The 70,404-nt window shown below is 41.1% G+C and overlaps 3 protein-coding genes across 8 annotated transcripts in view; 2 read left to right on the top strand and 1 right to left on the bottom strand.

Moving 5' to 3' along the window:
- The window catches only part of PLEK (pleckstrin), a 47,107-nt gene extending 42,826 nt beyond the window's left edge, over positions 1–4,281 (top strand). For all 4 annotated transcript variants that reach the window (XM_005025164.6, XM_072035301.1, XM_072035302.1 and 1 more), the window contains 3 exons: positions 863–946; positions 2,183–2,252; positions 3,135–4,281. In XM_005025164.6, the coding sequence (XP_005025221.1) occupies positions 863–946; positions 2,183–2,252; positions 3,135–3,274 (294 nt within the window). In that variant the 3' untranslated portion in view covers positions 3,275–4,281. The remainder of the gene's footprint in view (positions 1–862; positions 947–2,182; positions 2,253–3,134) is intronic.
- A 9,511-nt stretch (positions 4,282–13,792) lies between these two features.
- On the bottom strand, positions 13,793–18,036 carry FBXO48 (F-box protein 48). The gene is made up of 3 exons (XM_072035303.1): positions 17,883–18,036; positions 17,405–17,741; positions 13,793–16,002 (listed from the first exon to the last, which is right to left on the bottom strand). The coding sequence occupies exons 1-3, from the start codon at positions 17,963–17,965 to the stop codon at positions 15,841–15,843; spliced, it is 582 nt and encodes a 193-aa protein (XP_071891404.1). The 5' UTR covers positions 17,966–18,036; the 3' UTR covers positions 13,793–15,840.
- A 199-nt stretch (positions 18,037–18,235) lies between these two features.
- On the top strand, positions 18,236–44,565 carry APLF (aprataxin and PNKP like factor). 3 transcript variants are annotated; one of them, XR_005264637.2, is made up of 11 exons: positions 18,236–18,429; positions 21,292–21,363; positions 22,539–22,702; positions 23,544–23,694; positions 24,508–24,631; positions 25,742–25,911; positions 28,602–28,990; positions 32,346–32,398; positions 34,759–34,884; positions 37,219–37,265; positions 38,573–38,612. XR_005264637.2 is itself a non-coding variant. In XM_027453381.3 (11 exons), exons 1-11 carry the CDS (start codon positions 18,337–18,339, stop codon positions 43,774–43,776), a joined length of 1,566 nt encoding a protein of 521 aa, XP_027309182.2. In that variant the 5' UTR covers positions 18,237–18,336; the 3' UTR covers positions 43,777–44,565. The 3 variants fall into 3 exon arrangements, 2 of the variants coding, with proteins under 2 accessions (XP_027309182.2, XP_038033264.1); XM_027453381.3 differs by lacking the exon at positions 32,346–32,398 and adding an exon at positions 43,571–44,565 and having other exon boundaries at positions 18,237–18,429; positions 21,292–21,348; positions 38,573–38,611; XM_038177336.2 differs by lacking the exon at positions 32,346–32,398 and adding an exon at positions 43,571–44,565 and having other exon boundaries at positions 18,238–18,429; positions 38,573–38,611.
- Positions 44,566–70,404: the final 25,839 nt, after the last annotated feature.

Here is a 70,404-nt window from a genome sequence, read left to right as displayed (position 1 = left end):
AACAGCAGTAGTTAATTGAGAAACTAATATTTTGAAATACTGAGAGGAAATGATTCACAACAGTTTCCAGCAGTTAATCTGGATTTGGTCACCTTCAGTAAACTGGATCACTGCTTGAGAGTGTCACCATTTCTGCAGATAATGCGTGTTCTCAAGACTGCAGCAAAGGATGGGGAAAACCTAGATCTGCTGGGAAGTGCTGTTACCCCAGTTACTTTGTGAATGCTGTAAAATGAGTAAGAAGGTTTCATCTTCCCTGGTCACAGGGTTTGATTTCCTGGGATGTCTCCCAGGCTGTTCTCCCTGCATCTTCTATGATTTCTCATCAGGTTCAGGCTATGAATGGCAGGATGGTTGTTTGCATTGGAGGGTAAATTTCTTGTCTCCTAGGAAGAAAGGGCAGGACTAGATGACCTGGATGTAGTTCATGAGTGCTTAGGGTCCATGTGTCCAGTACGAGTCTGTGAGGCTGTGGGCTGGCCCAGACTGAGCTCTCCCAGAGCTCCCAGGATGAGATCTCCCAGAGCTTGAAAGCACTTAACACTGATTGGAGTTGGTGGACTATAAGCCAGGCTGACTTGTTAATGTGATTTGGATGCCTATACCACTTGGAGCTAAATCTATTTGCTGTCTTTCTGCTTGGTCTACACCTGTGTGAGAGGCTCTGCAAAGGCTGGGTGCCTCAGAACAGCATTGCTGGAAGGCAGCAAACTGGCAGGGAAGCTTCCTAAGCCAGCCAGTGAGGGGTACTGTGGAGAAAGGTTAGGGTCTGAACCCTTCCTGCAGGACATATTGCAGCCATGTTTTGTGGCATTTAAACCTTGTTCTGACATCTCGTGTGAATTTATTTTATTTTTTCTAGGGACATCGAAGGAAAAACTGGAAAGTGAGGAAGTTTGTTTTAAGAGAGGACCCTGCATATCTTCACTACTATGATCCTGCTGGAGTAAGATACATTTGTTCAACTTTGGTTTATTTCCCTGTTTATTTGGTGGGTTTTGTTTTGGGTTGTTTTATTTTTTTATTTTTTATTTTTAAAGCTGCATTCTTCTAGAAATATAAGTGGAGTATTTGCTTGGGGATGTGTGATGGAAAAGGTCAAACAGGATAGTGGAGCTGCTTGCGCTCACACTATCTGGCTGCCTTCTGGAAAAGCAGAGGAAAGGATGGTTTCTAGGGCTGGCATGTGACATCCAGACCTGGGAACAGGCAGTGCTGAACTGTGCTCTCACCTCTTCTTTGTGATTAATTAGAATTAACGTGTGGTCCCATTTGATTACAGTGGATGAGGTTAAAAGAGCAAATCAAGGCTATACCATCATTTTACAGTTTGTAATCAAGGTGTTCTCTGTGTCAGACTGAAACATGGCATTTTGTTACTCGTGTAATTCTTATGGGTCAGGGCCTGCTCTGAGAAAGGAAGGGGCATCACCATAGACGAAACCTGACCCACAAAAGCTAGTGTCCAGGTGGATTCAGACCACAATATTTATTTTGTCCAGCACTGCAGCAGGGGCAGAGCTATTGTTGTGAGTTCAGGTTCTCTAGGCTGTGTCTGTCCTGCTTGGCAGAAGCTGCCTAGATGCACTGGAGAATCAACACTGAGGAGTTTGACCTCTGTTTCCAGCATCTTTCCCACTCCTGGCTTCTTTTCCCAAAAGGCTGAAGTGTGTCAGCTCATAGGAACTGCAGGTTTCAGGCTTATGTCAACAAAAATGCTTCTTCACCCAATCCTTGGCTATTGCAATAGTTCTTCCTGAAGTGTAGAAGAAGGCAAAATTGTAAACAAATGTATATCTGCTCCTGCTGCTTGTTTTTTAATAAACAAACGACAACAAAAACTTAAAGATCTCTTCTTTATAACTAACCTGCTTTTCACTGTAACATCAACGGAAGGCCTATTGCTGGCGAAAGGTTTATTATTTTTTTCCACACCTTTGCTCAGAGCATGGTAAATAATCTGTAGATCCTGAATTCCAAATTCTGAATGATTTCCTATTTATTTGCAGATTGGCACACCTTCTACCTTCCGTATCAGACAGACTGAGGATACCCTGGTTTTCCCATTTGATATACAAAGTCACCAAATGTTTTTGTTTTCATTCTGGAGTTTTAGTCAGATATTCACATGTGAAGAGTTTCAGAAGAGTTGTATTTCATTTTGATTTCTTATCTTCCCCAGGGAGAAGATCCTCTCGGAGCAATTCACTTGAGGGGCTGCGTGGTGACAGCAGTGGAAGATATGCCAGACTGTAAGGAACCTTACTGAAAGAGTTATAGGTTTTGTGTTACAAGTTTTTGGTGCATTCTTTAAATCTGCCTGAAACCACAAGTGTTTTTTTTTTTTTTAATTCAAAACCAATTTGCAATGATGCAGTAATTCTTCTAATTACTAGGCTCTCTTAATTACTGGAGGAGGGTACTGTGATAAAAGTAGCAAGTGGGAATCTTGTTTGTCAGCTGTTCAGACTTGTCAAAATGATGACATGGTGTCCCTGTGTTAGGATAACTGGCCTTAGACAGAATAAGCTGAGTTCTCATTTTAATTCATGAATTTCATGTGGAAGCTTTACGTTACAAATGGTTGTGCCAACTACTTGTTATTCTACATGTTCTGTTCCCTCCCAAAGCTAGAACTTGTGGGAACAGCAATGGTTAAGTGTTGCTGCAAGGAACGAGAAGCATTTGTTCAATGCATACTCTGCTCCACAGGAGAGGCAGGCTATCATCAACAGCCAGAAAGTCTGTTGTCATCTCAATGCCTGTGTAGGCTGTGCTGCCATCTATGAAAAGTGCCAGAGATTTCTGACATGACTTAAATCTCTTGTTTTTGTACCTGGCAAAGCACTGGAGGGCTTGGGTAATGAAAGCTCTCTGCAGAGCTGCAGATTTTTCTATGGTTGGGTATCAGTTGAACAGGGACTCCTGAAAGTGAAATGTGCAGAACTTGTGGATTTTTTCTCTCCAAGACAGTGACAGATCTCACGGATCCTATCTTGCAAATGGTTTCCAAAGGCATGATCAGGCACAGCTGTAGAAAGGAAGGGAATCTCTTTACAGGATGCAAAGGAAGAAACATTTTACATACAGGAGTTTATTCTCTCATAGCTGACTTCCTTATTTCTTCCCTGTAGCCAAGAAATGTGATGTTGAAAACAACCTGTTTGAAATCATCACAGCAAACGATGTCCACTATTACTTGCAAGCAGCTTCGTCCACAGAGCGTACAGAGTGGATCAAAGCAATTCAGGTAGTTTCTAGGACTGGGAAATGAAGATGATCCACCAGCCAGAAGACAGACAACTGAAATGAATCACTCCAAACAAAACAGGAATTTTAACATTTCACTGAGAAAGCTGTATCATCCAGAAAGGCCTCCTAAGGCTTGTGGGTTGGGGTGGGAGGGAGGGGTGGGTTGTAAGCTTCAGTTCTATCGTGGGCACTAACAAGCTAACACTTTCCACTTCTGTTATGGTAATATCTCTACTAAATTACAGCATAGAACATGTCACATTAGTGTGTGCTTCTTTTAAGAATTAGTCTACCTTGGGAAGGTTATGCCTTATGCTTTTCCCTGCTGCCACTGCAGACAGCAAGAATTTCACCATTACCGGGGGACAAAATTATGTTGCTGACTGTACAGAGCTCAACTAGTCACCTATAATTCAGCCTGTGTTGTGTTTCAGTATCTTCTAATAATTCAAAGGCTTCTTCAGACAAACTTTACACTTCCTTCTTTACCAGCCAGTAGTTTTTCTACTGCCATGTTCTCCCATCCAAGTAATATAAAATAGGTTTGAGGAAAGAAATTTACTAATTTGAAAACCTGAACCAAACCTTGATAATCCTTTAGTGTTAAGGAAAGGGAGAATGCAGACAATTATGGAAACACCATGTGGAAAGCACTTACAAATCTCTTGTGGTATTTCAGACATGAAGCAATCTGTCTTCCATATCCACTTGATTTTGACCCTTGCTAAATTTCTCCATGAGACCCTGCTCCAGGACCACTGTTTTTCTTCATCTAGGTCTCCAAAACAGTTGCTAGGGCATCGTCTACTGCTGATATGACCTGTATTTGAATTCAGAATCTTGCAGGAGAAGGGAAAGGATCTATGCATTACTTGAACTACCGACTGAACTTCCAATGGAGGTGGTGGTGTTTAGGGTTTTTCTTTTTTAACCTAGAGCAATATATTCAATGCTTGGCTCTGTGCCTGAGTTATGTAAAAGAAACCTTATTATTTTTGTAACTGAAATAAATGTTATAATTTGATGGTATCAGGTTACCTGAGCAATCTTTTTATTTTTTGTCTTACTGTATGCATCAAACTTCGAAGTCTTTAAGCAAGAGCTGGAAGTCAAAGTAATACCAGATTCTGCATGTAGCCTGTTCCTGTTGCAGAAGGATGTTCTGTGTGCAAGTAAACTTCACAACCTCAAAATTTTAAATAAGGTACCTTATCCTTACGAGTTCTTATTCAGATATCTTTAAAAATAAATGTGGAACTAAAGCTTATCTTCAATTCTGTTACCCTTATATGCATGTATATGCATATAAGAAGCAAGGAATAAGAAACCAGGAGCTGCTGTCATTTCAGACTAGGGTATTCTAATTGGTGTTCAAGAAGAAATTCTCTCTGGTTCGTTGAAGCTGTAGTGTTACACAATGTTTTTGGTTATTTTAGTTATGTAGTATGAATATATTTTGCTGTAGCTGAACTGTGTCTTGGTCTGCTGGACCAGCCTGGCGATACAAGCCTGTTGGGGTCTGGAGCTTAGGTTCAACATGAAACTATGATTTTGGTGATCTACTTCATGCATTTGGGTCAATATAATTATTAGCACAATGGAAAGCTATAAATACAGTGACAGATTACTATGTGGACTTAAAAGTAATTCAGGATAAATGCATTTTTTTGTTTGTTTGTTTTGTTTTTAATTGGGAGGAGAAAGGATATGAATGTATCATCTTCTAATTCACAAAGGCAGTAAAAACAGTTCATACAGAGCAGGTCTAAAGAGACCTGAGCCTAATATGTCTGAAGATCCTTTGCTTATTATCCTCAAACATTATATTAATGCAACTGCCTCTCCCTCTTGCCTGAGGAACTCCCTGCGTGTACATTCATGTCATGGAGATGTAGTTGGACATTGGTCTCACATACCTGCAGAAGAACAGGCACCTCTTTTCTGCACCCCAGCACAGAGTTCCTCTGACACTTCTGAAACTCCATAGTTATCAGCTAGTGCAGTGTGATGAGATTTGGACCTCAGAGGATTTCACCAGCCCCAAAGGTCTTGGGTCTTAAATTAGGCTTATAGCTCAGGTGCCCTTTGTATTGTTTCTCCCTCACTTGAACCCCAATTTCTTTGTTTATGGAGTCAATAGACAGTTTGGCCTTTATTATTTATTTTTTTAACCACAAAGTGCTTGGAATTTCAGGATTTGCAGCCCTCAGTGTATCTATGACCTCAGTGGTAGAGCACAGTGAATACTGGCAATTGTCCATTATCCTAAAGGAAACATGAATTTTGCTCAAGAAGCTTCTTGTCCTTGGGGTTGAATCTGGGTAGGTCTCCTGTAAGCGTGGTAGAGCACCCTGTGCGCTTCCTTGAATTACCTCAGGTAAATGATCAGATCCTGTTCTTTAATAAGCTAAGTTTCTCCTCAGAAATAACAAAGAAAATGCAGTCCCACTGAGGCAGCAGGCTGGCACAGACAGCATCCTCACGTCCATTTAGGACATCAGAGGAAATGGGCTTCTAGCAGGCATTTCCTGTGTCTCACCCAGGCTGACAGGATCGCTGAAGCCTGGTCTGTCGTTCTGAGGAAGGAAGCCTCATGGCGCAAAGATAGAGTGTTTGCTCAGCCCTGCTTTCTTGATAATTGCTTTGTGGTTGCTGCTCATTTTTGCTTCAGAGCTCACTAACGCAAAAATACCCTACAGCACAGGAAAATGAAAAATAGAAACTCACCCAACTTAGCAAACAAGGGGTGTAACTGTCTATTTAAAAAAAATAAAAATTTTACTAGTATTTTACCTTGTCACTTTTCTCTGGACCCAGTTAAGGGTACAATTGCCCACTTACTAGTGGTGTTTTCTCTGGTAGGCAATGCTAATCAGTGTATTTGTGGAAGAGCTCTGGTGTTTGCACCAGACTATGCCAGTAAGTTCTCTCAGTATGGACCCTCAGGTGGTTCTTTTTAACATACATCATGAGGATTTAAAGCTGTCTTTCTTTCTTGGAGAAAGATTGGAAATTTATGTTTGATGCTACCCTATTCTCATTTCCTTTCCATAAATGCTTTTATTTGCCTGATACTGGTACTATAAATGACTCCAGACTGTTCTTTCTTTAAATCAAGTTCTCACAAGTCTTCACATGAATAATGAGCTTCATGTTCCAGGATGAATGTGTTCTGGTGCATCCTCAAAACAGTCACAACAAGGAAAAAAAAAGTACATTTCAGCAGGGCCCAGCCTTTTTTTGGTTGAGGCACCTCTCTGATAAGCTTTTCACAAGGAATGAATTGGAGACAGGTGTTAATATGGAGCTAGTTTTCAAAGATGCTCCATTTGCAAACTCATGGCAGTGCTTTTGAAAATCAAAGGAGGTCTCTCAATGCCACCAGTAGTTGGACCTTAAGAATTGTGTGTGATATGACTAGAATTGTCACAACCCTTGAACGGAATCAAGTCATTCAGCAGACAGCCACTGGAGTTGCAACAAGGTGACAAAGGCTACTCAAATAGATGTCTGTGAAGAAAAAGGAAGATTAGTTTTATGACAGTACAATTTCCAGAGATACCAAATAGGTCTTGTCCAAGGGAATTAAATGTTAAAAAGCAACTACAAGTATATAGATTATGAGGCCAGTCCAGTCACTCCGGAGATGTGGAAGGAAAGAGGCACATACTGAATGCTTGCACTAGAGAAGAGAGAGCAGGCCTAGCACAAGGAAATAATAACTGCAAGAGAAAAAAAAAAAAAAAAAAAAAGAGTAGGCCTTCACGTTCCATGCTTCCTCCATCTGTTTTTACCTTCTATTTAATCATACTTCCACACACGCAGCAAATATTTTTTCAACACCAGTTCCTTTTCTCACTTTTGACATGAATTACTCTTGTGTTGTAGACTAACGGACAGCAAGAAAAAAGAACCAACCAAACGTACAAACAAAAACATTGTGGAGAAGGACTATATTTATAGCCTTCAATTACTGTAAGACATGTCTGATATCATCTACAAGAAAGATCCTCTTTTGCTAGTGCTTGACTTGCCATAGTTTTCCCTCCCCTGGAATGCTGAACAAGTGGTTACTACAGCCAGGTTTTCAGGGATATTTACTAATTATGCAACCAAAAAAAAACATACGTAAACACAAACCTCCTTATTCCGTGGTTTAATAGAAAAATGAGTAAAGCAAACCACTTTTGCATACACTGAAAAAATAATATCCCTAAGAACTGTAACAGCCTAAGAATCATTCAGCCACAGGTGTTGCTTCTTCCCATAATCTGATAACCTCCCACCCCAGGTGGAGGTAGTTCTGTTTTCATGTGTTTATAGCAGTGGATTTCAAGAGCTTTTTACTTTTTCTGTGTTATGACTTTCTCTTGAAGAGTAAGGTTAGTATTATTTTGTTGATAAATGTTGTTAATCTTGTGGTGTTTTTTTTGCAGTGTATTGTCTTTGCTTCTACATGAAAGAATGAAAATGTAGTTTTAGATGTGTAATTGTTGTTTGTTTATGAGTCTTTAACGTAAGTTTGTTCATAAGGAAGAGGAAAAAACAGTGAAGGCTTCTGAGGTATAATTTAGCACGTACTATCAAGTTTTTCTTCTAGATGAGGTTTGTATTTGTGGTTATGGTACAAATAATGCTTTAGTGCAGTAATACTGTTTGTGTTTATGGTTTTAGATAGATTTTGTTTTATTACAAATGCTAAATAACAGGGTTTTTTGTTTGTTTGTTTTTTACTAACTTGTTCTCAAATGCTTTAGAAGGTCATAGAGGTTATTTTAAGTTTAAGGAACTTGCTGTACAGGGGTCGGGGTAACTGTTGTCCTTTGTAACGTGCCTCTATTTCTTCTGAGTTTTAGGCTTGAATGATAACTAAGTTCCTTAGATGTCCTTTTTAGCAAGGGCTGAAAAACTTGTATTATTGTTATGTTGTTGTTCTGCTTCTTCCTTTTAAACTGTAAAAGAAAATAGGAGTGAAGCATGAAAAGCAAAAGGAGTAGATAACAGTCCTATGCTGGCTTTTGCAGTCAGTATTTCTGTAAATGCCTTCAGTTTACATTTCAAAAAGTGTAGATATTTTGCTTGTGAACTGTTGTGGTCTTGTTGCTCTATAGAGGTTTGATTGTACTCGGTATGAACTTCTGTGCACAGTAGAAAGCTTGAAGCTGGGTTTCTAATTTTCCTCTCCTATTTGGGTTTCCTGCTGCCTGAGAAGGGGATACGTGCTGTAGTTTTTTCTTCTCACCAAACAGCCTCTCTTTTTGGAGTTAGGGGTTTGGTAGTTTTAGCAGTCTGAGAAAGCTGTGTTGCATTTGTCCTAGGTTAAATAAAAGAGGAATATATATGTGCTCTTACGTGTTAGCAATATGCTGCAATATTCTTCTCTGTTTCTTTTCAAAAGCTATGATAAAATAAAAAGCTTCTGTTTTGAAGGACTGCTTCTAGATTATATAAGTAATCAATTACATACTTATATCACTTAAGCTGTATGCTGAGCATTTCTTAATTAAGTGCCAGATCTTCTCCCTTCAGCAGCAGGACATGGAGTGGAAAACTGTTCTGCTTCTTGTGGACTGATGTTGATAATGAATAAAGCTGCTTTCTCCACTACCCGGCAGCATGGTTGCTGAGTATCTAGCTGCTATCCTTCTGGTTTTACTAGTGTGACAATGTGGAGCACAAAGATGACTTAAAAAGCAAGCAATAGGGGTAGGATCAGTATTCTGAATGCTAATGTGCTGGTGCCTTTCCAGATTTCTTTGCCTTACAGCCACATGTGCCTCAGCTGCTCAAGGAGAGCCTCCCTGTGTTGTGGAGCCCTTGTAATGCTCCCACCTGGCCTCAGGAGTTGGTGGATTGGTGCCTGAAAGAGAACATCTCTTGCCACCTCTTTGGAAACATTCATTGGTAAAGAGGAAAATACCTTCAGCAGGAGAATGAGGCTTACTTCTGGTTGATGTACAAAAAGAATTTGAAAGGGAGCCAACACACAACTATCTGTATTTGTCAGGCTTTTTTGTTGTTGTATGGGATGGTGAAGTGTGAATCTGAGGCGTGAAGATAATTTGAATGTGGTTACTTCATGACCCTTTGGAGCTATACGTTATTTTAGGAACTGCTTTATGCTTTAAAATAGTGGATTGGTAACCTGCAGGCCAAGTAAACAGAAAACATCCTTGAAAATCTTTGACTGAAGGCAAGGTTCTTTTCTTGTTAATTGTTGGACTTCTTGAAATAGAAGTTCTGACTTGACATTAGAATAAGTATTTTTCCTGGATTGGAACATAGAACTTCCTGCTTTGTGTTTAGAAATGGAACTGTGGCTTTCCCCACGGTGTATCTGGCTCTGGTAGGCTTCTGACTTTTTTTCCATTCTGTTTGGGAGAGTAACAGTGTATGAAGGCTGAGTGGAGAAAGACACTTCTCATGCTTCAGCTGGCTTCCATTTTAAGTGAAGTAGGGTTTAGTAAAACTTCCCCTTCCCTACATACTCTGCCTCTAAGATGGTAACACAATTTCCCTCACGTTTTTTATCCCATTACAAGATGACTGAGAATGTGGGAGGGAAAATAATCAAAGGTAAATGCTGATGAAACTGATAGTTTTTGATAACAGTTGAAAGAGAGAGAACTTACTATTATTTTTTTATTTGCCTTCTGTGTGGTTTTCACCAAAATCTTCAATACACTGGAATTAAAGGAGAAGGGGAGAAAGAACTGGAGATCATGTAGTTCAATAATAACAAAAAAATCCTAAACTTGATGCCCCAGTCTTTTCCTATCCCCAAACCCAGATATTAAAAGAACATAAAGAACTTAAGAGTATTACTGTTAGCCTCTTTATCAAGCCTACAAGAATGACCTATTACAGACTACTAGAGAATCCACTATACAAATCAGTGTATAATCAGCTTTTTCATACCTCCTTCTACATAACAAGGAGAAGCTTGAAAATTCTTTAAGCACCCAGCAAGGTAAGAAAACGTCAGTTTTGTTCTCCAGTGCTTCTGCTACGTGTTAAAGGAGGTGTTCTGCCCTCAAATGCTTAAACTGATGGATCTCTCTAGATGCATTTTATGTGATTGTAAAAGTACAATAACACACACGTATGAAATTTTTGAATAATATGAACCATTGTCATTATCAGATATTTAACACTCTTATGCAGCTTTCTGATTAATAGAAGGAAATACTTCATTTTTCTGTTATACCAGTGGTAAAATAAAGTAATGCCTTTCTTCAAACTTAGCATTTTCATTTAAGGAAGGATTTTTTTTCCAGTTACATATACTGTTTCCCCTTTCTCCTCTTTCTTAGTTATTTTGAACTAAACTTCCTAGTCTAAAAGGGGCTAAGAGTTTGTGGCAATGAAACAGAGTAAAATTCAGATACCTAAACATAAATGTCTAGTGGTATTTTTAGATGTCCCACAGTATATCACCACATGGTCTTTAGTCACCCCTCTAGAAGAACAGAGATTTCCTCTATCTCCTCACATCTGCTTACGGTACGTAGATGTTTGGTTGCTTCATGGGTCTCAAGTGTCATAGTCTCCCTTATTTAAGCATTTGAGTAAGTCCCGGCATGACTAGCTCTTAAGTACATGTGTTGGTAGCAGATTTGCACGTTAACTATAGTTTTAATGAGCAGTATAACTTCTCATCTGTAATGTCTACAGAATGGTGGTCTCTAAGAATAAAGGTGCATTACGGAAGCTGATTAGTTTGGTCAAAACTCAATATGAAACTTGACAGTACAGTTGATAACAGCAATATGCCACAAATGGCTATATATAGTATCTCAGGAAATGTTGTCATTGGATCTTCCTAGCTAACTTGTGTAGTGCTCTTTTTTCTTTAGCATTATCATAGCTTCCACTATTTTTCTATTTTAAAAAGTTCCTCAAATGAGCAAATGAGCAGATGAACCAAGTTTCTGTGGGAGTACTGTCACACTCCTTTTTCTTTTTTTTTTTTTTTTTTTCAGCATTATCTTATGTAGCTGATATGTTTTTACCTTTCTCAGCTTTCCCCCCCCCTTTTTTTTTAGGGTTAAAAGCTTAAGGTGGCTGTTTTTTTTGTTTGTTTGTTTGCTGTTTTCCCTCTGTTTCCAAGTTGTTCCATGTATACCTTCAATTCAGACTTCCACTTGAGTCTTCCAACAAGTAGCTGATAACATCCTTTGGTCTTCTGAATTTGGTATTCTGAGGTCGCTGAGATGTTTAAAAACAGCATTTAGTACCATGGCTAATAGATTATTGTGTGGCCTGTAGTGGCAAACAGCAGTTCTTTTGGCTGTTTTTTTTTTTTTTTTTTTTTTTTTAAGAACTACACATGAAAATCAGCACATACGGTTCTAACAGTATTTTTAAATGTGGATCAAAAAAAGCTTATGTTGCACCTGATTTGCATACCCCTGCAGGCTGGTTTTTATACATGTAAACCAGCTTTGTAAATGAATGGCTGTTGAAAGTCGGTGGCAGTAATGAACAGGACAATTCTTAGGAGTTAGAGGGGACTGCAAATAACTCTACTGGTATATAGAGATGCCCTCCCAGTTCTCATCTTGATACGTTCCTCTGTTTTGCTGTCCCTCACTTCTCCCCTTCTCACCCTTCTTAGCCTTCTACCCACAGCTATAGTTTGTGTTTTTTTTGGCTTACCAGAATAATAGAAGTGGGACTGGCCACTTACCCTGAAGCCTGAGAGAGAGGAAAAAAACACACCACCAAATAATTCTTTTTTTTTTTTTTTTTTAATGTTCCAAAGCCTCTGAGTCTCAGCTTTAAGTACAGCGGGTGATTTTGTCCAAGGTTTTTGTGGTGGACTTTGCAGTTGTTTCTCATGGTACTGCTTGTTCAGAAAAGTGTCAGGACACTCCTGAGAATCTGAAATGCCTCCATCCAAATTAACGTAGGGGGTGGAAAGGCTCAGGACAGGGGTCAGCTGCCTCAGTGCATAAGGTCTGTGAAAAATGTGATGAAGGCATGCTGATGGGTGGATTTAAGCTTCACTGCTCTGCGTTCAGATGGGATAACTCACTTGGGACCTCCCAGAGGCGAACGTGATAAAGATATGAAATGCTATTGCCTGTCCATTTGGAGAAACATTTTTCCTGACAAAATTCACTTAGAAACGTTATTGGTCTAATGAAGAAAAGTCTGTGTTAATTAAACATAATGGTGCTTTCTTTTTCAATTAGTCTGAGTGTTAATGCCAGTGGCCCTAAGCCACATCCTGCACCATGATGAAATAAAGCCACACTTACGGCTCCTCCCTCTAGAAATGGAGCACTACAGTAGTGAGTAGTTGCAGAGGAGGTTCTAAAACCACAGACATTTTGGAAATACAGAAATAAAATATTTACCTCGGGGGACCTCAGATTCAGATTTGATGCTGGGTATTTTGACGTTAAGCTGCGTGCAGCAGCTGGAGACATTTTGTGCAGTGGAGAACCTGCCTTTTCATCCTAGAAACCAGGCTGGTTTGAGTTGGGTACTGGGAGAGGGTGTGGTATTTGCTCTGCACACAGACTTCACGTACTCTCAGAAAGCCTCTTCTGAGGGAGATTGGAGGGCAGGACGATGAAAGGCAGTAAGGCCGTGTGGCTAAGAGGATGCCTGGGTGATGGGTGCCTGCAGCATCCTTCTGCAGCTGAAATCTCAGAGTAACGGGGTGGTGTGGGTATTTCAGGGAAGGTAGGTGGTGTATGCTAAAATACAGCTTTCCACTTCCTCAGAAGCTATGGGTAAGAGAGCTTGGTACTGAAGCAGAAGGAAGGCTTCACCAGCCACCTCAGTGTGAGGATAGCTGGTGCGTGTCCAGGTGGCTTGTGCGGGAGTAGGCTTAGCAGGTGAGAATACTCCCCGGGGAGGGATGCCTAAGCATTAGCACTAGTTTAGGCATTGTTTGGAGCTAGGAGGGTGAAGAGGCAGGCAGGAATGACAGCTGGTAGTGTAGGAGGTGCTGCTGCTTGGAGGTAGGGATGCTGGTGGGGTGTGTTTAAAGGAAAGGGTGTGTTCAGCCGCTAGTTGGGCTGAAAGCTGAGTAGGTGGTATGAGGGCAAGTAGGGGAAGACCAAAATTGATTGAAGACCAAAACAGATTAAACAAAATCTCAGGTGGGAATTAAAACCTCCCTTAAGAGGGGAGAGGAAGCAAGCTTATTTTCATGAGAACTCATGCTTACTGAAAGAAAAGCATGTGGGAGATGTTTGTGAGAAGCTCACACTACTGCTACTCCATGTTAAGATCTAGGCCTTGTCTAAGTGTGTAGCTGAGTGCTTAACGCCTAACGTGCTCAAAGAGGCATAGCTTTGTCTCAGGATACAAAAACTGATAGCTGATGTGTAGGGAAGGGGCAGGAAGGAGGTGCTGATAACTAGCTGGGAGCTGAGGAGAGTGGTGAGAGACTATTGTACACTTCTGTATTACAATTAATAACTTGAGAATGTACCATTAGCATTATTCATAATTTATATGCACCTCTTTCATTTCTGTCTCTCTTGAAGTTGGGGGCATGGTGAGCAGGGAGTAAGGCAGCATCTTCAGTGGAATTTTTTTAATAAACTGTGGTAACTAGCTGTAGTCTTAGAGCAGAATAGCTAAAAATAAATGAAGCAGTGTTCACAGTTCATTGAACTTTGTGCTACACCCACCATACTTAGCTCCAAATTACACTTTAGTCATGGTGGTAGTGTGAACTTTGAGTGTTGCACCCATTATGGTTAATGCTGCAGTCATCCCACAAGAACAGCATCACCTCTTTAGGCAGAAAAGAGAGAGGCTATGCATCTTACAAACCTTACAGCAGCAGTGTCCACTGCTACCTTACGTTATCCAGTCATCACCTGCCATGCAATGTTGTTGACAAGAACAGTGTCTGTTAGAATTTTTTTTTTTTACTGATGATTTAGAAAAGTCACTGTTGCTTATGAATTGAAAAAGCTATTTTAATGGGGGAAATACAGGAAGCTAAGGGAAGTGGAACAGTTTTAGTAAACTCTGAATGCTCCAAAATAGAAAGGGAATCAAATAATATATTGCTCTTGGAAGCATTTCAAAACTACCAGCTTCACTTGGCTGTTCTGCTCTTCTTTTGCCTTGGTAAGGGCACCTCAAAGAAACAGACTGTGAGCCTAGGCTCTTACAAGAAAGGGGGATAAAAATGTTTTCACTAGATAGTTTTCAGTGGTTAAATAACAGTTCAAAACCATTTACAATTTCCGTATATTTATTTTCTCAATGTTGTGTTGTCTAAGTAACACCACCACCATTAAAAAATGGTATTGGATCTTAACCCAGAGGGCAATGGCATTTATTTTTCCCTGAGCTGAACTGCTCTACTGCTCCATCTAGTGTTACTGGGCCCTACTAATGGAAGAGTTGGACCTTGCTTCAGTAACCCTTGCATCTAGTTTAAAGGCTGGATCTAGAGCTAGTGAACCTCGAGATCTCAACAGGATGCTTGTTTGTGTGTTGCCAGGAAATCTTTTGCAAAAGTCTGCAGTAGTAAACTTGTTTTTCATATTAACTAAGTTTCATGAGCATGATAGAATTTTCTATATAAAATTAGACCTAGATAGGTCACTGAATAATTTTATAGGAATACCTAAACCAATATGGGCTCTTCCACTGTTTTGTACTCTTCAGTGCAAAATGTAGGTGGGGAAAGATGATGTGACATTTAAACCAAACTGTAATAAACTGTTTTTGTATTTTTTGTGCTTTTTTTTTTTTGTTAAGTAATGTAATAGGCATATCTTTTCCTAGCAGCAATTTTTAATGTCAGTGACAAAAATCAGTGCTGGTAAAGCAGAGTTCATGTGATGGGAGATCCTACTGCAGGAAAAAAAGTTTCTGAACGTTTTAACTGTGTGAGATACCCTGGCTACAATCGTAAAGTTGACTTACTGTGTTGGAAGTGATTTTTTTTTATTCCCTATCACATTGTTATATAAGTGAAAAAAATGCGTAGCTAATGACAGCAAGGCTGGGCATTAAGTGGCTGCCTCAGTCCTACCTGTTGCTTCAATCTGTGAGTCTTAATTCAGAACTCCTACAGCTGGCTAATAGAAATGCAGAGCTGCTGAGCACCAGCGCCTCCAAGTGTGCAGGCTCAGAAAAGCTCTGTGAAGGCTCTGTCCCTTGATGCGGCCCCTGGGGATGGATCAGCTGATGCTGAGGTGGCTGCCCATTCCTTTCCAGTATCTGGATTTGTCCTCCCCCCAGCCTTCCTTTGTGGAATGCCATGTTGTGCTGCTGATACGATACACGGAGTGAAACACTTTTTTTAAAAAACGTTTTTTTCCAAAAGAAGTGCAAACTGAAAGTACATTCAACATTTTCAACAATACAGCAGAATATAAAATTTACAAACATAAAATTACGACTGAATACTTAGTCTTATTTCGAATTTTACTTTTTGTATCACTCAGTCTAATAAAGTGCAAATAAAAGTATCTCTCTTTTTCTTCAGAGTTTTCATCACATGCTTGCAAACACAACTAATCTAAATGTCAAAATATTTACAGTTTGGCTGTCCATGAGCTGTTGACGTAAGGTTCTTGAGTTGCAAGAAGCTGTACTGGTTTCTCATCTCTCTAGTTCTGCTTCCAGGATTTCTCCCCATGTGTCAACATCCATCGGATACATGCTTTTCTCTGGCAAGTTGTTTTGCGAGTGAATGTTACTGTATTTCCCACTCAGCCATTCTTGCTTTACTTTGCTTTTCCAGTAGTTTCTTAGTAATGTGATCTGATGGAAAAACAGACAGCAAAAATCTTGGAAATAAACCAATTCAAGCTGCATTCGATATGCTTAAGTTTTACATTGGAAGAGTAGTGCCAGAAAAAGGATTTGGAACATGTCTCAGGTACCTGGACGCTAAGCCCAGAAAGCTGTACTGCTGCCAACAAGTAGACTTTTTGGTCTACTTCCATCTTTCTATCCTAAGTTAGGTAGAGAGTCACTTCTTGCCTCAGTTCTTAGAGGGTGAAGATGATGGGGAAATGAAAACCCTAAACAGGAATCAATCTTCCTCCTTACTCTTTAAAAGAAGTGGCTTTCACTTTCTCTTCCTGTTTAGGTTTATGACTTTAACCTCTTGCTTGGGCTATTAATGAAGGCTGGACTGGTTCTTCTACTCAGCCAGCCTTTTAGTGCAAGAAAATGCTAGCTCAGTGTATTCCCCCTCAGTGGAGGGGAATTTGTAATAGACGCAAAATAGAGAACCAGAGGGGAGCCCTTTGGAAACTGTTGTGCAAGAGAGGAAAGATGGTTGGAGGGCAACCACTCCCTGCTCAAGGCAAGGAGTGTGGGAGTCCAGATTTTTTTTTTTTCTCTTTCTCACAGATCCTCTGTTCCCCTACTTGAAAATGCCCCAGCTACATTGAGGTGGAGATCACCCTTTAGATAGCTCAGAGAAGTAGCCGTTGCTTCCCTGATCTACTTCAGTTTGCAGGCTGGACTCAACAGTGACAGATCCTTCCAGTATGTTGAGCTCCTCTTGCTTCAGAGAAGCTGTAACTAGGAGTGTGTGTGTGTGGGGGAGGGAGAGGTCCAAACAAACTTCACCCAGCTCCTGCTAGCTCTTTCTTTCCTGTTTTCCTACCCCAGATTCTTTCTCCCAGTTGCATGTAGCTTTGCCTCAATACATTTTGAGCAATCTGTAATGTATCCGCAGGAAATCATTCTTCACAAGCAGACTTACTCCACTGAAATACAACTAGAGAATGTACACTGGCACGCAGGCTACGTGCTTTTCTCTCCCTCTGCCCCTGTGTATTAGGATTTGGGCATTCTCCCATGTTAGGGCTACTCAGACTTTCTGATGGGATGAACAGACCCCAGTATTGAGGTTATGCACCCCAGCTGGATCACCCTGCTGGGATGGGCAGCTGTGGGGCCTTGAGGAATACACAGAATAGGTTGAGTGGGCCAAGGGTGGCTCTGGGTAGCAAATAGCATAAAAGAAGTAAGAAATGGGAAACTTATTTGTGTTTAACCAGGTTTCCAGTTGTTTGATTTCACCACTGAGCCACATGGGTGTTACAGGGGTTCCCCAAGCATCTTGGACAAATAAGAAGTACTGATTTGTTTCTATTATTAATCCCAGAGGCTTCTGAGTTGCCAGCACTGTCGCTCACGTTAAATTTACCTTCCACGAGTATCCATTGCCTCGATCGCAATCGATCTCTCGCTGACAGACAGCTCGCACAGTCAAGCAGTGATTTTTCCACAAGCAGTCATTATTGTCAATGGCGTGATTCCAGCTCCTGCATGTCATTGCGGCGTTGCACAGGCTGCGGATATCAAGCTCACCAAAGATCTGCAAGCTGACCTCGGGGGGCAGAAGGGCTACGAAGTCCTCGGGGCTTTCCCTTTTCCTCTTGTCAGGAGGAAGGCTGGCCGGCTCCCCGCAGGGCAAGGGCTGCTTGTTCCTCTTGGGCGTTTTCTGCATGCTTCTGAGCCCTGGCCAACTCCAGCAGGTACACCTGATAAGGGAAGCATAACAATTACCGAGCAGCCACCGTGGAAGGGCCAATATCGCCCTGCTGCCACAACAGACACCGCCAGCCCCCCCCCCCCCCCACTCCTCCAGCAGCCCCAGGCGGGCAGGCCGGGCACCAACCAACCGCTTCTGCCCGTTTCGGCCCATTTTGGCGACGGCGTCGCGCCGGGGAGGCTCCCTGAGGTCAAACCACGCGGTTTTTGCCATTTTTTTCAGCCCTTCTTTTGCCCTTCCCGCCCTTGGCGGCGCTGAGGGGCCGCTAACGGCCGCTGCCGACCGTTACCCGCCCCCCCCCCCCCCCCCCCCCCTCACCTGTGGCCCGCGCGCCGCGGCTCCCCGGCTGTTTGCAAACACCTCCGCCATCAGCCCCTCGCCGCTGCTCTCCCTACGCGCAGTGCGCATGCGCCAGGCCCTTTACCCCGCGAGGCATGCTGGGGATTGTAGTTCTTTCCCCCCCCCCCGCCCGGCGCTGGGCGGCGCTATGTGTGTGTGTATGGGGAGGGGGTGAGGCGCCAATATGGCGGCGCTCGGCCGCGGGGCGGGGCGGGGCGCGGCGCCCTGAGGGAGCGGCGCCCGCCATGGCGGCCGTTAGGCTGGCGCCGGCCGATGGGGGCTGCCCCGTGCCGCTGCCGCCCGGGGAGACGCTGCTGGGACGCGGCCCCTTGCTGGGAGTAAGTGAGGGGGCGAGGGAGGCGGAGGGGAGCTGAGGGAAGCAGCCCCGAGCGGGCGCAGCCTTGCCCCGCTTAGGGTTGTTGCTGGGGGGCCGAGGCGCTGAGCGCTGGTAGCAGCGCCCTGGGCTCGTACCTGAGGGGAAATGTTACTGCTGGTGCTGAAATGGGACCCTCGGCTGGGGTAGGGAAACCCCAGGGTAGAGCCCTCGTTTGTACGGGGGAGGGAGGCTGTCAGGGAGAAGGGCTCGGTTGGGGGGTTTAATGGTAAGGGACTGGGGTGCTGGGGTAACGGCTCTGGGGTATAACGGGGTGTCGGAGTTACAGGGTCGCTTCTGCAGCCCCAGGGGCTTCTCAGGGGCTGGTGCCTTGTGAATCTGTAAAGCGGGGTATTGCCACTCGGGTCCGGGTGCGTTGCCTGAAATGGTACATCCATTACATCAAAACACCGAGCTGTGGGATGCAGCGTCTGTGCTCAGCCGGGCTGCTTCTAAGTGCTTGCACTTTGTTTGCTGTGTAGTTAGTTGGTGTTTAGAAAACTTGATTCGTTTTCATAAGCACCTGAAAAAGAAGAAAAGTGTCTGAGTTTATTTCTAGCATAGTAGGGTAGGAAAAGGTCCTCACAGACTTTTCTTCAGTAGTTTCTGTCATGATATGGTTGTTTGTTTAAAATGTAACATTGTTTGTTTAAAATGTAAAAGAAAACAAAACGGAGTTATGGTTGATAGTTTTGAGTGGATCTGAACTCTACCAAATCACAAATTACAGAATTTCTAGGTTGGAAGAGACCTCAAGATCATTGAGTCCAACCTCTGACCTAACACTAACAAGTCCTCCACTAAACCATATCACTAAGTAAATCACTTCACGTTATTTAATTAGTTTACGTTATTTACATAAAATCCTTCTTAAATCTGTTGCAGTTGATAGCCTTTTCTAAACAGAAGCCCCAACCCACTGTGCTCTTTAAGTGCTTTTTGGAGCAGGAGTGTGACTGTGGTGGACACTCTTGATGCTGTATAAGCAGCCCTGGCCTTTGGCAAGTCACAAAACCAGCAGCTCCCCATGGTGTGGATGATGGAGATGTAATACTTCTGTGTGTTAGTGCTGACAAACAGAATTACGTGGCCATTGCAGATTTAATACCTACTACATCTTCTCCATATTCTGCCTGGAGGCAAAAGTGAAAGACTGTGGAGTAAGCAGATATCTCAGATGAAGACTTCAGGTCTTGTGCTTTTTCTTACTTAGACAGATACTTTTTTTGATGCTGGCATCCCGCAGCGTGTTCTTGTGACTAGCTAAAGTTTGTACGTCCAGGGATTGTTAAAAATGTTGGGTCAAAGGCTCTAAGAGAATAAAATGTACAGGTAGTTGCAATATAGCTGTTTTTGTGCTGCCTCATCTGTCAGATCCATAACAAAATGATTATCTCTTGCAATGGCAGTTTGCTCTTTGGAACCTTTTTTCCTCATTCAAAATGTGGTCAAGTATTACATTTTTTTTGCGTGACCTGGTAGTAAAATTACTGCGATAGTTTTTGGGTCTGTAGTTTTAGCTGGCTTTTCTAAGTCAGCAAACTTCCTGGAAGTGGAGAATAACAAGAATTTCAGTTAAAAGCTACTGGTTCACTCCTCACATTTGAAGAACCAAGAGGTAACCGTTACTGAATGCTAATGCTTCTAAAGCATACTTTGAAAGTTATTTAAAGATCAGGCAGAACTTTTATGTGGCATAAATGTATGTAGCTACAGGATGTTCAACATGGGTCTGCATGGTCTAATAGGTAAAACTATTTGTGTATGTAATCATCATGTTCAGGGCTATTAAGTTACAGTACACAGAGATGTTGACTTTACTTTACATGCTTTTTATTGTGTTTATCTACATGAATAGCTGTTTGATTGTTGTTTAAATATGCTTGTTAGAGATTGTAGTCTGAAAAGTGATGGCCTTTTTCCTAACTTAAGATTTTCTTTGTGCTATAGACTCTTATTTCTCAAAATTAGTTGATAATTTCCTTAGAAATGACTTTTGCTTTTTTGGTTTTAAACAGTTTCCAGACAGAACGTGTTTGGACAGCCAAAAAGTGTAAGTTTAGAGGAGCACAAACTGGTGCCACAGGTTTACGCTCGCTGGTGCTTTATTCAAGTGCGCTGACAGCTCCGTTGCCTGTGGAAAGGGTGGAGGGAGCAAACGCAGAACTGAAATTTCTTGAGAGGCACCTGAAAGGATCTGTTTGGGGCCAAATTTGACCTCTTGTGTTTCTCTTTATGATGAAATGAAAAGCTCAGCTCGGCAGCTTGTGCCTTCTGTGTAATGCAAAACGCTGTGAAAGGGAGAAGGATGACTCTTAAGTGGTCCCATGGTGGAATAGAACAGCAATTAGCCCCCCCCCCCCCCTCCAGTTAATGAATTGACTAGTGGAAAGCTGAAATATTCTAAGAAAAGAAAGTGCAGTTTCAGTGTTTTCTCTGTTGAAAAGCAGTTCAGATCTGGTACATCTGAACTGAAGCTTTTAAAAGCAGCTTCAAGCACCTGAGTGAGTAAATGGTCTCACTTCAGAGCTGCACATTTGTTGCCTTTGGTGAGAACTTGCTAAGACGTGCTGGATTCTGTAGGCTTCTGATTCCAGAAATTGAATCTTAATGTTGTTATCCAGAGTTTAGTAGAGAGTCAAATTTTGGGAAACTGCACTGATTTCATCACTGTTTTAAAACAGTCTGGAGCAATGGAGTATATAAAAAGTGAATCCTGTTAAAACTGTGCTCAGTTAGATCTGGGAACTTGCTCATGTTGATGCAAAAGGAATCTATATAGACTTTGAAGTACATGGTTCTCACAGCAGTTGTCTCTCCTTTTCAGATTACAGATAAGCGAGTATCCCGAAAACATGCCATATTGGAAGTGGTGGATGGCCAGGTTCGCATCAAACCGGTAACTTAAATCTCTCTGATTATGTGTATAGAGCCAACCTATAACTACACAATTTTAGATTTTCCTGTGATGTTAGCTTCATCTGAGAACAGCATTCAGTTCACCTTGCTCGTAGTCCTTGTTTTCCCATTACCGTGTCATTCCATCTCTGGGTAACGTTACTGACTTTCTCTTGCAGACTAGTTGTTGGGTGAATTAAAACAAAACAAAACACTGCAGAGATTTGATCATTACTATGTAGTCCTGTTTACAGTTTTCAGACGGATCCATGACTGCTTCTCTCTGTCCTTCAGAAATCTCTCTGAATTTACGATTTCTGTGTCTTGATCAAAGAATATGTCCTTCTTGCAAATAAACTCAGTTGTAATAAACCTAATCAAGACTTTCTTTTATAAAAATTGAATTGTTGGTACAATAATTGACTTGTCAAATCTTTATGTAGCTGCAGTTGATTTGGATGTCATGCATAGGGTATACTGAGGTATGAGATATGATTGCGGCCATTTCTGTTTTGTACAGATGAGTGACTATTTTGCTCATCAGTGCTGGGAGAGCTGAATGGAGCTGCTTTGGTACCACAAGCCTCTTATTTGTGTTGTGGTTGGTGGTTCTCAGATCTGGGCCTCACTTCAGTCCATGGCATTTTCTCTGTGATTTCCTTCTAGGATTTGCATGCAAATGGCAGTTCATATTGTTGTTCTCTAATCCATATAGTGGTAGCCCTACAAACTAGATCTGTGGCCCTCTCCTCTAGGGGAAACCTGCCAGCAGCTTGCTTACCTGTGGTGCAGGTAAACTTGAAAAGTAAAAGACAAAACACCAGTTCATACAATCTTTTTTTTTTTTTTTTTTTGTGTTGTTGCGCTCATCATCTTGGATTGAAACTTTAGGAATCAATTGTAGGTATCAAAAAACAAAACAAAACAAAAAGCAGAACTATTTGAACTAGTTAGTGGTAACTAGTGTATCTGCCTATTTTTGTCTGTAATGTTTCGACATTGCAGCATTGCTGTAGCTATTACTGTGGCATAAGGGATTTGTTGTACATGGCAGAACTGTGGGAGGGAGTTATCTAAACATACTGTACATGCTTTTTGTATTTTTGTATATATGCTAAGCATACGTACATGCTTTTTTAATCTTAAAAAATGCTGATTGTTCTTTCTATCTCACAGATTCATGTAAATCCATGCTTTTATCAGTCTGCTGAGAATGGTCGTCTTCTGCCGTTGGAAGCACATGAATGGCACTCATTGAAATTTGGTGATAGCTTTTCCCTACTGGTTGACAAATACATTTTCAAGGTTATTTCTGCTCATCCTGTGGAGAGCACAGTAAGGTATCAATACATTAAAAAAATGATGCTGTTCTCACTAATAGCTTTTTCTTACCGTTAAGTAAAATCTGTCTCACTTAAGGTCTAAATGGTTAAGCCCAGAAACCATGAAGTCTAGGAGGTAAATTGACAGACAGTCTCGGTGCTAGAAATGTGGGGTTTTGGATTTGTTTTTAGTGTTCTTCCACCTAGTAAATTCTTTGAAGTATTAAATTTGAGGACGAGTTAAAACTTCTCTTGAAATGAAATATTATGGTTTTCAGTAATGTAAATGTTGCTTAAGTTTAGCACACAGCAAACCATTTTTTTCTAATATATGACCAATGGCAAGTGTCTTAAATGCAGCATGAAATTGGTCAAAGAATTTGTGTTGTTACGTCTGTAAACTTAGATACCTTTTTTGAATTCAAAGATGAAAGTGAGAAGTAAATAGAGGTAACTTGTCCAAAAAAATCTGTGATGTTTCTTATTTTGTAAGAAGCATATAGCAATTTATGTTTGGGGGGAGCTAATATAAGCAATTGATTTATAGTAAAACAAATTCTAAGCTGTAACTTCAACTTCACCAAAGTTTTATCATGGCATTCACTATTACAAATTAGATACTCAGTCAACAGAAACACTACAGTAAGGATCAGCAATGATTGGAAAATTGTTGGTTCAAAGTTCTTTCAATGGAAGTTAAACAAGAAACTATCTTGATTTCCTGTGTTAGTTGATGCAAGAGTATGTTAGATTCTATTTAGAAGTATATTAATGGTAAAAGATCAGCCTCTGTTCAAGTTAAAAGTACATCTTCATATTCATGATGAGTTTGTTCAACAAAATTACTTTGTTTTGTCAGAAACAATCCAGAGGTTGGTGCAGAAGCAGCAGCAAGTGTTCATCCTGTTGAGATGTCTTGTAGTCCGTCATTAGTACAGCCATCGTGTTCCACCTCTGAGATGCAGGGAATTGCAAAAATAAGACAAAATGACTCTAATTCTACACTTCTGGTGGGTCCTTAATTTTTTAAATATTTGCAAGCATGTGTTGAAAATGAAGCAAAGGTGTTTTCTAAATTCTTTTTTTTTTTTTCCTGAAAAGTGAATAAATTTCTATTGTTTATGATAATAATGTTATGGCAACAAAAATCATGTAGCTATTTCTACATGAACGTTTTGGTATAATGATATTAGAGCTGAACATAGTACTGTAAAAAAGTCTTAAATTCTGGTCTCTGTATCACTAACTGCCTGTAAGTATGTTTGAAGGCCCAGGGTAGCAAATGGCTCTTCTTCCAGCCAGGGTAAAAGACTCTGAAATTTATATCTGGAGATACTATAGTTAGACTGTAGATGCCTTGTACGGGCTGTAAGTGTACTAGCAGCCTGTTTCATTTGAATCATACATCTGCAATGGCGTGGTGGTGTCAAAATCCTAACAAATGCACAAGTAAACAGCCCTTATGTTTTTCCCTGGCAGTCAGCATTTTGTCCAGCAAAACAGTGTTTTCAAAGCTAGCATTGTTTGTTGTTTTTATTGTTATTGAGTAAAAACGGCCTGCAGAAAGTCTGATAATCGCACTGTCTCTGTACAGTATATTTTTCTTAAAGCTTCTGTTGTATATTCATCATCATGGTGCTAAAAGGGATACATTGGGCAACATCATTGTACAGTAGGTAATAAGCAAGTCCAATAAATGTCAGCCCTTACTGTAGTAATCCAAGCTGCGTGTGAAGGACATAGTCATATACAAACTTGTGTTCTAGTTTTTATCTCCTCTTTTGTACCTAGTAAAAGGAGCTAAACAGTAAATAATGTTTCAGGTTCCTCCTTATGATGATGAAAATGAACAGTCAAAATCTATTCAGAGGAAGAGGGTGCTTCCATCTTGGATGCTGGATAGTGACCTCCTGGTTCAGAGGGTTTCTAAGCCTGCAATGAAAGGAGGTAGGTTTGCATGCCACTACACGTTGATGTGCTTTGATCTCATTTTCTTAAATTATAATTGTGGTGGTAGAAAATATTAATTCATTACTTCATTTTTCCATGTTCTGTGCTTGGCAAGAGACAGAGACTTCAGAAACTTAATTCTGTTGTCTATATGATTAATGACAGAGGAGATGCAACAGGGCTCTTTCTGATTGCTTTTTTTTTTTCATGGTAGTGTTTTTTTTTTTATTATTATTAGTGTTTTTTGTTGTGGTGGTTGGTTGTTTTTTTTTGTCTGTGCCAGCTAGTACTCTCTTTGGACAGCTGACAATGTGGTATTCTGGTGGAGTCCTTTTCTATAAATGTTCCTGTTTTGCAAAGGGTTTAAATTCTAGATAGCTTCTGTATTGTTAATTCCTGGCCTTCTCCACATTCAAGTAACCAATTTATTCCCTTCTAGTTTAGGTTCTCCTAATATCAGTTTCTTCTTTCTGAATATGTTATGCAGCAGATGGAAACGTAACAAAAATGGGACCATGGCCCTAGCTTTTTCCTGCCTGTATACGTGGAAGATACTTCAGCACGGAGACCTCATAGTTTTCTAGGATATGAAGCGTTCCAGAGAGAGGCACAATGTTCACTTTCTCTGTCAGTTACTGGTTGATGAAATAATAAAGTATGATGTGATTCTCTAGGCAAGTAGGCATACCTTGATTCTATTTGCTTGTGTAAGCTGGTAACCTGAAGTGATATTTATATGCAAGGTCTGTAGTAGGAAGTCCTAGGATGTTTTGTTTATCGTTTACGCAACAGGGGTTGATCAAGTTGTCAGTCATACTGATAGTCCAGAATACCCTTTGCCCCCTTTTTTCTCCAACAAATTTTCTCTGAATTTTTTTTTTCAATCTAAGAAGTAGTTTTTACTCCTGTAAGCGGAATTAAGGATTACCGGGAGTACAGGAAGTGAAAAAATTGTGGAAACAGTGCATATGCAACTGCTGCTATTCCTCGTACTTTTTGCCTGGTGTTCTACTTACATCTAAGTTTAGATTTTTATTGCAATCAGGATTTCACTGTAGAAGTTGTGTTCCAAAAGTACCTTTTTCTTTTTTTTTTTTTTTTTTTTAGGTACTAGAAAGATAAAACACCAAGAAAGGAGAGAAAGCAATATGGAATCACTAAAATCAGATGTAAACATGCTGCAGAGAAAAAGATTAGCTTCTGAAATTACAGATAATTTGATAGATGAAGAAGATGACGAAGAGGAAAGGAGCTGTTTGTCCTCTCCTTCATCTGAGGTAACTTTTTGCTCACAGGAAAACCTGTATTTCGAAAATAAGAACCTAGTTGGCAATGTCATAGTGTAATGTTGGGTTTACAATGTTAATTATGTGTTCTGCTTGTGATTTGTTGTGTTTAACAGTTGTTTTTGAAATGCCAGTTCATTGGACAGCTCTGTTGCAAGGATGCTGGATGCCTTCGGGGACTTGGTAACGAGTGTTTTTCTGCAGTTCCTTCTTGGGACCTGGAATTGAGGCTGTGCATGTTCCATGGAAATCCCAGACTTCCTGCTGTACAGCAGGAGGGCTGAGGGGCATGGGCCAAAGTACTGGTCTGCTAGCCATAGTAATTATGGCTTGGAGTTTGGTTTCTTTTTGTGGAGAACCCTTTTCAGGGGTAGGTGATGGTATGACACTGATGTAGCGCAGCTGTGGACTTTTTCTCCGAAGTGGTGCCATTCTAATTGGTCAAGTTTTATGGCCAGAAAATTATGATACAAGCCTCATCAACTGCTAAATTTTTTAGAAAGGTGGCAGAGTGTTTTTATGCTATTTCAACAAGAATCAAAAAAAGGAAAGAAAGTCATCTGAAATCCAGAATGGTCTGTGGTCATGAGCAAACAGGTTTCAGTCCTACAGACCGATTAATGAGGCTGTATGTCTTCAAAGTAAAACTGTGTTTATGGGCAGTTACATACTGATAGTACACTGCTAATAATGAAAAGATGTTTGTCATTGATAATGATCCTCAAAACACCTTCTGGTGAGAACGAACTAAGGGTTTTACTGTTTTTTAAGTGAACAGCCTGGAGTTCCTAGCCTCTAGCTCTAGGATTGCCTGGATCTGTTGTAGGATCTGATAGAATGCTATTCATTTGTATGCTTCATCAGTTCTGACACCAAAAAAAACACCTGTAGTGTGTTGTTGTTGTTATTTTAATCTTAAGGTTAATGAAATGATCTACTTGTGGAGAGTTTGAGCTTACCTGTCAAGGTAGCTTTAATATAACAGGATCTCTTAATCTGAAAAAGTCTTCTGAATGGTGAGCTCTGTTGGCAAGGAACATTTGTACTAGCTGCAGTGCTGTTTTCTTTTGTCAAATTATGAGGTGAGTGACTATATAATTGTTTTATTTAATAGGAGAAAATTACGTATGGCTTGCAAACTACAAAATTTTATAAATAATATTTGTCTGAAGCATAGTGTAAGAAACTGCCTTCGGAGTTTTGTAGGAAAAATAATTATTACTTGCACGAATAAGTCATAGAAAACTGAAACACATTTCATTATCAAAAACAAAATCACTCTTCTGCTGTCTCAGCTGATTGAGGAAAATTTGCTGAAGGGCAAGTGAAACAAATCCTAACTCACTCACAGTGCCAGCCGTCCACCAGATGGCAGTGCAGTCATAGACACATTCTAACGAGTGCAAGTAATGCTGTTTGTTTTTTCCATGATTACAGACAGTTTTTAATGAATCATCATAAGAACTCTGGTAGTGTTGGATCATTTTTCTCTATATATCTAAGGAGAGTAAAGTATATAGTAGTGAGAAGTCACTAGTGGGTGTGGCAAGGTAGAAAAAGTGTCGTTTTGCACCTGAAGGCTTATTTCCTGAAAAGCAGTTGTTTGAGCATTTATTTTGGGAGACTCATAAAAGTCATCTTTGTCCCTGAGTTGACTCACTAAATACACTGCAGTCAGGACCATTTGATATTAATGTTGAATTTGTCCTTTCTTAATCAGATTGCTGTTCATATATAATTGGCTTCAGTTGTGGTTTACATGTTGTCAGATTTGCATGGAAAGGGTCAAGATCAAATAGAAAACTACCAGCTGACTTTCAGTCCCTGCCAAACACATCAGTGTAAGTGAAGTATGTTTACTGGAGCTGGAACTTCAGAGAAGGAACTATAGAGATGATCAATCTTTGAATAGTTCCGTAGTGTATCCAAGTAGCTCAGCCTTCAATAGAGGTGTGCTTCCAGATAATGTCTTGGTTACTGGGGCATTGTTTTTTGTCTTGGATATTTCTCCTCCTATTCTTTATTTGAAGTAAGTGTGTCTTTTACTTTCAGTGTTATATATACATATTTTAATTTCGAATGCAGTATTTGTCAAAACTGATATCTGTGCCTGACAAGTTTTTTTTCATTATTTTGAAGTCATGAGCTGAAGTGTTTCAGATATTTTAGGGGAAGGATTAAGCTCAAGGTGTGTATGTATTGATTCCCATATATCTCTCGTACACATTAAAAAATAACATTAATCTGTATATATATCTCTAATATATTCTGGCACTTCAATAAAATTGATTCTCGTACAGGAATGTTCTAGATTACTATATCCTCATGTCTATAACCCACGTTCATTTTTAAGGAGCAGTACTTTTAATCTAGAGTTAATTTAAACTAAAATGCTTAGACTGTTCACAGATTGAGGTGATAAGGGTGGTGCTTATGTATGTTGTGAGGGAACCACAGCTGAGGATGGAAGTTCTAGGATAAGTTTTTCTGTATATTGTGTTTGTTTTTAACTTAAGTCTTTCATTTGGCAGCTGTGTGTAGCAGCTTTTTTTGGCTATGAAAAGTGGAGAAGAAGATTTTGCAAACCGGAATGACAACATGGGATAGAGTTTGACCTTAATGCTTTTAATTCTGAATAGTGTAAATTTTCAGGTCGTTCAAAATGTAACCTTGTTCCACAGAATGCATCTGGATTTCCTCTTGAGAGTACCATGGGAAACATGGAAGGAAATGGCAAGACTGAAACAAAAAAAACTGGAAGTACTATGGAGAAAAATGATAGGCAGCTGCATAGTAAACGGTCTAAAACAACAGGTCAGATCTCCAATAAAAGAAATAGAATTGAGGAATCAGAAAACAAAGAACAGATCACTGGTTCTACAAGCCAACAAGCTCTCTCGGGCAGGACTTCCCAATATTTTGGTGCCCAGGAAGGGACTCATGAGCCTGATGCAGATCTGGATTACGAGACTGAAATTTCTGATACAACCAGAAGTGTAGATGCTTCAGAAAGCTCCAAACAGATCAAGCGTAAGAGGACACCTTGCATGTATGGAACAGGCTGTTACAGGTAAAACAAAATTAAAACTAGCTTAAGTTAGCATATTATTAAAAAGTAACTTATTAGCTGTGGAAGAGAAAACGAGAGAGTCATTGCAAGGTTTGATCTGGAAAAAAAATAAATCTTTCGGTAAGCATGGGACTGATAAGAAACAAATGGTGTAAATACAGCTTTAGAAGTATAAAAGGAGGAGACAGGAGGTCTTGTTAACTGCTAGTAAAACCCTAAGGAGGTATGAAAGTACTAAAGCAAATTGCAAAACAAAGTGTTATAGGAAATAAAAAAAAAAAATAAAACAGAGGTCCGTTTTAAAAAGAAAATAAATCAACAAACCTGCACGTACTAGCCAAGCACAGGTACCAGAAGGGAAAAGAGATGTAAATGGCTGCAGTGGCCAACATAGACCTTTAGACTTATTTTATTAGCAGATGAAACTTTTACAGGAGAGAGTTGTATTTATTGAAGTAATTGCATGTTTTATGGTTTGACTGTTTAAAATACTGTCTATCATCCCCAGGTAATCAAAAAATTATTTTTATTATAACTGTGCCAGTCAGGTTTTCTTGTTCAGCTTCTACTTCTTCCATGGGAATACAATAAGCTTACTTGCATGCTCCTTCTCAACCCCTACCTGGTCAGCTTCTTTGGTGTATTTCAAGTGGAACTCTTTTTTTTCTTCCGTGTCTAACACGCAATTCATGATGAAAGACCTGTTGTACAAATCTGTGTGATACAAATGTTCCAGGGGAATTCCAAACCATCAGCACTTAGTGTATGCACTCCTGCTAGTTTCTTCTGCCTGGAAAAGATTTGGAGTGCCACGTGTTGCTAAGTGAAACCTAGTCGTGGTTTAGAGGCCAGACCAAAGGCCAGAGAACTGTTGTAAAAGGCAACTTTGAGCTCTAGATAAAACCACATAAATCAAAAGTGCAAAAGATGAGGCTAATCCAGGAAACAGTCAGTGGGCCCAGTGATTTTCAGGGGGCTTGAAGAGTAGGAAGACCAGTGACTAGCATAAGTAAATGTATTGTTGTATATGCTCAATGTGCAGCTAACTTTGTAAATCAAAAGCTTAAAGCTGCTGCATTAAGTCATGTCAAATTTCCAGTTTTCATGCATCTTTTTCATGTACCTCCATTTTTGCCTTTAATGAATATAATGAAAATGGTAGACAATTAAGCTGATCCAATAATACCAATGCATCATTTAGTTTGCCCAAGCTACTTTTAATTCCTCTCAGGCTAGATTTCCCATGTATGGGGGTTAAGCGGATTTAATGCTCAGATATCCTAAATGATTCCTAAAGTTTAAGAAAGGAAATTTTAGTTAAAGTTGTGTGGAATAGGAATCTGCACATGCATGCGTGAGTGTTGTTTTGGTAATTGTGGCATTTTCTTGAAGTTTTTTATGGGTGAAGTAAATCTGTTTTAAAACAAACAAACAAACAAAAAAAAACAAACAACAAACCACTAACCCTCTCAAGAGTATTTGCAAAGCCTGAGGATTTCCAGTCAGATATGTTTGTTATTCGTAAAATGCTGTTTATTCATAGATTAAGTGATCTTCAGAGTTTGTCTTTATTTTATAAACTCCTGTTAAGAGCACCTTTTGGTAAGTGCATAGTAAAACAGCCCAATCTGAAGGGGTTGAATGTTAGCTCTATTAATTTTATTAATTTCTCTAACAAATACAAACATCTTGGAAATAGTTTTGAACCTGTGGCTAAGTTTACTAATCTATGGATTTGGAAACAATGCTTTTGAAAGAATTGAGCTTGCTGTCCACGTCCCATTCCACAGATCGTTTTTGTCATCATATTTCAGTATGGGATTCTGCTTCTAAGATAGCCTGAAGCTTTACCAAGCTGCAACAAACTGCTATGACCGCCAGGAGGCGAAGTGCTCTGTGTACGTTGTACCAAACCGTATTTGTTGTCAAGTGGCTAGCTTTTTGAATACTTTTATTTGTTTTCCTGTCTGTTGCTTGCTTTTCCGATCTTGGAAGAAGGAGGAATGTAAAACAAACAAGTAAAAGATCCAAAGCCCTTTTGAAGGGTTGCTTTGGAGGTGTGTGGTAGACCTTCATCACTGAAACTATAACCCGCAATTCTCCATATTTTTATTCATTTACTTGTTTGCACTACAGTGTTGTGACTAAATGTGTGTAAACTTTTCCCATAGCTGTCAGAGCAGGGCACAATAAACCTTCAGATTTGTATTTGCATTGTTTCAAATATTTTGCTCTTTGTTTATGAACTTGCTATTTTTCCTTCCACCTTAAACTTGTAAATCCGGCAGCTGAAAACTTGTATTTCTCTTTTTTGAGTCCTGTTTTCTAATAGAACTTGCAATTTGGAACTGAAAAATAGTACATGTGCACCATTGTGGCATAACTTCAAGCTTGAATTCTAAGGCTTTATAACTTGTGCTGGCAATCTATTACATCTTTTCTACCAGTTTCTGTAGTAGCTGAGAAAATAAACCTCAGGTGTGTCCTATGTGAATGGTGCCTCTGTGATTATGAAGAGTGAGATATGGGAGAAACCCCATCTTCTGACTTTCAGAAAAACTTTTAAGTTACTTTTGGTAGTTGCACAGATGAAAAGCTGTCCTAAATATTTCACTGAGCAATATTTGACTTGTGCTTGAGACAATTTCATTGATTCTTTGCATCTCTACTTGCATGGTTTTCTGCATTGCAACTTCAGAGCTCCTGTGAAGCGTAGCAAAATGGCAGTAATTGTGGGCTGTGCTAACATGACTATGTTTATGAGAATGCAAATCTGTTGTAACTTTATTCTTAAAATATGCTTTTAGGCAGCATATATGCCTCAGCAACCTGGCTGCTGTTGGATCCACTCCAAAAGCTTTCTGGTTAGGCTGACGTTTTTGTACCTTCCAGCTTGGAAGTTTTTCTCTGCCATTTCTGTAAGCTACTGGATTCCAAAGAGGCTGCCAGACAATCAGTAGACAAAGGTGATGGCTGCAGGAGGCAGCGAGCTGCAGGTGATGAGAGCTTCATGGCCTTCAGTCCTTCCTGGCCGTTCTGTCCTGCCTACTTGTTGCTCTTGCTTTGACATAGTGCTGCCACTCCCAGCGTCCAGCAGGCCTTTCTCTAAACTGTTATCCAAAATCGAAGCATAAGTTGAGGGAGCAGTTATAGGAGTGCAACTCAAGTTATAGCTTATTTAATTGTAATATCTGAATATTACAACAAGCTAAATATCTACTGCCTAAAAATTCAAAACAAGCAGAACCCTTAATAAAAGGGAAGAGATGTGCATGTAAGCTCTAGATTTTTTTGCGAGATGGGATGCTGACTTTATACAAGCTATGCACATCTGTGCTTATATTTGTTTTGCTAGATATCATTGGACAACACATAGGAGTGGAATAAGCACAAGTTATCCAGGTAAAGGTAAGATAAAAGATGACATTTGTACTAATCCTGAGCATCTGAAGTACAGCATGTTTAAGGTGCTCCACAGGTAACACAAAATTTGTGGAACATCATCCACTGCCCCAAAGAATCATAAGCCTAAGGATTTAGTAAGTGGGATGTACATACAAACCCCTTCATTTTTCTTCCTCCCTCTTCCCTTATTCTTTTGGGGTTTGTTTGGATTGGTTTTAATAAGAAGCAAAATAATAATTTTGTTGCTCAAGTAGGTTTTGAAGAAAAAAATTTAAAGGAAATATGCATCTCCTAAAATACAATAGTTTGTCTAAGTGGTAGCTATTAGGCCTTCTTTTCTCAGTGAATGCAACAAAATGTGTATCTTACTCTAGGAAAAAAAAAATATTTCACAGAACATTAGTTGCTTCCATATTCCCTTGAGGAGATTAATTATGTCTCAAATGACTTGAAGTTCCTGCAAATTTTGCTATTAATTTAGCTTTGTGCATTTAGAAATGAGAGCAAGTAAAACAATTTGGTTTCATCTCAGTTATTTTTAAATGGGAAAAGAAATGAGCAGTCAGCTCCGTAAGGCCTGAATTTGGTATAAGAAGTGACATTTCCTGAGAACTCATGCTGAAATAAGTGGCAAGTAAATGCAACCTTGCAATGATTTCTACTGAAACAGTATTTACTTATCCTGTAGGTTGCAGAAATTAACAGAAAAGATGAGAAAGCTGTCACCTATGTGAACATATCCAAGGGATGCTGTATTTTTTCATAATTATTTTGTTGAAGAGTTTAGTTTGCTTTTTGTGTTCCTTGAGTGAAAGATACCAGGCAAATGGTGTCCAAAATTATTGATGCTAAATTTCTAGTCTTATTCAAATGCCTAGAAGGAGGCCTGAATGGGTAGTAAAGCTCACAGTGCTTAATTAATCACTTTGCAAAAGCTGTAACAAAACAATTTTTTCTTTTCTTACGGTGGTAGTTGAAATGCTAAAAATGAACATCAGCTGTTCCATATGAAGTTTGTAGCAGGTGTTTGTGAATTTAAATAAAAGAATACTTGTGAACAGTTGAGAAGCTCTAGATGCAGCTAGCTTTTTCCCTGGCTTTGTCTATAAATGCAGCTGTAACAAGTATAAATTAAAACAGTAATTATCCTGCAATTTAAATTGTTGTTCATCTTGCCTGAGGCAAGCAGTTCACTTTTATCATTTGCACAAACACGTTGAAGATTATATACTTGGGGAGTTAGTATGGTAAGTCACTGAAGTGTTTGTGGAAGTCTTTTGGAAAATCATTTATTAAAATCTCATGTTCCCTGCTTTTAAAAGTTATGCTTGGAAAAAGTGTTCATAAAATATAGGGAAAAAGTAGATTTTCTTGTGGTAACAGTATGTTAACTTCATATTTTTTGTGGTGTGTTCTGGACTGTTACATGAATTTCTCCTGAAGTCACTTGTTCTTCTGTGTTCTTTTTAACATCACTTTAAAAAAACTTACAGAGCTAACTGTTCTCTAACTGGCATTTATAGCTGCCTTGTCTTGTATGGTGTGCATGCAAACCTGTTGACTAGAAGCAGTGAAAATGTTCTTTCAGTGATCTGTGTGTATTCACTACTTGCTGTTTGTGGATTCAACCATGTAAGTGTTGTAGAACAAAAAGATGTGCTCTCACTGCTTACATTGTTGTGACTCAGCTTATATGCAGAGCCCTTAGGTCTGAACCATACAAGTTCCTGTCCTTATTGCTCAGATTATAATTGGATACCTCGAAAAAAAGTCATCGTAGCCAAGGCAGTCTTGACAACATGGTCAATGTACTGTCCAGTGGACGTGAGTAGCGTGGTGGTGTTCAAGTGAGTAATAACTTGCATATGCAACAGAAGTAGTGGTTGAGACAGATTGACTGAAGCTATACACAATCTCCCAAGTGTGCAGTTTCTTCATTTCTGCAGTTGCCATACATTGGCCCTTCTGATTCAAGTTGATGCTTCAGTAGTGTTTTTTATAAAGCTTCTGTAGCTCCCGAGGGAGTCATGACTTTGCAAGTCAGCCACTGAGCAAGATTCATGCTGCGTGATTACTTCAGTAGATTGTGCGTGTGTTGGAGTTCTGAAATTTAAAAACTGAAGGCAAATAGGAAAATTTCCATTTTAACTTCTTGTGGAGCGTGTGCTGAGACAAAAATTAACTTCTGTTATCCTGAAAGTGGGTCTGCATACAGTTAAACAGTTCTTATTAACATAAAAAGTTCCTATTTATGTAATGATAGAAAAACGAGTTGCCACTTATTCAATAATGCCATTCTTATTTCCACTTGTCATGTTTAAGCAGAACAGGCAGTTCTCAATAAACATATTCATCTTTTGCAGGAAGAATCCTATTCACTTTCAGCAATTCAGTCACCCTAACGATGATGATTATCATGAAACAGATACTTTAACTGAAGGTAATGATGATAACCGTCCTGAATGTCCGTATGGAACTGCTTGTTATAGGTAAGAAGCAGTAAGTAAATGGTTTTCCTTACTTTATAGAGTAAGACTGTTCTCCCCTGGAGTTAGTGATGCTAGAGTAACGAGTAATTCTTGATGTTAACTCTGGAGTATAGTATATTATTAGGGCTCTTCTTAAATTCTTGCTGCTTTCCAAAGTTTACTGTGGATAGACTGCTACTTTCAAAACAGCAAAATATTTCCAAAATATCTGGTAGTGATTTCAACCTAGCAAACAGGAATTGTTGACTTCTGTAAAGCATTCAGTAGCATAGAAATTGACTCTTTTCACTTCTCATTGTATAGCTAACCATTCTTTTACAAAAACAATTTATTCCTACGTTCTTTTCATGATCTGTAATTTTTAGTTTACATTTCGATAAAGCATGTTGAGACTATACAAAAGCTCTATTTTATTTTAATAAGTGTTTGATAGAAGGCATAATTCAGGTAGCAGCAATAAAATCCAGTTGCTGTGTTGCACTTTCTTCTAAGCACTGTTGATTTTCTGAAAAATATAGCTTTACTATATTTTTTTTCTTTACTGTCTACATTTTACACCTTTATTTAGTAGATCTTAGAGCAATTAGGTTGGAATGGATCTGCAAGGATCATTGAGTCCAACTACCTGACCCCTTCAGGGCTAGCTAAAAGTTAAAGTGTGTTATTCAGGGCGTTATCCAAATGTCTCTTGAACACTGACAGGCTCGGGGCACCAACCACCCCTCTAGGAAGCCTGATTCACTGTTCGACCACCCTCATTGTGAAGAAATTGTTCTTAATATTCAGTCTGAATCTTACTGGATACTGTGTAGTTGTCACAAGGGAAAAAAGCCTATATTCCGAGGAAATAGCACGTTTAGGAGAGCATACTGAAATTTACAGCTGCTCTTAGTAGAGATCATGTCTGAACATTTTCTACTATCTCTTCCAGAAAGCGTGATCATGATAATACTAGAGAGTGCCTTTATGAAAAGTAACAGAAGGAGGGTAGTTTTTTTAAAAGCAATAGTATATTTAGCTAATGCAGGAAAAAAAGTTTCTCTTTCTTATCGTAGGATAAGAAATCTGAGTTTATGCCAGTAATGAAATTACCAATGTGCTTTTCAACAGTGCGGTGGTTACTTAGCCAAAAACAAAACACAGAACAGGCAACCTCTGTGCTCTAAGTAACTTCATGACTTCTTGATCTGTATTTAATTCTTTTGGGGTAGAGAATATGAGGTATCCATGAAACAGTACTGATTCTTTAAACTTACCAACAGATGAAGTTTGAAGAGTTTTCATATATGAATGATCTAAACATGATGTCTTGATTTAGGATTGAATGGTCTGATACTGATGATAGTAATAAAACATAGAAATAGGCATTTTTTTCTGCACCATTTATTTTGTAGGAAGCAATATTTCCATTTTTCAGATAAATATCAATGCGTACATAATACACTTCAGGTTGGCAGTACGTCTAGAATTATAAATCTGGTTGAAGTTTCTGAATTTGTCACAAGCAGTGACAAAACCAAGATTTTTTTCTTTTCTTTTAAACTGAAGAGTAACTTTATTCTGTTCTTCTAAAGAGTAAAACACAAGCAAATGGTTTTACAAGGCAGTCTTTGTGGCAAACGTATTTTGTAAAATACATGCACGCTGCAGTTGTATAAATTCATTTTAAGTGTCAGGGAGTGCCAAAGGGAATGTCATTTTAGAACAGTGATCTTTAATTGCCATTTATTTTCACAAGCAGAAAATAACATAACTGAACTGGTTTTCTTAAAAAGTTAGAAATGTCTAAATTTTCGGAGCAATAGTTGAAACTATTTTAGTATGCAGTCCTGAGAAAGTCCTGTAGTATGCTAACAAGGTAAGCACAATGCAAGTTAAACTAAGTTAATTTATTTTATCCAACATTGGATAAATGTTTTGTGAGAGGTATGGGAGGGACAAATTAAATTGGTGCATGTTGATTACCTGTGTTAGTCACAGTTTGAATGAGGGGAGCATGTTTTGGAGGTCCAAGAGCATGTTGGCTTTGGATTTTCTTTCATTGCTCTGATGGTATTGTTTCTATAGAAGACAATGCAAAGTTGCAATGGAACTTACTGGATTGCAGCAGCGTACTGTAGAAAGGATAAATTCTTCCTGTGGCCTTCCATGTGGTCCTTCAAGACAATCAGTTCTTTCCAAATGCTGCAATTTTCCCAAACTGTTTAATTTGCCGATGAGTTAATTTCTCATTTCACAATGTTCATTGCTTTCTGATCTATGACTGTATGCATAAAATACCAAGGAGCTCTGGGCCTCCAGTGACATATCATGCTTTTGCTGTTTTATTTGCAGGAAGAATCCACAGCATAAGCTGGAATACAAGCACACTGCACCTCCAGGTAATATCACTCCTTGTTCAATAGAATTCAAAGTGCATGTATGTGGGGGAACAAACCAGGAATGGATACAAAAATTTTGGATTACAATACTGCAAGATACTGTAAATGAGAAATACCATTTGCAACTTACCCTACGTTACATTGCACTCTTGCTGTTCGTAAGCTTGAGGTCTTGTCATTGTCTGTGATAAGGAAGGTTGCTTGGCCACTTCAGCCCTGTGCTCACTTTTTCAAGTGTTTATTGACTGAAATGAGACAAGATAGGTCAGAATTGACATGGTTTGTATGGTCTTGTGTCTTAAATATTGGAGGAAAAACCAACACCATGTGGCATCTGGATATTTTCACAAATGTAATGGGTTTTAATGGAAATGAAACATGGTATACTGTGATATTACCAGATCTCTCCCCTCTGTTCAGATCTGTAGTATGAGAATGAAAACTGAAAATACACATAGGTACTATTGAAACATTCAACATTTATAATGGATAGTGCAATAAACTATTTCCACAGCTTTTCTCCTGTTTTCTCCTGTCCCAGTTGCAAAATATGTACATGGAAATACTTCAGCTGCAGAGTGTGTTATATCTTGAGATTTCATTCTTGCTTTGTATTTTTATTTTGATAGGAACTTCTGGGGTAACACAATTTCTAAAAATTTTTACTAAAGTAAAAATAGCAAGAATGCATCCTTCCTTTAATATAATTAAAACTGCATTTGATTCCTTATTCTGAACTGTACTAGTCTTCCCTATTTCAGTAATTATACTTGTTGAAAAATATATTCTGTTTATATTTTGAGTGTTCTTAAAGAACTCAAATCGAAATTTGAAGTTTTTTACTTTTTTTTTTTAAATACTGCACTTGGAGGTTTTTTCCATGTGAAATCCCAATGCAATAAAGAAGAATTCATGGCAGAACAGTTACAGACATGATAATATAGTTTACTTAAACAATTGGAATTATGACATTAGTAAGGAGAAATTACATTTATTGAAGCAATGGTGTAAAATGCTTAAATACTTTGAAGCACTTGAATTTTTTGTTTAATAATACAAGTCTTAATGAGATTGTTCTGGGTAGGGAATGGTTTATAATTGCAAGAAAAAGTAAATTTGGTGAATCAGTAATCATTCAATACAGAATAGTTGTGTTTTTTTTTTTTGGGGGGGGGGGCTCTTGTGAACACTGCATATTCATTGCAGTGTTTGTTTTAATAGATTAGTTGCTTATTGTTAACAGTCTGTGTGAATGCCACTGCTACTAGATTGTACTCTGTCCTCACTAGTAACTTTCATTTCTTTAGGAACTGGAAGACGAACCCGACAGCGAACTTCAAAGAATGGTTAGTATGTTCTAATTGTGCAAATGGGTGCATCCATGTCTACCATACTTTGTTTTTTGGGGCATTTAGAAGTCCTGCAGATGGTAATACTTACCTGAGGAAAAAACTATTATTTCACTTTAATAAAACCCTGCTTGCTTTTTTATAAATGGTAGTGCTGAAATTCAGTTTGTGCTAAGCTACCTCGATGAGCATACCTGTACTTCCCTGGAAGCAGACAGGAAATCAAAATGATGTTTCACCTTTGAAAAAGACATGGCTAAACTGTATGCTCTTTCCGTACATATAAGGATTGTAATAGGATAAAAGGACCTGATACTTCATATACAGTTAGATAAGATTCTGTAAAGAGCAATTGCTTTTCAAACCTTTATATATTCCTTCTGTTGCACTGGCCTTTAACTACCACATAATATCTGTGCATGTACTAATGAGCTTTTCTTGCATGTACTCTGTGGTATCTGTTTCAAGTGAGATATTGTCTTGTTAGGGCTGAAGTGTAGAAGAAGGTTAGTGCCTTTGGGTTGGGGGCCGCTTTTGCTGTAGACTACATACGTATCCTTCTTTCTTCAGTTTCAAGTCTTCAGTGGGGATTATGTAGTAGCACAGGCTCTCTTTATAATGTAAACTATAATACTCTATCCAAACATACCTTCTGTTTGCCAGCAGTGCGCCTAGCTTGCTTTGTTGCTGTCAACAATGGTAATTCATGTGTTGCATATGTACACACTCCAGGTTTTTAAATCCTTCAGGTCTGTTTCCAGACTTCTGTTGTCTCAGCTTCCATGTGTGAAGCTTTCTAAAATAATTTAAAAGTGAGCTTTAAAGAGCAGTCTGAAAGTCTAATGATATTCACTCTTCACTTTCTTTACGTGAATGGTAGATACCGTGTGCACGTCTCCCAGCAGGTGGCCAGTCAAGAATGGCTATATATAGAGAAGAGTTATCTTATAAACTCATGAAACTTGAACATGGAAGTGAAAATCAACTCTTGGTAATAAATAAGAACCAGGAAAAAATCATATTCTCTGCACAGGGAGCAAAAGGGAATTTACTAATTAAAATATCGTTCTTAATGCTGACTTTTTTTCCCCAAAGTCTTATGACTGGCTTGCTTAGTTCTCTTTAGGGCAAAGCTTTTAAAAGGTTAGGCTCAGTAAGCTCTTATCTGATGCAGCTACATTAAGCCATGCAAGGTCACACAGACAGACAGGGCTCCATTAACCTTTATTTCATGCTGTGTGGCACTACTGCACTGTTGAGCACAGCAGAATTAATTTCCATGCAAATATGTTTAAATTCCAGCAGACATGAAGAAAGGATACTGACTGTATGACATTTGACATGTTTAGTTTTTAATGTCTTTAGGCTAATTGCTACCAAAGGGATTGCAAATTGCTTGTAGGGAATGAGATCTATGCTGTGAGATATAATCCAAGTCTACGGAAGGGTTGTAAGGGAGAAGATACTAAAAAAAAAGTTGGTGCTGTCACTAAGTTGTTACTACTAAATTGACAGTACCTAGAGGAATGACATGATATTGCTGTGGATCATGCAGAATTCTCCTGTACTCTTTCCTAGTTTTTCCAGCAAGCTAAGCAGGTAACTTCCAGTTATAGCTTTTTTTTTTTTTTTTTTTTTTTTAAAAAGGGGTGATCAGTAAGCTTGTCTCCTATGGAGACAACCTTTAAGAGAAAGCATTAAGGTCATCTTTATAAATGTGGTATCGGAGAAAAGGCAGGATTGTGTTTCATGAGTTGCTTTGGGGGCTATAGGGCTGAATTAAACTGTAACAGAAAGAGGTGGAGTGCGAAGATGTGGAAAGAAATGCATTATTCACTGCAAAAATCTAAAAGCAATGACATACAGGGAGGAAAAATACGGTATGTATTTTGCTGTTTTCCTAAAAACGTAGGAGCATATTTTGATAGGAATTGTGGCAAAATATTCATTATTTCCAAATCCATTGTAAAATACCACCCGCGGCGCTGTGAAAATGAAGAATGGCTTTTCTTTGCTAAGTAGGTCTTGGGCTTATTTTTGTAAGTGTAGTCTGAAAAGAGGGATTTTGTTCTTGCCACATTTAGTGTCTTTGTTATGATCTTTTCCCACTTCTTAGACGATTCATTCTGTAAGACCATGGGCTGGGATTCCTATAAGAAAATCTGCTGGTATGGGTGAACATGGAAGTGATTAATTTCATCTGAAGACCGACAGACAATAAACCAGCAAGCATTATAGTGGATTGCAGCTCACATTGCCAGTTGGCATTTTCAGGATTTTCTGCTAGGTTATGCACAGTCAATCATTCAAGAATGTAAATTTTAGCCATGGTTTTTTTCTGGACTTCCGTCTGTGGCTGTCACACCTGGACCTTATGTTATTCAGGAGGTCATTTAGTGTCTCTGTAACACAATTTACCCATAAAATAGTGCATCTTTGAGAGACTTGGCTAATGCTGTAAATGCTTTAGGAATCCTTGGATGAGAATTGCTGGAGATTGTAAAATGTTAATCAGACGATAACGTAATTCTGGAATACTAATGTTCCCACTAGTGAAAAATGCAACTGAGAGAGGATAGGATCTGACTACGCGAGATACTGGTGTTCTCTTTTGATTACCACATGCACACAGCTTGAGGACCTGAGGCTTTGACCTCAGATTGCTAAGAAATACTTACGGCTGATATAAAAATTGATCTGGACTGGGGTCTACGGCTGAGGAAAAATATGTATCTATAATTTCATATGACAGATAATGACAAAAACTGACAGAATGACAACAGACAAATTATCTTCATGAGATTGTTGACAGGTCATCTCTACACAAGATAAAGGAAAACATACAGAGGCTGAGAGGAAGAATGAATATGGTTTTACTCAGGGATATGACTTAAGGGCAGAATAACATGATTGGCATATTACTGCAGTGTGGTTAATGAGAAATTGTGCACACATAAGAAAAAGGAGATAGTGTAAGGTTGTAGAACATGTTAATAAGCATGTCTATCAAAATCAGGAGGCAGCGGGAATAAATTTGTTGAAAGTTCACAGCTGTGGATAAATAAAAGGAGAATGCACTACTGCCATGGTGGTGTCCGTACAAAGCTGCTGCCAAATCAGTGCTCCAAATAGCAGAATTGGTTTAAATGGGTGAATTTGCCAACATATTTGAATAATTAAAGAAATACTGCAAGGCAAGCTGCCCAAAAAAAGCTTGGGAATGTGACATGAGCAGCATCCATTCCTTGTAAAGAGAGGTTTATTAGTCTTAGATTCCTGCCAATACAGAGTATTGTGAAATAGTATGAATGCTGAAGGCAACTGCACTACAAAATGGTAACTTTTGAAGATAGATAGAAGGTAAAAAGACTGTATAAGAAAACATGCTAAGTGAACTGGGAAACAGGCAGGCTGCATTCAGCTTGGAAAAGAACTGTTCAGTGTTTGGCATTTCCTTAACCCTTGTTCAGTAAGGAAGCACAAACTATCCAGTGTAGATCCAAGCTGAGAATTTAAGAGGTGAGTGGTCTAGCAGGTTTTCTGTCAAAAGAGCCTCAGGAAACAACAGGAAATCAAAGCCATGTAAGATTCTTAGAGAATTAGAATATAAAACAGCTTCTCTGTTTATGAATGAAGCCAAAATGTAGGGGCAAAATAGCCATCTAGCAATAGTCAGACACAGTCAAGAAAGATGTATCGGTTGTATATAGAAGTAGTCTGCAATGTGTATTCTTTTTTTGTTGTCTTTTGCTTAGAAGGTAAATCTGATACTGTTAATACCAGTGACAAAGGGTGTTTTTATTTCAAGATAAACAGAAGTTCAATAGTACTTAGAAAGTTGCACACCCTGGGATCCAATCTCAGGGTATATGTGGCTCTTGAAAATCATGAATAATGGGTGTGATCCATAGAGACTAGAGAGAGAAGCCAGGAAGCTCTGTGCTCATCAACTTAAACTCCGGTTTGGGAGTTAGGCCTGATACTGGTTTCAAAGTGGTAGTATAAAACGTGGCCTCTGCTTACAGTTGTATGAAACCAGCCTGGTTCTGTGACAGCTCTCAAAGAATTACGGTTAGAGACAACAGGTGAGTATTGTGTCTGATAATGTGGCACAGGGAGCAGAGGATGGACATTAGACTTGGACACAGTATGAGGATGGGAGGACTTGCAGTCTGTGTACTGGAGGGGACAGAGTAGGGATGTTGAATCACTGTAAATTGGAGAGAGAATTTAAATATAATTTGTAACATACTGTATTCTGTGCAATAAAGGGTAATCAGCTACATCATTTCTTAGCTTTTAGGTAGTTGTTCTGCAGAAACAGGCCATGGGCTGTAATACACGATATCTTAATATTCTTTTTCAATATTTTGTGAAACGTAGCTATGAGAAGTGTTCATAGCATTGATTTTATTTTTATTTTTTTTATTAACCAGATGATTGTAGGTTAAGCACATAGTACCTTATGTCTGCCCAGAATGGTCAGTGCCTTACCTGGAGCTCTGTTTGGGCTGTAACATTGTGAAAAGCACTTGAATTCCAGAAAAGAGCACCAAAGATCAGATGTACAGGAAGCATGACAGATAAGGGGAAAATCAAAGGTAGCATAGCCTAGATTATAAAAAAAAAAAAAAAAAAAAGTGGGGGGAAAGGAGAGAAACGTGAAATAGAGCTTACTGCAAAGAGACAAGTAATAAACTTCTGGCTTCACTGTGAATAGAAGCGTGGATTTAAACCACTAGGGAAAGCTTTCTAGGTAGATAAGCACTGCAGTAGGTGTCAGAGGTGGTAAAATGTTTCATGAGAGTTTTGAAAATCTAACCAAAAATTGTCAGAATAGGTGCTTTAGTTGATTCTTTCCCTGTTAGAGATAGGTTAACTAGATGGTCTCTGGATGGTCTTTTTATTTCTACATTTGTAATTCATGAATATATCACTACTTTTCTGTCCCTACAGGAAAAAGGGCTTTGGAGAAAGACAGTGACAATGATGGCGAACCAAATGAATATGATCTTAATGACAGCTTCATAGATGATGAGGAAGAGGAGTGTGAACCTACTGATGAAGATTCTGATTGGGAACCAAGTTCAGAAGACAAGGATAATGAAGATGTCGAAACACTTGTGAAAGAAGCAAATAGATTTGTTAAGACCAAAAAGTAGCTGCACTGAATAAAATTAAGTGTCTGATCCAGTTAAGTTAAAATTCAAATGTACAAGGAGAGGAATTGCTTTGAAAATGACTTTTTTCTCAGTGATGTAGACGCTATAGGAAGATTTTAACAGGGCTGAGGGGATTCAGCAATACCATTCCTTTTGGGTGTATTTTGAGATTTTTGTTTTATGAAGTGGTGGAGCCAAATGATTGAGCTCTGGGATTATATTGTGTGTCAGCTGCAGTAGGACTTATTAAAAAATAGAAATTTCTTAGTTATTTCTTTTCCAACACCATTAGACTGTCAGTTTGAAACACAATTTTAAAGCTTTGTAATGCTTTGTCTTCCTGTGTTTGAAACTAATAGTGACAGTAGGAAGTCTTTAGTTTTGCTGAAACACAACATATACTGGAATGAAGAGGAGCTATACCTTCCGTATTGCAGGCTGATTCTTGGCCATCACTGGGGAAATCTCTCTAAGCCATATTATGTGTCCTTTACAGTTAGTGTAACCTTAAATTTCATTAATCTGCTACTAGCTTTCACTTTAGATGTCTTTTCTTTGATTGTCTTTATGTACGGTAGTTAAATACTGGTTATCTAAATAATTTCAGAACAGTATCTAAATGTACTGAACATCTGCTCATGTCTCAGCACCAATTATGGTGTATTTGCTCCAATTACAGTACCAGTTTCAGTACATGTACATCACTGTAACTGTGGTCAGTTAACAACAAAGCTGAAATCTTAATGACTGTATTTTTGCACAATTAAACTTGTACTATACTGTGGGAAATGCTTGTAACCGTGTCTCTGATTTCTAAAGGCTGTGTTGGAAAATCTTGCCCTCAGCGTGTTTACAACTTTGCTGAGCTTGAGTTAAAACTTTTTAGTGTTTTTCAGGGAAGACAACTGAAGCCTTGTTAATTTGGGGTGCTTTTTTGATACATAATACTGAAATTCAGTATGGTTAGCATACTTGTTTGGCTCTGTGAAACTGCCTAATTAAGATGGGATAATAGGCATCCAAATATACGTGAGCATTTTAGTTGGATGATGAAATGCTTGTTGCAGGTGAACTTCAGGGAATACATGTGTTCCAGCTGATCAGTTTTCTGCAGCATGTCCCATGAAACACTGCATGAAGAAAAATGCCATGGTCCAGGGCTTCAGAAGAAGCAGATGTTTGTAGTAATGACCTACCTGTTTAATGTGGCTTTGCAGTGTTTTTAAAATACTTTTATGCTGTTATTGCAGCCTAGTTGGTTCTACGTAGGTAGAACCTAGAACTACTAGTAGTTCTTGATGTTGCATGATAGCTAAAGATTTATCATTGATTCCAGACTACTGAAAAAATCATGGTGAAAGCTGTTGTATAAGGGTAACTGAAGTTAAGAGTATTTGCTGCTTTTGTATTTTCCTTAACAGCAGTATATATTTTTATCCTTCTAGATCAATGAACTGGTAACTCCAGGATATTTGAATATTGGTCGAAACCACTCAGTTTGAGGTACAGATGAGACTGCTCAGACACTTACCAGACACTTATATATCAAGTTATCCAGTGTTTTCAGTCAGTCAGGTATGCACTACAATTTGGTGGACTGAGTCTAGAGCCACTCTGCCTATAGTTTATTCTGTAAGTATATTAGTACTGCTTTGGGAAGAATTTCAATCTGATTTGAATTTAAAAAACAACAAAAAAACACAAAACACAAGCTACGTCATCAAATGTTTTATCCTGTGGTTGTTAAAACAGAATGTGACAAATCAAGTTTAAAGCTGTAGATTAATGCTGTTATGGTTCCTTTGAAACCTCTAAGTTATCCTGAGATGTAAGATAATTTGTAAGAAACGAAGCAGAAGCCTACCTTAAAGAAAAGTTCCTGTTTGTGAAAGAATATTTGAAGTAACAAAAAATGCAAAAGGTAACACATGCAGTGACTCTCTTATCTTCCTGCCTATATTCCTGCCTTCATTCAAATTAAAAAATAATTCTCTCTGTCCAAATAATTTGCTCTATCCAGACTTAGTGAGGTAGAACTTAGTGCAGTACAAAAAAGCTTTTGACTGGATATTGAAAAGTAACGATCCATGTCAGTAAAAGCCACTCAATTTGTAGAACTAGCAAACTTCTCCTGTAGCACAGTTAAATCCGTTCTGGATATGAACTATACTATTTTAGGGAACAATTGCATTACTTCTCAGCTGGATGAAACTGCTTAGTCAAGGACCATACTGTGATAGAAAATAGTATGGATGGACAAGCAACAGGAAAAAATAGATGCAAAACTTTCTTCCTTCCCATCAACCCACCTGAAACCAAACCTAAAGTCACTGCACCTAGTTACGAGAAAGTAAAATTAAAATGGTTAAAATGAAGCCCAGAAGAGACAAGCAGGAGAAATAAGATACAGTCAAACTTTAACAAGAAGCCCCTTAGCAATGCTTCTACAAATGTCGTACTTTAAATAATACAGGTTCTTCCTTTAGATTGATATTAGTAAACATACATCCATTCATAAAGTTACTCATAGAACCAAATCTGTTACTGGATTAGACTGCCTTAGTCTGCACAAAATTACTGAAGCCCAGTAACAGGAAAATGTGACTTGTTACAAATGCCTTACAGTAATATTGAAATAGCTGTGTGTTTTTTTTACCCCTCTTTTTTTTTTTTTTTTTTTTTTTTCTTAAGTACTTCTATATTAATATACTTTCAATGACTTCTTTTTGAACTGTTAGAAGTTTTTTCTATGTTCTTTGCATGGCCGCTGAAACCAACAGAGCTGTGCAAGCCTGCCCTTGGCCTGCAGTTCCACTATGTGGGAGTGTTTTGTGATCACAGACTGGGCAAGTCTGGAGTGGAAGAATTCTTGCATTAGTAATAGGTTGTGGGTGTCTTCTGTGTTCATATATTGTGTTCTTCTCAGAAATTGTCACCTTCACAGAAAGCATATTGCAATGTTCAGTACACTCAGCCATTAAAACACTTGGTAATTCTGAAGGTGAAACAAATTTGAAGATGATCAAATTGTTAAGGGCCAGTTTTCTGTTGCTTTCTTCCAGCACACGTGCTGTTAGAATTTATGAAGAGGTATTGTAAGAATGTCCCTCTCCTCCTATCTTGAGTTCAGCTGTTAAGTTCCACCAAGTATGGATTGTCTTCGCATTTATTTAAAGCAGCTGGATGAAATGGGCCCTCTCTTATGACTTTTGCAGTGCTTTCCTCTACAGTGCTCTTGCTCTATGCTAGGATGATGCTTCCTAAAGTAGAAGAATCCTCCCTAACTGTACGGTGCCTGTGAGCATAATACAGATTAAAAATAATAATAAAAATTGCAGGCTGTACCACTGGAATAGTTTCAGATTTTAGCCTTATACTGCTGCCAAGAGCTGTCCTTGGTCTCTTCCTGGCACAACTGCTTGTATGTGCTGCAAAGTGTTTGAGATAGAATAAATCTTGCAAAAAATAGTTCATTCTAATCTGAATCATTAACCTGATCCATTTTGCTGTGGGTGTACAACAGGAGCAAGGCTGTACCCTGTAGTCTTGTGTTGGTTTACACCTATGAGCAATTTGGTCTTTGTGAGGTGTGAGATGATAGTGAATTCTTCAGTGTGTTCCTGTGCTCATTAGTTCAAACAACAGGCAAGTTTGAGAAAGTGAACGGTTATTGGAGAATTGTAGCTTACATAGAGGGATGTTGATACAAACCTGCTTGTAAGTATGGAAAGAAATCTCTGATTCCTCTGGGTCAGGGGTGGATTCCACTTATTGATCACAACAGTTGTTTTCCCATAGTTATTGCATATCCATCACAATTGTGCAATACAGTTTTTTTTGTTTGTTTGTTTTGTTTTGTTTTGTTTTTGTTTTTCAGGCAAAGGAAGCTCTCAGGATAGAAATATTTTATTAAGCAGTGTTGTAGGGTAATATTAACAGTATTTTAATTGAAATTTCTGTTAAATATATATTTCTAATCAATAAGATAGCTGGTTATCTGCCCTTAGATGGAGATCCTGGTAACTTTGACAAGGAACATAAATCCTTGCGGTGGAATCTGATTACTAACGGCAGGATATTTCCCCAGACACGCTTTAGTATAGAGGAAAAGAGAATTAGGAATTCAAGTATGTCTATTTTTACTTTAGGGGGGGATATATAATCTGAAATAAGAAAAAGGTTTTTAACTTCTAAAAATTGTCTGCTTCCCTTGAAGTTTTGTATTAAGTTTGCTTAAAGAACACAGATGTGGCCTTTTCAGTTAATGCAGGTGGATATAGCAGCAGCCTGACATGGTAAGCTGACATGATGAGAAGCTATTCCAAAATCTGAAATGAATGGAATTAATTTTCATTGATGAATCCTGTTATTGCCTGAACTTCATAAGCCAATTGCTCTTTGTATCTGATTCAATCAGTGACGTATTTTCTTTGGAAGAAGTAGTGGTTAGTTTTCTTGAAATGATACAAAGAAGGGATGTGAATAAACTGTAAATTAATTTGAATGTTTAGATGGGCCTACACACATTAGGAAAGTGAATGAGGTTAACCTGTAATTGGCTGTAACAGTAGTAGCTTTAAAATGTCAACTCTAATCAGGCAGCAGTTTCAATACTCTTAGGTATAATTTTGAAGTATTTCATTTTTCAGAGATCATATGTGGTCTGATCAAGTTGATCTCTTACTCCTAATCTTGCTGGTAGCACAGCTGTTCTCTCCTGCAATGGAAGTGCTACCGACTTTTGATACTCAAGCTTCAACTCTTCCAACAGCCTCCTTTTGTGACACCTCCAATTTTAAATTGCATACCAGGGCTCCTGAGCAAAAATTCTGGCCTGGATTTGCATCTGGCCTTCTTCTGTTGGAAAAAGATCATGGTTTTGTATTGACTTAAATCCCTTCCAGTCTTTTTGGGTGAAGGAACCGTTTATTGAAACACGGTCTCTCAATCTGTTCAGGATCTTTGAATTACTGCTTCTAATGAATTAACGTATTTAAGTGAGCTCATGAAGTGAGGCCTTACTTATTTTTTTCCTTACTGATTTTTTTGGTACTTATACATGTCTACTCAAGATGAATCTTGCAATTTTGAGACATAATATGGTTGCAATAGGTTTCCAGTCCCTAAAATTTCTCATGACACTAGTATGAAAAGTACTGGGACAAAACTTCTTCTTCTTTTTTTTTTTTTTTTTTTTCCAAGCAATTCATCTGAGTATGACAAATTCAAGTGTACAATTCTGTATTTTTTATTACCTTTTTCTCTCTGAAATGCAGAGTCTATGCTGATTACCTCCTGCCACAAGTACCGCTCAGTATATTTGTGACTCTTATCCAAACACTGGAGAGTGATTTTGCTGTATATACCTAATTTCCTACTTTAGCCGCAACGTAGCTTTTCATGTGGTTACTGAAATCTCATTTTGGAGAACGATTGTTCTGTCAAAAAATCTTCATCTGATGAAAATACACTATGCAGCTTGAACATTTGACCATCATCTTCACAATGAATTGACAGAGAACAAATACCAGGCTGAGAATGAACGATACGTTTATTTCACAAATCGTGTCTGATCAGTGAACAGACTGAACCAAACCATTTGCAGACAACCAACAGGCAAAGAATATAATGAATATGTGCCCTACACTTTCTTTTGAATACTTCGTCTGTGTACACAAATAGAAACACATTTCGTCTTCACAGCTAAAGCAGTCATCTTCTTGGACATTTGATAGACTTACAGCATTTGTGAGCTCAAAATCTGTGGAGCTGGTAGATAATTTAAAAGGCTCCTAAAGCTTTTAGACAAATTCAGAAGCACAAGCAACTTGAAAATAAATCCCCAGAGGTGTTTTATCTGTTTCACGTTAGATTTTTGGAAAAACCCTTTCCAAATTTGAGAAGGTGTGATTTAGAGCAAATAGACCAGTATGTGCTGTTAATCTATGCTAATGAAAGCCGTCAGGAGATAAAAAGGAGATTTTACAGAACTCAGTATTGTATGTAGCAGTGCGCACATGTTGTCAGCGTAACTCTTACACAATGATTACGGATTGCATGCCAAACCATGCCTAAAGCAAGCTATCATACAACTATGGCAGCAGTCCAACACATCTTAGCCATATGTCATGAAAATAGATGGGTACTTGCTAAAGTGACAGCTGAAGAAAAGCGCTTCTTATTAACTTCATTTAAAATATTGGATTTAAGCATACTTTGTTGTTGTTCAAGTGGATAAAGAATTTAAAGAATTTACCAGCTTTTTTTATTTTTTTTTCTCAGGCCTAAAGTTCATGAGTTATGGCGGTAGTTTGATGCAGAGATTACTTGGTGGAATTTTATAATCTGCCTATTGAAAGTACTTAAGGTGGATGAGCAGAATCTTTCTTTTATTATTTCACTTGCTTCTGTCACGAACTCATTTTTGTTGTTGTTCTTTGAAATGTAAATGAATGCACATGGAGTTAAAATTGCTTAAAAAATTCCAAAGATGCCAGTTTCCCTAATAATTCTATGAGACAACGTCTGTTACTGATCAACTCCTTTAAGTTTGGAGTATTGTAATCCTGGTATTATCTTGCTTATCAAGGTTTTATTCTGCCAATTTAAAGGCTGAGTAAATGCTCCTACAAAAACATTGTTCAGATGAAGTGAAGGCTTAATACTGTCATCTTCGCTAAAACCATCAGAAGACAAGAAAAATAAGAAAAACTCCTGAGACTTCGTAGTCTGTACTGAATGGGTGTATGCTGGGAGTCTTTCCCACTTGCGCAAGATGCTTTTTTAAGGTAAAGGTGTGATGCTTTAGGAGGAGAACAGGAAAAAGCCAGCATACTAAATACTATGTTTCATACAGGGCAACAGTTGTCATTCCAGGTGCCGTGGACAGAGCCCAACAGGTAACATCATCTTCTCTTCATACTTCTTTTGCATTGGGTTATGTTTTGTACCATCTCGCTAAGGGAAAATGAAACCTGAAGGAAGAGCAATTGTGAAGTAATTGCCTTACACTAGTATAAGCCTTAAATTCACACCGGCAGTTTACGTGAAAAAAATGAATTGAAATGAGTTGGAATCTTTGAAACACATTTGACCCTGGATAGAAGCAGCTTTTTCTCATACTCCACCAGGAGCAGGAACCAGCTGTCCTAATCAGCAAAATGGTGGGTAGAGTAAAATTGCTACCATTCCTTGTAGCTGGGATATATGTATCATTTTGGCATTGAGCTGAACCAAAACTTCAGTTACACTTTGTAGCAATATATGGCTCCCCTGTGGAGCTAAGGCCAGAAAGTAGCAAGGTAACATCATCAGCTGTTTGACATCAGCAACAAATTTCAATCTGTTTGTATCAAAGTGATACAAAGTGATCAGAGTGTATCAAAGTGATACAAACAGACACCTGAAACTTGAACTGAACACATTGTCATCCAAAGTCTGGCACAAGCCCCCTGGTTGGTTACCACATCTCCATTGTTGCAATCCTGAGGCTACACCACCTGACTACAGTATCGGAGGTATTTTGACTTGTTTCTTTAGGAGCAAGATAATAGCACCAGTTTGTCAGCAATGACAAAGGGGAAAGAGAAAAGTACCTTCAGACTTAAAACCAGTACTGAGTGTATTCTGATACTTTATTATTTTCTCCCTGCTTTTGATATCTGTGTTCCTCCCTGTGTTGGCTCATAGTTGAAGCATGATGTGAGTGAGAGTACTCCAAGAGAGGATCATAAATGTCATCTGTCTGAGGAAACCTGAAATCTTGCAAAACGGGAGAAGTTCGCATCAAAAATCCTGTTTATGTTCCCTCTTCCTTCGGGTTATTTGTAAAGTAGCAGGAATATCTATGACTCAGCTTCCACCTACTTGTTATTAGATGATTTATGTTGCTCCAATTTCTATAAATTAGGAAAAACATCCTTCCACTGATGCTCAAGTCAGAAAAACAGATAAAATCATGGAAGGACTATACAATGCAGACCAAAAATGGGGTCTGAGACAACAGATAACAAGACAAAAGTGAAAGCAAAGGGTAAGGACGCAGTGATATTAAATATTTTCTCTCTGCTTCCAGCTGCCAGCAACTCAGGGAATGTGCAGGCTGAACACGCACTTATGTATTCAATGCACTTTGTTATAGATGTTGTTGGTTTTTGCTCTGATTTCAATTAATAACTTTTTGGATTTCATGTTAATTTTTGGCATCTGCAATGTGTGCATCCAGAGCGACAGCTCAGCTGCATGAGTTGTGAAGCAGCACAACCTGCTGTTTGCTGTCTGCCAAGCGCTAGTGTGATGGAGAGCTCGCTCTGTGTTGTCCTAGGAGGTGCCGAGTGTCATTCTTGCTTCTCCTCCTTTTCAGTCCTGCTGCTCCAGATCATTCAAAGCACTTAGCCACAGGGTGTAAACTCTTAGGCAGACCTGTGCGGTGCCAGGAGTTGGACTTGATGATCCTTATGGGTCCCGTCCAACTTGGGATAATTTATGGTTCTGTGATTCTTTGCTCATGCTCCAAACTTTTCTTTCACGGAGTGCAACCTGAATCTTAAAACCACAACAAAACAAAGCTGAAAAAGCCCCCCCAGCTCTTAGATTTCTTTATTGCCTATTTAACAGCATGTTGGAGAAAGAACTTTGTCAGTAGGATGCTGGCGTGGTCTTCTACCATTTGGGTTACTGTCAAGGTTGCCAGTGGGAAGAAGCAGCCTGTCTAGCTCTGGTTGGGATCGCTCTGAAGCCCTGGGTTTGAAGACGCCAACTAAGGGTGAGTTGTGTGGTGGAGCCTTGGTCCATCGCAAGTCTCCAGAGACAGCAGGTTGCAGGGTGGAAGCTTTGTGGAGCTGTACAACCCCTGGAGATGCACTTTGGTGAAAAGCTGAACCAGAAGCTCCGTGTCACTGGGGAGTATTGGGGAGGAAGAAGGAGATTTGCCTTATTACTACTGCGAGGCGCTGCGCCAGGCCGCCCGGCGCCCATTGGGTGCCCCAGCTCCATGCTGCCTAGCAACAAGCGCCAGCGGCCTCGCCATTGGCTGCGCCCAGAGGCGCCAAGGCAGGCGGCCAATGGGGTGGAACCCGGCTGTGTCACAGGGCGGGCTGGGTGCCACGGCGCTGGGGGTTCTGGGGCGACAACACTCTGGCCGTGGCCGCACGCAGGCGAGGCGCGGCTGGCGGGGGCTGCCTGTGGGCATGAGGAGAGCTCCTGGGGGCAGCTGGTGGGGTTTGCTTCCCTCTGCCCTGGAGCAGTTCGTCATGAAGCTAGTCGTGGTTTCTGCAGCACGGCCCTGAGGAGTTGTGCATCGTCCAACCGTTGGGCTTCTCGTCGCCGTGTTTTCCCTGAGGAGAGCTTCACCGAACAGCTATCGGTATGGTTTGCACCTTGCTGCCCCGTGTTATAAGTTGCCCCCTTCATTAATTTTCAGAGAGAAAGGAATTTATTGAGTAAGCAAACAGCAAGCAAAACAGCGCTGGGCGGCCGGGGAGTCTCAGCTCCGCCAACGGCGCGCACCTCACCCCCGCCAGGGTCCCTTTTTATATCTCGGTAATTCCGGGATTACGCAGCACATCCTGGTATATTCTGCGACTGCGCACACCGTTGCTAGGGGGTCGTCTCTGTCCCACTGGTGGTCGTGAGGAGGAAGGGCGTAGTGTTCCTCAGCGTTGTGGTTCAACTTCTGTTTTTATTTGGTCATGTTGGCCCAGCGTGAGACAGGAAGGCAGGATGTTGATACACTAGGTTAGCGACTTATCAGGAGATGGTTTCATGAGCTTTGCAGCAGGGTCTTTGAACAAAAGAGGCAGAGAAGGGGAGGGGGTTCTCTTTTTTGTGACATTAAGCAAAAGAATTTTCATAGTGCCTAGCCAAGCATTATGCAGCTCCTTACTTCAGCAGGGAGTTTTCACAACTCCTGCTCCTCAAATGGAACTCCTTGTTTTTATAATACAAAAGACAATGAACAAACATTTATTGTGTATTACAATCCCTCCTTTTAGATAGTCATTTTGTTGATTGAAGCTCTGCAATGCCTGGCTACTAAGAACTAATGTTTCCTCGATTCCTTCGCTGGTACTTATTGGCTCGTATTTGGCATGTATGAGCATTAAATGTGTCGCTTCTAAACGTCCCTTTACAATTGCAATCAATTTATTAAAAATACATGGTCCAAAAGTTAGTGTTACTATTAATAATAAAAAAGGTCCTGTTATTGTTGATAATAAAGTAGTAAGCCAAGGTGAATAATTAAACCAAGATTCATCCCAGCTCTGTCGGGCTTCATTCTCCTCTCATTTCCCTTTTTTTTTTCCAACCCTTTCCTGGGTCTTGCCATTGTATCTCTTACCTCTCCAGTGTGATCAGCATACACAGCATTCCTCTTTCAGGGCTGCACACAGCCCGTCCTGTTGTAAAAAAAAAATACCAAATCTAATCTCCTACGATTTTGTAACACTACCTCTGAAAGCAACCTGATAGATTTTCCAGGGCCGAGATGGATTGCTCAGTTTGGGTCAGGTCCTCATCCACAGCAATGCGTAAGGAAGTAAATTCTTGATTTTGTTTAACCAATGAGGCTACCCTGGTCCCCACTCCAGCTCCTCCTAGGATTATTAGGGTGGCCAAAGTTAGAGCCGTGAATGGTTCCTGTCTTTCCAGATGATGCCTTGCCACTGTGTCTGGGTGTACATCTAATCCTCAGGGTGGTATAGAATCCTTGGTATAATTATCACCTGTATACAAAAATCACGAGACGCATTAAAGAGTTTTCGTGATAGACAAGGATTTAGGCCCACTGACGAACAAACCCACCTAGCGTTGTTGGCTGGGATGAACCACTCGGCTGATTGTTTTCCATTCTCCATGATATTACGTAGGTGACACTTCCCACTAGGAACCATGCCCACACAGCTACCACCTCCAGGGACTTGTGTTAGTGTTGTGTCTTTTATGTCTTTTCCCCAACTGCAATGTAGAGGGCTGTTCTCATTTGTGCAGATTCCCGATAGCATCGTAATATGAAGGCCTTCTACTAAAGCATAATCAACAGTGTTTTGTTACATTTGTGTTTGTTTTGTTTAATAATTGGTAGCTGGCATTCATGACCCCCCCATATGTTATTCTCAGCTATGTTATCATTCTCGGCTTTACCTGAGCTGGTAGGGCTGTCGAGGGTTGGCACTGTAGTATTTTCCTGGCGCACGCTTCGTTGGGTTAGAAACTGGCTGGATAGCCGGGCCCAAAGAGTCGTGGTAAATGGAGTCAAGTCCAGTTGGAGGCCAGTCACTAGTGGCGTCCCCCAGGGCTCGGTGCTGGGGCCGGTCCTCTTTAATATCTTCATCAGTGATCTGGACGAGGGCATTGAATGCACCCTCAGTAAGTTTGCAGATGACACCAAGTTAGATGCGTGTGTCGATCTGCTCGAGGGTAGGAAAGCTCTGCAGGAGGATCTGGATAGGCTGCATCGATGGGCTGAGGTCAACTGCATGAAGTTCAACAAGGCCAAGTGCCGGGTCCTGCACCTGGGGTGCAATAACCCCAAGCCGAGCTACAGGCTGGGAGAGGAGTGGTTGGAGAGCTGCCAGGCAGAGAAGGACCTGGGAGTGATGGTGGACAGTCGGCTGAATATGAGCCAGCAGTGTGCTCAGGTGGCCAAGAAGGCCAACGGCATCCTGGCTTGTATCAGAAACAGTGTGACCAGCAGGGCTAGGGAGGTGATCATCCCCCTGTACTCGGCTCTGTTGAGGCCACACCTCGAGTACTGTGTTCAGTTTTGGGCCCCTCGCTAAAAGAAGGATATCGAGGTGCTTGAGCGGGTCCAGAGAAGGGCGACGAAGCTGGTGAGGGGCCTGGAGAACAAGTCCTACGAGGAGCGGCTGAGGGAGCTGGGCTTGTTCAGCCTGGAGAAGAGGAGGCTCAGGGGCGACCTTATCGCTCTCTACAGATACCTCAAAGGAGGCTGTAGTGAGGTGGGGGTTGGCCTGTTCTCCCACGTGCCTGGTGACAGGACGAGGGGGAATGGGCTTAAGTTGCACCAGGGGAGTTTTAGGTTGGATGTTAGGAAGAACTTCTTTACTGAAAGGGTTGTTAGGCACTGGAACAGGCTGCCCAGGGAGGTGGTGGAGTCATCATCCCTGGAAGTCTTTAAAAGACGTTTAGATGTAGAGCTTAGGGATATGGTTTAGTGGGGACTGTTAGTGTTATGTTAGAGGTTGGACTTGATGATCTTGAGGTCTCTTCCAACCTAGAAATTCTGTGATTCTGTGATTCTGCAGGCTGGATTCCCTGGACACTTTCTGACAATACCTCATTTCGTCCTACTGCCTGGGGCCTATCAGCATCCTCCTTTTTATTAGTAGGAGTCCTCCCCTATCTGTTCCGTGTTCGTAAAATCTGACATTTTTCCTAGTACCCAGCTAGTATCGTCCAAGTTTGTTCTATTTATATAGAGAACCTTGCAAATTTCTTTCTTTCTGTGGAAGGTTCCTGTATACCCTCTACCATGCCCTTGCCACCTGTAACGGGGATCCACTTGTCAGTTACAACCTTGCGGCCCATATCCCACTTGTAAGAATTTATTCCGACCAGCCCCGAGTGTCCAGTCCGTAGCAATGGTTTCACACCCCCAGTATGCACGATAATACACGTTCGGGTAATTGCAGTCCCCCTTTCCCGGGTTAGAACTTGGGCAGAAATAAAACCCTGATTGGTTAAAGCATGGCTGCACTGACACCAGGTCACATAATGTGATGCGGAAACTGGGAGCACCCGCTGTCGTTGTTTGCTGGATGACGAATTGATCCTTCCATCTGATCAAGCTCCATTTAAAAGGCTGGTGGGGATGCGCAGACCCATAGCTGACCAAAACGATGCTACTGACTCCCATGTATCATAGGAGGTGGTTGGAGCCCATCTAAATTGTCGGCCCCTCAGTCCCCCACCGTTTTCACTTCTCTGCCTCGCTTGTCAGTTCGGTTGCAGCGAACTACAAGGTATCGGTTCTTCTTGGCAGCAGCAGTGTTCTTCAGGGGAACCTACTAGGGAGCCTTCAAAACAGGGCCTCCTCCCCTTCCCACGATACACAGGTAATATACAATACTTCTCGAGTCCGTCTTAGTGTCAGCTTCAAGGCCTGGAGCTGCCTCCCATTTACCTTCCCGGATTGGTCCTTTGACACGGCTGGCATGCGTCCATCCTTTCTGCGCAGTTCGAATAGCCGTTTCTGTGGTAAGCAAAACAACATAGGGGCCTTCCCCATCGTGGTGTTAAAAAAGTCTCTTTCCAAGTCTTAATTAGAATTGAGGGTGATCAAGTGGCAATTCCAATTCATAGGGCATACCATATAGCATTTCAAAAGGAGAAATTCCTACCTCAGTTCTGGGCTGCGTCCATATGTTGAACAGTGCAAGGGGTAAGCATTTTACCCAAGAAGCCTTAGTTTCCAGCACAAGTTTTGTTAGTTGTTTCTTAATTTCACCATTCATTTGCTCTACCTTTCCAGAAGAGGAGGGATGCCAGGGGCTGTGAAAATCCCACTCAATCTCTAAGGCCTGCTGTAATCCTTGCAGTAAAGCTTTACAGCCATTCAGTCATGTGGTCAATTAGGACAAACAAGTAACTCAGTAAAGTCTACCTGTATACTTTGGAAAGGTCAAAGTCCTGGCTCCCGTCCACCTCTAGATAGGTTACAGAAGACCTTTTTATTTACCCTTTGACATCTAGTAGTACATCCTCTGCATGTGTGCTTCCCTAAAGTATATATTGCTACCCAGACATGCTTTCTTAGAAAAACATCAGACATTGCTTGCACCTCCCAATGACTCTTCTGATGTAAAACAGTTAATATTTGCCTCATTATCACTTTATTCAGCATTTCTCTCCCAATCAGGGAGTATCGATTTTCCTTAAAATGCTCCACATATTTGTAACGTTAATACCTCCTTGGGAGGTTGTAATTGCTCCAAAATCTTTTTTAGAATTTACCCAAATAGATAGGTGGCCCTGTAAACCCCTGAGGTCAAATTGTCCACCTACACTGTTGCTTCCGCCCCCATTTCAGGGTCTTTCCAGTCAGAGGTGAATCTACATGTATGTTTGCTCTCAGGGCCAGAGAGCACTCCATTAATAACACTGTTATTTCAGTCAAACAATTTACTAGTTGAATGCCCAATTTAATCATCAAATCCCTTCCCAACAAGTTAGTCTCTGCCTTGGATACATACAATAATTGCCCAGTGATCATTTTATTCCCTAGTCTCAGCTTGGTATCCCCCCAAAGTGGCACTGTTATCCCAGTCCCTTCTACCCCCATCACATTTAGGGTTTCATTAGTTAATTTAATCCCTGATACTTTACAAGTCAGTAATGACTTAGCTGCCCCAGTGTATTGGGTTGGATGGCAAGGTTTGGGGGGTGTGAGGGGTGTGGGGGTGGGAAACTGCAGTGGCAGCCCGCATGAAAAAAAAAACAAAAACCAGAAACCTCCCCGTGGCAGATAAGGGACAATTTCATCTGGCCCTAAAGGGGCCCACTGCTGCTCAGAGCCAACCCATAGCAACATAGTCTGTGCTTCTGTGAGAACACATCCACGAAAACAAACAAAGAAACAAACAAAAACCTGCTGCTCAACAGCAGTTGGGAGAGCGAGAAACCACCCCGCAGACACCAAAGTCAGTGCAGAAGGAGGGGGAGGAGGCGCTCCAGGCACTGGAGCCGAAGCCACCCTGCGGCCGCTGGAGAGGCCCCTGGTGGAGCAGGCTGTTTCCCCCTCCCCGATGCTTGGGAAACTGAACAAACACCACAGCAAATATGCAAATATACCAAAACTTCTTGACTATTACTTAGATAACGCCTAGGTCACCTTTCCCTGCTCATTCAACTTCGAATACCTTTACCAATTTCAACAAACCTTTTAACACTTCCTTTATCTTTCTCTAGCCTTTACTTTTCTAATGCTGACATCAAAGGCTCAGTCAGGGGCCAACGTAATTCCGTAACTTTTCCCTCCAAGATGCTGAAACAACATCAATATACAACATTTCATCCTCTTTTCCTTCTTTCCACAAAAACAACATTGACTGTAATATGGTGTTATAATTAGTAGTTCCACTGAGGGGCAGCTCCGCTTTATCCTCTAGAGGATTCTGCATTGTCCAACCCTTGGGATCCTCCTCAGAATGTTTTCCCTGAGGAGAGCTTCATCGTACAACGCTTGGTATTGTTTTCATTTTTTTGTGCCCCTGAGAAATGCTTCATCTTCCAACATTTGTTGTTTCTTTCTCATTCCAGGCCCTGAGGACTGCTTCATTGTGCAGGGTTTGGGGTTCTCTTCACCACGTTTCCCATGAGGTGAGCCCCTTTGTTCAGCTTTTTGTGTTGCTGCACTGCAGTCTCAGATTCATGACTTATTGAGCAGCTTTGTTTTTTTCTTCCCTGCGACTTGAGGAGCGCTTCTGCTTTGTCCAAGTTTTGGGGTTCTCCACAGCATGTTTCCCCTGAGGAGAGCTTCATCGTACAACTGTTGGTAAGCTTTTCACCTTGTTGCCCCTGAGACGTGCTTCATCTTCTAACAGTTGGTGTTCTTTTCTCATTCCAGGGACGGAGGATTGCTTCGGCCATTTCTTGGGGTTCTCCTCACCATGATTTCTGCAAGGACAGCTTCATCGTAGAACCACTGGTATTGTTTTCATCTTGTTGCCCCTGAGATGTGCTTCATCTTCCAACATTTGGTGTTTCTTTTCTCGTTGCAGGCCCTGAGGATTGCTTCAGCGTGCAGCTTCTGGTGTTTTCTTTGCTGCGACGCTGAGGATTCTAAATTGTCGAACCTTTGGGATCCTCCTCAGCATGTATTTCCCTGAGGACAGCTTCATCGCAGAACCCTTGGTATTGTTTTCATCTTTTTGCCCCTGAGAAGTGCTTCATCTTCTAACATTTGTTATTTCTTTCTCATTCCAGGCTCTGAGGATTGCTTTGGCCACGTTTTGGGGTTGTCCTCACCATGATTTCTGCGAGGACAGCTTCATCATAGAACCACTGGTATTGTTTTCATTTTTTTGTGCCCCTGAGAAGTGCTTCATCTTCCAACATTTGTTGTTTCTTTCTCATTCCAGGCCCTGAGGACTGCTTCATTGTGCAGGGTTTGGGGTTCTCTTCACCACGTTTCCCATGAGGTGAGCCCCTTTGTTCAGCTTTTGGTGTTGCTGCACTGCAGTCTCAGATTCATGATTTATTGAGCAGCTTTGTTTTTTTCTTCCCTGCGACTTGAGGAGCGCTTCTGCATTGTCCAAGTTTTGGGGTTCTCCACAGCACGTTTCCCCTGAGGAGAGCTTCATCGTACAACTGTTGGTAAGCTTTTCACCTTATTGCCCCTGAGACGTGCTTCATCTTCTAACAGTTGGTGTTCCTTTTCTCATTCCAGGGAGGGAGGATTGCTTCGGCCACTTCTTGGGGTTCTCCTCACCATGATTTCTGCGAGGACAGCTTCATCGTAGAACCACTGGTATTGTTTTCATTTTTTTGTGCCCCTGAGAAGTGCTTCATCTTCCAACATTTGTTGTTTCTTTCTCATTCCAGGCCCTGAGGACTGCTTCATTGTGCAGGGTTTGGGGTTCTCTTCACCACGTTTCCCATGAGGTGAGCCCCTTTGTTCAGCTTTTGGTGTTGCTGCACTGCAGTCTCAGATTAATGATTTATTGAGCAGCTTTGTTTTTTTCTTCCCTGCGACTTGAGGAGCGCTTCTGCATTGTCCAAGCTTTTGGGTTCTCCACAGCACGTTTCCCCTGAGGAGAGCTTCATCGTACAACTGTTGGTAAGCTTTTCACCTTGTTGCCCCTGAGACGTGCTTCATCTTCTAACAGTTGGTGTTCCTTTTCTCATTCCAGGGAGGGAGGATTGCTTCGGCCACTTCTTGGGGTTCTCCTCACCATGATTTCTGCGAGGACAGCTTCATCGTCGAACCATTGGTATTGTTTTCATCTTGTTGCCCCTGAGAAGTGCTTCATCTTCCAACATTTGGTGTTTCTTTTCTCCTCGCAGGCCCTGAGGATTGCTTCAGCGTGCAGCTTCTGGTGTTTTCTTTGCTGCGACGCTGAGGATTCTACATTGTCCAACCTTTGGGATCCTCCTCAGCATGTATTTCCCTGAGGACAGCTTCATCGTAGAACCCTTGGTATAGTTTTCATGTTGTTGACCCTGAGAAGTGCTTCAACTTCTAACATTTGGTGTTTTCTTTCTCGTTATAGGCCCTGAGTATTGCTTCATCCTGCAGGTATTGGGGCTCGCTTCACGGTGTCCCATGAGGAATTCGGCACCGTCCAGTTCTTGGGGTTCCCTCACCATGATTTCTGCGAGGACAGCTTCATCGTCGAATCACTGGTATTGTTTTCATCTTGTTGCCCCTGAGATGTGCTTCATCTTCCAACATTTGGTGTTTTCTTTCTCGTTGCAGGCCCTGAGGATTGCTTCAGCGTGCAGCTTCTGGTGTTTTCTTCGCTGCGATGCTGAGGATTCTGCATTGTCGAACCTTTGGGATCCTCCTCAGCATGTTTTTCCCTGAGGACAACTTCATCGTAGAACCCTTGGTATTGTTTTCATCTTGTTGCCCCTGAGAAGTGCTTCATCTTCTAACATTTGTTGTTTTCTTTCTTGTTACAGGCCCTGAGGATTGCTTCAGCTTGCAGCTTCTGGTGTTTTCTTTGCTGCGATGCTGAGGATTCTGCATTGTCCAACCTTTGGGATCCTCCTCGCCATGTTTTTCCCTGAGGAGAGTTTCATCGTACAACACTTGGTATTGTTTTCATTTTATTGTGCCCCTGAGAAGTCCTTCATCTTCTAACAGTTGGCGTTTCTTTTCTCGTTCCAGGCTCGGAGGATTGCTTCGGCCACTTCTTGGGGTTCTCCTCACCATGATTTCTGCGAGGACCGCTTCATCATAGAACCACTGGTATTGTTTTCATCTTGTTGTCCCTGAGAAGTGCTTCAATTTCTAACATTTGATATTTTCGTTCTCATTCCAGGCCCTGAGTATTGCTTCATCATGCAGGTAGTGGGGTTCGCTTCACTGTGTGCCATGAGGAATTCCGCACCGTCCATTTCTTGGGGTTCTCCTCACCATGATTTCTGCGAGGACAGCTTCATCGTAGAACCACTGGTATTGTTTTCATTTTTTTGTGCCCCTGAGAAGTGTTTCATCTTCCAACATTTATTGTTTCTTTTCTCGTTGCAGGCCCTGAGGATTGCTTCAGCGTGCAGCTTCTGGTGTTTTCTTCGCTGCGACGCTGAGGATTCTACATTGTCGAACCTTTGGGATCGTCCGCAGCATGTTTTTCCCTGAGGACAGCTTCATCGCAGAACCCTTGGTATTGTTTTCATCTTGTTGCCCCTGAGAAGTGCTTCATCTTCTAACATTTGTTGTTTTCTTTCTTGTTACAGGCCCTGAGGATTGCTTCAGCTTGCAGCTTCTGGTGTTTTCTTTGCTGCGACCCTGAGGATTCTGCATTGTCCAACCTTTGGGATCCTCCTCAGCATGTTTTTCCCTGAGGAGAGCTTCATCGTACAACACTTGGTATTGTTTTCATTTTATTGTGCCCCTGAGAAGTCCTTCATCTTCCAACATTTGTTGTTTCTTTCTCATTCCAGGCCCTGAGGACTGCTTCATTGTGCAGGGTTTGGGGTTCTCTTCACCACGTTTCCCATGAGGTGAGCCCCTTTGTTCAGCTTTTGGTGTTGCTGCACTGCAGTCTCAGATTCATGATTTATTGAGCAGCTTTGTTTTTTTCTTCCCTGCGACTTGAGGTGCGCTTCTGCATTGTCCAAGTTTTGGGGTTCTCCACAGCACGTTTCCCCTGAGGAGAGCTTCATCGTACAACTGTTGGTAAGCTTTTCACCTTGTTGCCCCTGAGACGTGCTTCATCTTCTAACAGTTGGTGTTTCTTTTCTCATTCCAGGGAGGGAGGATTGCTTCGGCCGCTTCTTGGGGTTCTCCTCACCATGATTTCTGCGAGGACAGCTTCATCGTAGAACCACTGGTATTGTTTTCATTTTTTTGTGCCCCTGAGAAGTGCTTCATCTTCCAACATTTGTTGTTTCTTTTCTCGTTGCAGGCCCTGAGGATTGCTTCAGCGTGCAGCTTCTGGTGTTTTCTTCGCTGCGACGCTGAGGATTCTACATTGTCGAACCTTTGGGATCGTCCGCAGCATGTTTTTCCCTGAGGACAGCTTCATCGCAGAACCCTTGGTATTGTTTTCATCTTTTTGCCCCTGAGAAGTGCTTCATCTTCTAACATTTGTTGTTTTCTTTCTTGTTACAGGCCCTGAGGATTGCTTCAGCTTGCAGCTTCTGGTGTTTTCTTTGCTGCGACCCTGAGGATTCTGCATTGTCCAACCTTTGGGATCCTCCTCAGCATGTTTTTCCCTGAGGAGAGCTTCATCGTACAACGCTTGGTATTGTTTTCATTTTTTTGTGCCCCTGAGAAGTGCTTCATCTTCCAACATTTGTTGTTTCTTTCTCATTCCAGGCCCTGAGGACTGCTTCATTGTGCAGGGTTTGGGGTTCTCTTCACCACGTTTCCCATGAGGTGAGCCCCTTTGTTCAGCTTTTGGTGTTGCTGCACTGCAGTCTCAGATTCATGATTTATTGAGCAGCTTTGTTTTTTTCTTCCCTGCGACTTGAGGAGCGCTTCTGCATTGTCCAAGTTTTGGGGTTCTCCGCAGCACGTTTCCCCTGAGGAGAGCTTCATCGTACAACTGTTGGTAAGGTTTTCACCTTGTTGCCCCTGAGACGTGCTTCATCTTCTAACAGTTGGTGTTTCTTTTCTCATTCCAGGGAGGGAGGATTGCTTCGGCCGCTTCTTGGGGTTCTCCTCACCATGATTTCTGCGAGGACAGCTTCATCGTAGAACCACTGGTATTGTTTTCATTTTTTTGTGCCCCTGAGAAGTGCTTCATCTTCCAACATTTGTTGTTTCTTTTCTCGTTGCAGGCCCTGAGGATTGCTTCAGCGTGCAGCTTCTGGTGTTTTCTTCGCTGCGACGCTGAGGATTCTACATTGTCGAACCTTTGGGATCGTCCGCAGCATGTTTTTCCCTGAGGACAGCTTCATCGCAGAACCCTTGGTATTGTTTTCATCTTTTTGCCCCTGAGAAGTGCTTCATCTTCTAACATTTGTTGTTTTCTTTCTTGTTACAGGCCCTGAGGATTGCTTCAGCTTGCAGCTTCTGGTGTTTTCTTTGCTGCGACCCTGAGGATTCTGCATTGTCCAACCTTTGGGATCCTCCTCAGCATGTTTTTCCCTGAGGAGAGCTTCATCGTACAACGCTTGGTATTGTTTTCAGTTTTTTGTGCCCCTGAGAAGTGCTTCATCTTCCAACATTTGTTGTTTCTTTCTCATTCCAGGCCCTGAGGACTGCTTCATTGTGCAGGGTTTGGGGTTCTCTTCACCACGTCTCCCATGAGGTGAGCCCCTTTGTTCAGCTTTTGGTGTTGCTGCACTGCAGTCTCAGATTAATGATTTATTGAGCAGCTTTGTTTTTTTCTTCCCTGCGACTTGAGGTGCGCTTCTGCATTGTCCAAGTTTTGGGGTTCTCCGCAGCACGTTTCCCCTGAGGAGAGCTTCATCGTACAACTGTTGGTAAGCTTTTCACCTTGTTGCCCCTGAGACGTGCTTCATCTTCTAACAGTTGGTGTTTCTTTTCTCATTCCAGGGAGGGAGGATTGCTTCGGCCGCTTCTTGGGGTTCTCCTCACCATGATTTCTGCGAGGACAGCTTCATCGTAGAACCACTGGTATTGTTTTCATTTTTTTGTGCCCCTGAGAAGTGCTTCATCTTCCAACATTTGTTGTTTCTTTTCTCGTTGCAGGCCCTGAGGATTGCTTCAGCGTGCAGCTTCTGGTGTTTTCTTCGCTGCGACGCTGAGGATTCTACATTGTCGAACCTTTGGGATCGTCCGCAGCATGTTTTTCCCTGAGGACAGCTTCATCGCAGAACCCTTGGTATTGTTTTCATCTTTTTGCCCCTGAGAAGTGCTTCATCTTCTAACATTTGTTGTTTTCTTTCTTGTTACAGGCCCTGAGGATTGCTTCAGCTTGCAGCTTCTGGTGTTTTCTTTGCTGCGACCCTGAGGATTCTGCATTGTCCAACCTTTGGGATCCTCCTCAGCATGTTTTTCCCTGAGGAGAGCTTCATCGTACAACGCTTGGTATTGTTTTCATTTTTTTGTGCCCCTGAGAAGTGCTTCATCTTCCAACATTTGTTGTTTCTTTCTCATTCCAGGCCCTGAGGACTGCTTCATTGTGCAGGGTTTGGGGTTCTCTTCACCACGTTTCCCATGAGGTGAGCCCCTTTGTTCAGCTTTTGGTGTTGCTGCACTGCAGTCTCAGATTAATGATTTATTGAGCAGCTTTGTTTTTTTCTTCCCTGCGACTTGAGGTGCGCTTCTGCATTGTCCAAGTTTTGGGGTTCTCCGCAGCACGTTTCCCCTGAGGAGAGCTTCATCGTACAACTGTTGGTAAGGTTTTCACCTTGTTGCCCCTGAGACGTGCTTCATCTTCTAACAGTTGGTGTTTCTTTTCTCATTCCAGGGAGGGAGGATTGCTTCGGCTGCTTCTTGGGGTTCTCCTCACCATGATTTCTGCGAGGACAGCTTCATCGTAGAACCACTGGTATTGTTTTCATTTTTTTGTGCCCCTGAGAAGTGTTTCATCTTCCAACATTTGTTGTTTCTTTTCTCGTTGCAGGCCCTGAGGATTGCTTCAGCGTGCAGCTTCTGGTGTTTTCTTCGCTGCGACGCTGAGGATTCTACATTGTCGAACCTTTGGGATCGTCCTCAGCATGTTTTTCCCTGAGGACAGCTTCATCGCAGAACCCTTGGTATTGTTTTCATCTTTTTGCCCCTGAGAAGTGCTTCATCTTCTAACATTTGTTGTTTTCTTTCTTGTTACAGGCCCTGAGGATTGCTTCAGCTTGCAGCTTCTGGTGTTTTCTTTGCTGCGACCCTGAGGATTCTGCATTGTCCAACCTTTGGGATCCTCCTCAGCATGTTTTTCCCTGAGGAGAGCTTCATCGTACAACGCTTGGTATTGTTTTCATTTTTTTGTGCCCCTGAGAAGTCCTTCATCTTCCAACATTTGTTGTTTCTTTCTCATTCCAGGCCCTGAGGACTGCTTCATTGTGCAGGGTTTGGGGTTCTCTTCACCACGTTTCCCATGAGGTGAGCCCCTTTGTTCAGGTTTTGGTGTTGCTGCACTGCAGTCTCAGATTCATGATTTATTGAGCAGCTTTGTTTTTTTCTTCCCTGCGACTTGAGGTGCGCTTCTGCATTGTCCAAGTTTTGGGGTTCTCCACAGCACGTTTCCCCTGAGGAGAGCTTCATCGTACAACTGTTGGTAAGGTTTTCACCTTGTTGACCCTGAGACGTGCTTCATCTTCTAACAGTTGGTGTTTCTTTTCTCATTCCAGGGAGGGAGGATTGCTTCGGCCGCTTCTTGGGGTTCTCCTCACCATGATTTCTGCGAGGACAGCTTCATCGTAGAACCACTGGTATTGTTTTCATTTTTTTGTGCCCCTGAGAAGTGCTTCATCTTCCAACATTTGTTGTTTCTTTCTCATTCCAGGCCCTGAGGACTGCTTCATTGTGCAGGGTTTGGGGTTCTCTTCACCACGTTTCCCATGAGGTGAGCTCCTTTGTTCAGCTTTTGGTGTTGCTGCACTGCAGTCTCAGATTAATGATTTATTGAGCAGCTTTGTTTTTTTCTTCCCTGCGACTTGAGGTGCGCTTCTGCATTGTCCAAGTTTTGGGGTTCTCCACAGCACGTTTCCCCTGAGGAGAGCTTCATCGTACAACTGTTGGTAAGCTTTTCACCTTGTTGCCCCTGAGACGTGCTTCATCTTCTAACAGTTGGTGTTTCTTTTCTCATTCCAGGGAGGGAGGATTGCTTCGGCCGCTTCTTGGGGTTCTCCTCACCATGATTTCTGCGAGGACAGCTTCATCGTAGAACCACTGGTATTGTTTTCATTTTTTTGTGCCCCTGAGAAGTGCTTCATCTTCCAACATTTGTTGTTTCTTTTCTCGTTGCAGGCCCTGAGGATTGCTTCAGCGTGCAGCTTCTGGTGTTTTCTTTGCTGCGACCCTGAGGATTCTACATTGTCCAACCTTTGGGATCGTCCTCAGCATGTTTTTCCCTGAGGACAGCTTCATCGCAGAACCCTTGGTATTGTTTTCATCTTTTTGCCCCTGAGAAGTGCTTCATCTTCTAACATTTGTTGTTTTCTTTCTTGTTACAGGCCCTGAGGATTGCTTCAGCTTGCAGCTTCTGGTGTTTTCTTTGCTGCGACCCTGAGGATTCTGCATTGTCCAACCTTTGGGATCCTCCTCAGCATGTTTTTCCCTGAGGAGAGCTTCATCGTACAACGCTTGGTATTGTTTTCATTTTTTTGTGCCCCTGAGAAGTCCTTCATCTTCCAACATTTGTTGTTTCTTTCTCATTCCAGGCCCTGAGGACTGCTTCATTGTGCAGGGTTTGGGGTTCTCTTCACCACGTTTCCCATGAGGTGAGCCCCTTTGTTCAGCTTTTGGTGTTGCTGCACTGCAGTCTCAGATTAATGATTTATTGAGCAGCTTTGTTTTTTTCTTCCCTGCGACTTGAGGTGCGCTTCTGCATTGTCCAAGTTTTGGGGTTCTCCACAGCACGTTTCCCCTGAGGAGAGCTTCATCGTACAACTGTTGGTAAGCTTTTCACCTTGTTGCCCCTGAGACGTGCTTCATCTTCTAACAGTTGGTGTTTCTTTTCTCATTCCAGGGAGGGAGGATTGCTTCGGCCGCTTCTTGGGGTTCTCCTCACCATGATTTCTGCGAGGACAGCTTCATCGTAGAACCACTGGTATTGTTTTCATTTTTTTGTGCCCCTGAGAAGTGCTTCATCTTCCAACATTTGTTGTTTCTTTTCTCGTTGCAGGCCCTGAGGATTGCTTCAGCGTGCAGCTTCTGGTGTTTTCTTTGCTGCGACGCTGAGGATTCTACATTGTCGAACCTTTGGGATCGTCCTCAGCATGTTTTTCCCTGAGGACAGCTTCATCGCAGAACCCTTGGTATTGTTTTCATCTTTTTGCCCCTGAGAAGTGCTTCATCTTCTAACATTTGTTGTTTTCTTTCTTGTTACAGGCCCTGAGGATTGCTTCAGCTTGCAGCTTCTGGTGTTTTCTTTGCTGCGACCCTGAGGATTCTGCATTGTCCAACCTTTGGGATCCTCCTCAGCATGTTTTTCCCTGAGGAGAGCTTCATCGTACAACGCTTGGTATTGTTTTCATTTTTTTGTGCCCCTGAGAAGTCCTTCATCTTCCAACATTTGTTGTTTCTTTCTCATTCCAGGCCCTGAGGACTGCTTCATTGTGCAGGGTTTGGGGTTCTCTTCACCACGTTTCCCATGAGGTGAGCCCCTTTGTTCAGCTTTTGGTGTTGCTGCACTGCAGTCTCAGATTAATGATTTATTGAGCAGCTTTGTTTTTTTCTTCCCTGCGACTTGAGGTGCGCTTCTGCATTGTCCAAGTTTTGGGGTTCTCCACAGCACGTTTCCCCTGAGGAGAGCTTCATCGTACAACTGTTGGTAAGCTTTTCACCTTGTTGCCCCTGAGACGTGCTTCATCTTCTAACAGTTGGTGTTTCTTTTCTCATTCCAGGGACGGAGGATTGCTTCGGCCGCTTCTTGGGGTTCTCCTCACCATGATTTCTGCGAGGACAGCTTCATCGTAGAACCACTGGTATTGTTTTCATCTTGTTGCCCCTGAGAAGTGCTTCATCTTCCAACATTTGTTGTTTCTTTTCTCGTTGCAGGCCCTGAGGATTGCTTCAGCGTGCAGCTTCTGGTGTTTTCTTCGCTGCGACGCTGAGGATTCTACATTGTCGAACCTTTGGGATCGTCCGCAGCATGTTTTTCCCTGAGGACAGTTTCATCGCAGAACCCTTGGTATTGTTTTCATCTTTTTGCCCCTGAGAAGTGCTTCATCTTCTAACATTTGTTGTTTTCTTTCTTGTTACAGGCCCTGAGGATTGCTTCAGCTTGCAGCTTCTGGTGTTTTCTTTGCTGCGACCCTGAGGATTCTGCATTGTCCAACCTTTGGGATCCTCCTCAGCATGTTTTTCCCTGAGGAGAGCTTCATCGTACAACGCTTGGTATTGTTTTCATTTTTTTGTGCCCCTGAGAAGTGCTTCATCTTCCAACATTTGTTGTTTCTTTCTCATTCCAGGCCCTGAGGACTGCTTCATTGTGCAGGGTTTGGGGTTCTCTTCACCACGTTTCCCATGAGGTGAGCCCCTTTGTTCAGCTTTTGGTGTTGCTGCACTGCAGTCTCAGATTAATGATTTATTGAGCAGCTTTGTTTTTTTCTTCCCTGCGACTTGAGGAGCGCTTCTGCATTGTCCAAGTTTTGGGGTTCTCCACAGCACGTTTCCCCTGAGGAGAGCTTCATCGTACAACTGTTGGTAAGGTTTTCACCTTGTTGCCCCTGAGACGTGCTTCATCTTCTAACAGTTGGTGTTTCTTTTCTCATTCCAGGGACGGAGGATTGCTTCGGCCGCTTCTTGGGGTTCTCCTCACCATGATTTCTGCGAGGACAGCTTCATCGTAGAACCACTGGTATTGTTTTCATCTTGTTGCCCCTGAGAAGTGCTTCATCTTCCAACATTTGGTGTTTCTTTTCTCATTGCAGGCCCTGAGGATTGCTTCAGCGTGCAGCTTCTGGTGTTTTCTTCGCTGCGACCCTGAGGATTCTACATTGTCGAACCTTTGGGATCGTCCTCAGCATGTTTTTCCCTGAGGACAGCTTCATCGCAGAACCCTTGGTATTGTTTTCATCTTTTTGCCCCTGAGAAGTGCTTCATCTTCTAACATTTGTTGTTTTCTTTCTTGTTACAGGCCCTGAGGATTGCTTCAGCTTGCAGCTTCTGGTGTTTTCTTTGCTGCGACCCTGAGGATTCTGCATTGTCCAACCTTTAGGATCCTCCTCAGCATGTTTTTCCCTGAGGAGAGCTTCATCGTACAACGCTTGGTATTGTTTTCATTTTTTTGTGCCCCTGAGAAGTCCTTCATCTTCCAACATTTCTTGTTTCTTTCTCATTCCAGGCCCTGAGGACTGCTTCATTGTGCAGGGTTTGGGGTTCTCTTCACCACGTTTCCCATGAGGTGAGCCCCTTTGTTCAGCTTTTGGTGTTGCTGCACTGCAGTCTCAGATTAATGATTTATTGAGCAGCTTTGTTTTTTTCTTCCCTGCGACTTGAGGAGCGCTTCTGCATTGTCCAAGTTTTGGGGTTCTCCGCAGCACGTTTCCCCTGAGGAGAGCTTCATCGTACAACTGTTGGTAAGCTTTTCACCTTATTGCCCCTGAGACGTGCTTCATCTTCTAACAGTTGGTGTTTCTTTTCTCATTCCAGGGAGGGAGGACTGCTTCGGCCGCTTCTTGGGGTTCTCCTCACCATGATTTCTGCGAGGACAGCTTCATCGTAGAACCACTGGTATTGTTTTCATTTTTTTGTGCCCCTGAGAAGTGCTTCATCTTCCAACATTTGTTGTTTCTTTCTCATTCCAGGCCCTGAGGACTGCTTCATTGTGCAGGGTTTGGGGTTCTCTTCACCACGTTTCCCATGAGGTG

Source organism: Anas platyrhynchos, chromosome 3, assembly GCF_047663525.1.
Source record: "Anas platyrhynchos isolate ZD024472 breed Pekin duck chromosome 3, IASCAAS_PekinDuck_T2T, whole genome shotgun sequence".
NCBI classification, from domain to species: domain Eukaryota; kingdom Metazoa; phylum Chordata; class Aves; order Anseriformes; family Anatidae; genus Anas; species Anas platyrhynchos.
The sequence above is the reverse complement of the archived record's forward strand: the minus strand, read 5'-3'. Positions and strand labels throughout refer to the sequence as shown.

Excerpts from the sequence above, each read along its gene's own strand:
- APLF (XM_038177336.2), top strand. The coding sequence starts at position 18,337 with ATGGCGGCCGTTAGGCTGGCGCCGGCCGATGGGGGCTGCCCCGTGCCG. Across the intron at positions 21,364-22,538 it reads GCCAGGTTCGCATCAAACCG|ATTCATGTAAATCCATGCTT; the intron begins GTAACTTAAATC and ends TCTATCTCACAG. Across the intron at positions 38,612-43,570 it reads ACAGCGAACTTCAAAGAATG|GAAAAAGGGCTTTGGAGAAA; the intron begins GTTAGTATGTTC and ends CTGTCCCTACAG.
- FBXO48 (XM_072035303.1), bottom strand. The coding sequence starts at position 17,965 with ATGGCAAAAACCGCGTGGTTTGACCTCAGGGAGCCTCCCCGGCGCGAC. Across the intron at positions 17,742-17,882 it reads GGCCGAAACGGGCAGAAGCG|GTGTACCTGCTGGAGTTGGC; the intron begins GTTGGTTGGTGC and ends TTCCCTTATCAG. Across the intron at positions 16,003-17,404 it reads GCAATGGATACTCGTGGAAG|ATCACATTACTAAGAAACTA; the intron begins GTAAATTTAACG and ends TTTTTCCATCAG.